Here is a 72,089-nt window from a genome sequence, read left to right as displayed (position 1 = left end):
GGTAGATAAATCTGCAGGACCTGATGAGGTATATCCCAGGACATTATGGGAGGCCAGGGAGGAAATTGCAGGTCCCCTAGCAGAGATATTTGAATCATCGATAGTCACGGGTGAGGTGCCTGAAGATTGGAGGGTGGCAAATGTTGTGCCTTTGTTTAAAAAGGGCTGCAGGGAAAAGCCTGGAAACTACAGGCCAGTGAGTCTCACATCTGTGGTGGGAAGTTGTTGGAAGGTATTTGAGACAGGATCTACAGGCATTTAGAGACGCAAGAACTGACTAGGGACAATCAGCATGGCTTTGAGTGTGGAAAATCATGTCTCACAAATTTGATTGAGATTTTGAAGGGGTAACCAAGAAGGTAGATGAGGGCAGTGCAGTTGATGTTGTCTACATGGACTTTAGCAAGGTCTTTGACAAGGTACCGCATGGTAGGTTGTTGCATAAAGTTAAATCTCATGGGATCCAGGGCGAGGTATCCAAATGGATACAAAATTAGCTTCTTGACAGAAGCCAGAGGGTGGTTGTAGAGAGTTGTTTTTCAAACTGGAGACCTGTGACCAGCAGTGTGCCTCAGGGATCAGTGCTGGGCCCACTGTTATTTGTCATTTATATTAATGATTTGGATGAGAATATATAGAGGGTATGGTTAGTAAGTTTGCAGATGACACCAAGATTGGTGACATAGTGAACAGTGAAGAAAGATATCTCCAATGGGCTGATGAATGACAGATGGAGTCTAATTTAGACAAATGCAAGGTGATGTATTTTGGTAGATTGAACTAGGGCAGGACTTACTCAGTTAATGGTAGGGCGTTGGGGAGCGTTACAGAACAAAGAGATCTAGGGGTACATGTTCATAGCTCCTTGAAAGTGGAGTCACAGGTGGACAGAGTGGTGAAGGCAGCATTTGGCATGCTTGGTTTCATTGGTCAGAACATCGAATACAGGAGTTGGGACGTCTTGAAGTTGTACAAGACATTGGTGAGGCCACACTTGGAATACTGTGTACAGTTCTGGTCACCCTATTATAGAAAGGATATTAAACTAGAAAAAGAGCGCAGAAAAGATTTACTAGGATGCTACTGGGACTTGATGGTTTGAGTTACAAGGAGAGGCTGAATAGACTGGGACTTTTTTCTCTGGAGCGTAGGAGGCTGAGGGGTGACCTTAAGAGGTCTATAAAATAATGAGGGGCATAGACAAGGTAGTCAATATATTTTCCCAAAGGCAGGGGAGTCTAAAACTAGAGGGCATAGGTTTAAGGTGAGAGGGGAGAGATACCAAAGTGTCCAGAGGGACAATTTGGTCACAGAGGGTGGCGAGTGTCTGGAACAAGCTGCCAGAGGTAGTAGTAGAGGCGGGTACAATTTTGTCTTTTAAAAAGCGTTTAGACAGTTACATGGGTATGATGGGTATAGCGGGAAATGGGCCAAATGCAGGCAATTGGGATTAGCTTAGGGGTTTAAAAAAAAAAGGGTGGCATGGACAAGTTGGGCCGAAGGGCCTGTTTCCATGCTGTAAACCTCTGACTCGGGTTCAATTCTGGCCTCAAGTCACTGTCTGTATGGAATTTGCATGTTCTGTGCCTGTGTGGCCATGGTAAATGGTCTTAGTCTCCCAAGTTTAAAACTTGTGTGGCAGTGGTTAGCACTGCAGCCTCAGCGCCAGGGACCCAGGTTCAATTCCCAGCTTGGGTCATAGTTTGTATGGAGTTTGCAAGTCCTCCCAATATCTGTGTGGGTTTCCTCCGGGTGCTCTGGTTTCCTCCCACAGCCCAAAAGACATGCTGGTTAGGTACATTGGCCGTGCTAAATTCTCCCTCCGTGTACCTGAACAGGCACCGGAATGTGGCAATTAGGGGATTTTCACAGTAACTTCATTGCAGTGTTAATGAGAGCCCTCGTGACTAATAAATATACTTTAACTAGAGTTTAGAAATACCCTCCTATGGGGTCCAAACTGGATGACCTCAGAAATCCAACTGCCTGTTTTGCCAATTCATTTCAACTGAGTGTCTAATAACATCTTATTACGTCATCCAGTCTACAAACCAATACACCGAATTTTGCAGTGAATATATTTTGGCTTATATTACATTAAATGCTATTGTCTTGTTCATTCAGAACAGCATGGACCTCAGATTTTCATTCTCTGCATGTGAGCTTGGACATGGAGGGGAATACTTGCTAAATTTCCCTTTCCATCTCGGGAGAGCTGAATTTTAATCAATTTAAAGCTCCTTTCCAATTGTATTTAGTGCTCCTGAAGTACAATTGGAACTTCCACCAGCTGCTGTGGTTGAGATTTTAACCTATGCCCCAGAATGTCAACCCGAGCCTTTGGGTGGCACAGTGGTTAACACTGCTGCCTCAGTGCCAAACCCAGTTCGATTCCCAGCTTGGGTCACTGCCTGTATGTTCTCCTTGTCTGTGGGGGTTTCCTCCCATGGTCTGAAAGACATGCTGGTTAGGTCCCTCAGCGTACCCAAACAAGCGCTGGAGTGCGGCGACCAGGGGATTTTCACTTCATTGCAGTGTTAATGTAAGCCTACTTGTGACTAACAAACAAACTTTTTGGATTGCTAGTCCAGTGATTTCACCATGGTCTCCAGTGTACATCCTCCCTCAATATACAATTTGGAAGCAACTTTGCGAAAGTCTAAGACACGAGGAAACACAGTAGGGATAAAAAAGCTGGTTGATGGGCATAAAGAGTTAGACATCGTTTGGATTGAGGCGGCACCAAATGGTCAGGACGACCACAGGAAGCCACAATGCGTTACCAATGCTTTTCCAAAGTATTTACTGCTTATAAAGTAGCCACCAGGCTCAGATTAGTGGATCAATCACTCAAGCTGCATAGATTTCAATGATAGCTTCCCGTTTGCATGGCACATTTGTGCAAGGGATCTAAAAGTAGTCACAAGCCATCAAGGTGGTCAGGAGCATGAAGCACAATTGGAAAGGAACGTCAAATACATTTATACAAGTAAATGGCTGGAGCAGCATGTTAGACGAGAGAGAGAGAGGAGAGATATGTAGTGAATAGAATGTGGTGTGCCCCCCACCCCCCTCTCCCCCAAGGTGGCCAGTGGGGAAGAGGAAGTTAGATGGCAAGGTTAGATTGGTGGAGGACAGCTCAGTAGAGAAGTCTGGCATTGCTGGAAGAGCTGAATGGTTTACTCCATGCTAATGGAGCAGTTACACTGGCCGTGGGAAGGTTAACGCGGTTTGAAAAACTGTCACAAGACAGTGATGACCTCCGACAGTAACAGGTCATTGCATCTTGCTATGCAAGTTAGAGGAAATGTTCCTTCCACCATGAACAATATCAATGCTGGGTTTGAAAACTGACCAAACATAACTCAGACCAGGAGACTCCCAAACACAACACATCAGCTTACCTTTTTGGCATGTGTACAAAAGGATCTTTGGCTTTTAACTGATCAGCTGGTTTGGAGCCCCATCCATCATCATATTCACTGCAGACACTCATGGGTTCCTCGGTTCCCAGTCTGCCTCCTTGTGATTTATCCACTGCATCACATTTAGTTGTTTCACTGTCTTTGGGTGCATCAGCCATACTTGCTGCAACTGATCCACCCGCCAGAGACGGATCAATGTGGGCACTCTCTTTTGAGGTTTCTAGCACGACCACGTCAACAGTGGTGGGTACATCAGCCTTAGAGGCACATATTGCACTTGTAGCTTCCCATTTACATACTTGATCCTTTGCAGAAGCATCTAGTGTACTCAATGAGACCATATTGGCCTCTTTCAATGAATCTGCCTCACCTACAGCCTCCTCTGCAGCCAATGCATCACCGATTCATCATTTGAGAGCCTGGCTCTAATCAACACAAACCAAAGTCAGACAAATTAGGATTATGTTTGCAACGACAGCTCCATAGAACTCGATCTCTCCTTACCAGACATCCGAATGCATACTATACAAAAAGTTACTGCAGTTGCTGGAATCTGAAACCAAAAGAAAATGCTGAAAAATCTCAGCAGGTCTGGCAGCATCTGTAAGGAGAGAAAAAAGCCAATTTTGAGTTTCCAGACTGGATGCAAAATATCACCTCTTCTCTCACCAGAAGCTGCCAGACCTGCTGAGATTTTCCAGCATTCTCTCTTTTGGGGTACTGAATGCATGTGTTCCCCAGCAGAGATCCCAGGATTGCTACTCAGAATAGAAATCCTGGATAAGTTCACCATCCCTCCCCAAACACACCCAGGACAATTCTCCCCACCACCAAAATTGAAGAAATTAAACACTCCAGAACAGCCTCCCGTTTCATCCATTGTCTGCACAAACACCTCAAGTAGCTTGGCCATCACATCCAACAAGTCATGCACTGGATCCTCCTGGATGCAGAAGGGGCAGGAGGGGGGGAGGGCAACCCAAGATGAAGTGGTGACAGATGTCAGACCTCCAGCTGGTGAAGACACTGCAGTGACAAGAGTGGATAGGAGAGAACAGTGCACTTGATGTGTCTTGTACATCGAGATATGGGAGCTACTAAGTCTCAAGTTGGTCAGAGCCATAGCGGTTTACAGCCCTTTGGCCCAACTTGTCCATGCCGTTTTGTTTTTTTTAAGACCACTAAGCTAGTCCCAATTGTCCACATTTGGCCCATATCCCTCTATACCCATCTTAGCCATGTAACTGTAAATGCTTTAAGACAAAAAATTGTACCCACCTCTGCCAGCTTGCTGCAGACACACCACCCTGAGTGAAAAAATTGTCACTCAACCCATTGGTATCTCTCCCCTCACTTTAAACCTATGCCCTCTCATTTTAGACTCCCCTACCTTGGGGAAGATATTGACTATCTACTCGATCTATGCCCCTCATTATTTTATAGACCTCCAAGATCACCCCCAAGCCTCCAATGTCCCAGGAGGAAAACGTCCCAGTCTATCCAGCCTCTCCTTATAACTAAAATCATCAAGTCCTGGTAGCATCCTAATAAATCTTTTTTTGCACTCTTTCCAATGTAATAACTGGTGTGCAGTTCTGGTCACCCTATTATAGAAAGGATATAATTAAACTAGTGCAGAAAAGATTTACTGGGATGCTACCGGGACTTGATGGATTGAGTTATGAGGCGCTGAATAGACTGGGACTTTTTTCTCTGGAGCATAGGAGGCTGAGGGGTGATCTTATAGAGGTCTATAAAATAATGAGGGGCACAGATCAGCGAGATAGTCAATATCTTTTCCCAAAGGTAAGGGAGTCTAAAACTAGAGGGCATAGGTTTAAGGCGAGAGGGGAGAGATACAAAAAGTGTCCAGAGGGGTAATTTTTTCACACAGGGTGGAGTGTCTGGAACAAGCTGCCAGAGGTAGTAGTAGAGGCAGGTACAATTTTATCTTAAAAAGCATTTAGATAGTTACATGGGTACGATGGGTATAGAGGGATATGGGCCAAATGGGATTAGTTTAGGGGTTTTAAAAAAAAGGCAGCATGGACAAGTTGGGCCGAAGGGCCTGTTTCCATGTAAATCTGACTATATCCTTTCTATAATAGGGTGACCAGAACTATACAGTCAACAAGACAGTCGGTAATAATAGCACAGCTCAGAAACCTGACTATTATTGGAAGGAAATATTGGTCTGCAACAGTAGTTAAAACTAAATTGCCCAAAAGAAAATAAATTAGCATTCATTGGCTCCATTTAAGGGAACACCAACTGGTCAGAGTACTAAAGCAACTTTTAGTTTTAAATTGGTCATTTGTTGAAACCTAATTATCTCTAAATCTTAGCCACTTTGATTCCCAGAGTTGTTTCTACACAATTCATGCAATACAACAATAGAAACTAGGAGTGGGTCATTCAGCCCTTCGAGCCTACTCCACCATTCATTTAGATCCTGATCCAACTCCCTCCACAAGCCCCCCCATACCCCTTTAGCCCCAAGAGCCATATCCAATTTCTTGAAATCAGACCAACATTTTGGCCTCAACTACATTCTGTGGTAGTGAATTCCACACATTCACCACCCTCTGGTGGAAGAAATTTCTCCTCACTTCAGTCCCAAAAGGTTTACCCCTTATCCTCAAACTATGATCCTTAGTTCTGGACTCCCCCACCATTGGGACATCTGCTTGTCCCTTATGCCAAGAGTCCAAAGCTTGCACAACTTGAAGCCAACAGCACCCGTCTTCCAGAAAGTGATGACTGCACTTGGGGCTCAGTGCCATGTGGGAGGGAGGCACTGGTGCAGTGATAGTTGCGGCATTCCTGGCCAAAAGTGTAGAGACACTTGAAGTTTGTCTCAATAGTACGGGGCAGTGCACAGATTTCAACTCACCCAGTAAAAACTGGGTCAGTGCATGCTGCACATGTTTAAAGAAAACACCAGGAGTGTGGCGATTGGAAATGGTTAAGTAGCAGCATCAAAAGACTGGTGTGAAGACAGTGCAAAGTGGACAAGTTGAAGCTTTAGTTCTTCATATTATAGATCCTAGACCCTTCACTAATAGTACCTCCTTTGGAAAATAAATTGCAAGTAATTCTGGTAGATTAAAGAGTTCCTGTTTGCCCAAGGCATCGAAGGGCTCTCAGCCTATATCTTCAGACAGACATTCTTAATTTGAAATCAATCCACTTCAAGTTAATGTTTACAGATTGAGCTTAATGACAAATGCACCATGGTCTTGAACGTTGGACTTTTAAAGGGTTGAAGAATTGCTTTAATCTTCACCACATTACTGATTTCCAGACACACCAAGTGTGAGAAAGTTGACATTTAGTGACTAACTGGAAGCAGATCTTCCTTCTTGGGTACAGTTAGTTGAGCCCTAATGGTTCTGGGATGTGACTAGATCAGTCACGTGTTCAGTTGCTGGATTCCTTCCTCTATCTGGACACAGCTCTACATTAGTAACAACCTTCAAATACGAGACAATTGCCAAAAAAGCACCACAGCCCAGTCCTCATCTTCTCTTCACTCAATTGCCAAGCACTTCAAGATGGTGATTAACACGGCTGCCTCAGCACCAGGGACCTAGTTCAATTCTGGGTGACTGTGGAGTTTGCACACTTAGCATCTGCGTGGGTTTCCTCCCACACTCCAAAGATGTGCAGGTTAGGTGGATTGGCCACACCAAGTTGTCCTTTAGTGTCAGGGAATTAGCAAGGTAAATACATGGGGTTACATGGTTAGTGCCCGAGTGGGATGGTTGTCATTGCAGGCATGATGGGCCAAAATGGCCTCTTTCTATACTGCAGTGATTCTATGAGCCATGATGTGGCCCAGTAACACCATCAAACCACATTTAACACAGGCTAAAGTAAACCAGGAACTCTCCAAGCCATTTGCCAATACCTTGTGCTGAGGTGAAGCAGCCTATCGTAATCAAACTGGCATCTGCAATAGAGCACCAAGATTCTTAACAATTCTCCACAATCAGATTGGGGATGTAGGGTTGACTATAGATAAATATTAGAACACCAAAGCCAGCCAGTCACATGGCCAAACAAAGTTTGCACCAAAGCAGAACACCAAGCAACTTGGCCAAGCAGTGACAGGTGGCATCGGTTAACAGATGTTTGGGTCAGGTGGGGACTTCAGAAGTACGATTTGCATTCAAGTTAAATGGGGAAAAGAAAGGATAGTTTGCAGAATTGCACAATGTTTGAGGCCATTCAGCCCGTCATGTCTGCACCAACTCAAGGAGCAATTCAATTGCCACACATGGTACATTCTGCAAGATACTTTTATGATCTATTGATTTAAATTAACTTGCACACAAGATCCACTTGAAACCAGAATCAGCTGGAAGCAAAGTCTGGACAAAGGACTGCATTAAAGGCATCTGCTCTTGAATTCTATCTTCTGGTTCTACATCTTGGATGTGCCAGTACAGAATCCGAATAGAAAAATTCGATTTGTGCCTCTGGGTGCCTACAGCACTGGGGAAATGGAGACCTGGATCCTGTACCAACTCACCTAGAATCTGACAATGGATACCTTCAGCATTCCTAAACAGGAGTCACTAAATCTGGGCCTGAATCAGAACTCATTACAATGGGAGAGATGGTATTCTTAGGCACCCAGTGAATTTTCCCAAGGATCCAATCATCCAGCAAAGGAGTGAAGATGCCAGAGTTACTTGTACAAGGCACACATCAGTTGAAACCGGAGGGGTTTAAAGGCCAATCACATTAATAGCCTAGTTAAAACAGGAGAAGCCAGGTACTCTGCTTTCTTACTGCAATTCTCGATATGTTTGGATTGGGGTGGAAAAGCAGGAAATTAAAGAAGCGGCATGGTGGCACAGTGGTTAGACTAATAAACACTCCCTCGAGAATCTGGCAGATAAAACACTTCAACCCTCAATAACCAAAGTAATAAGCCATCATCCACCTACAGGTGGGGCAGCACGCTGGTTAGCACCGCTGCCTCAGCACCAGGGACCTGGGTTCAATACCCTGCTTGGGAAGTGTGTAGAATTTGCACATTCTCCCCATGTTTGCGTGGGTTTCCTCCCACAGTCCAAAGGTGTGGGTTAGTTAAGTGGAAATTGCCCCTTTGTGTCAGGGGGATTTGAAGGGTAAATACATGGGGTTGTTGGTGCAGGACTCAATGGGCTGATTGGCCTCCTCCTGCACTGTAGGGATTCTATAATACCAAAATCTCAAATTCCAATTTGGCTGAAAAAAGTCAGATTCTGAAAGCCCTGTGGTATCAGTCACCTCAAACAAATGTCTAGAACAGAGAAGATCATTTATCCTCAGGAATGACAAGTGGAACATTTGTTAACCAATACAGAGGCTGTAAAACAGTGCTAGTGAGGGAGAGGATACATGAAAGATGCTCTCAGCAAGGGTCACTTGTGCTTCATTGGATATTATAAAACAGTCGTCAGGAGGCGGGAAACTGATCAGGTACCAGGCAATTCTTACTTTGAAAAGTCCCAGCATTGCACACACCAGTGCGATGTCAGCGAGAGTGACATGCTCACTGACCAGGTATGTCCGGCCACGGAGGTGATCATTCAGAAACCCCAGTACTTTCTTCGCATCTGCTTTGGCACACTCAGCCACCTGCAGAGTAAGATCATGTATATTAATCACCTAGACTGGCAAGCACAGAGCAAAAACATTCACAGATAAAAGAGAGTGACCTGTGGAGGGGACAAGGAGGCATTGGACTTCAATACCAAGGCTGCAGCAGGAGAGACAAGCTCACTTTCAGCAAAGTTGATTTTGGCATTAGGGTGAGCATAATGTCTTTCACTTCAGGTATAATTCACGAGATCCACTAGGAAGATTTTATCAAAACAAACTTTGCTTAAGAATAGTTAAGACTATAACAAAAATAATTAGCATAACTTTTACCAAAGTACTTGCACATTGCAAAATGTAATTCTTAACAGCTAGCTATCTCTATTGTTCCAAATCAGCAGTATCCCCCCATAGACATAAATCCCTTCTGTAGAACCAGTTAGCACAGAAACCAAAGATGCTTACACGATGCTAGATTTTCAGCCTTTTAACACTTCGGGACAGAAATCCAGACAACAGTTTCGAGAGAAGGCGATATCCTCAAAAGAGTAAACTTCAGAGAAGTAAACCTAGTCTCTGGCAGCTCCCAGCCTCCAGAGACAGAAAAGAGAGACACTTCTTCCTCTCCCAAAAAGCAGACTAAACTGGAGTTCTGTGTAAGCCTAGCTGTACCCAGTCATATGACCATACCTGACAATCATCCCAATCAAATCCAATCTGCAAAATCACAGGGGAACACCAAGAGCAGCAGAACAACATTAGCTCAGATCAAGCAATTATGCTGCTGCAGCAATACAGGATGCTGGTTGGAGACAGAATGACTCCGTGCATAGAACTGCTACAAAAGTTCCTGCACAAGAATATGACTCAAATACATTTCTTAAAGGCATAGTGTCATCACAGCTGGGATTCCTTGCCTCCCTTGGTGTGTCTTTCCTCTACCAATTTACAGGGATCAGCTTATTATATACCTTGCTCTTCACTTCTCATCAGTCCTTGTGAGCAGGATAGCACCAAGACCAAACGAGCCTTTACCCAGACTCTAAGAAAAAACCAGAACCACAGAAACAATAGCTCCCGTATTCAGTGTGGTCTGCCGTCTTCCATTTCTACTGACCTTTTATCCTTGGTAAGCTGCTTTCGGAGAGTGGGTGCAGAGTTGATGGGCTGAATGGCCTCCTGCTGCATCGTGAAGATTCTATGAAATTGAATTTGAGAGAAACCCAGATGGGTTGTTGGATACATTTAATCAGTGGCTCTCAAACTCTCACATCTATATTGTTTTTCCAGGAGATCTGCAACGTAGGTTGGGTGATGTGGGCAGATAGGTTTGGTGTGAGCTGAGGACAGTATGGACACACTGAATTGCAGAGCGGACTGGATACATCACCTGAGAGAGGAGTGTACATGGAGTGCTGGGCCCAGTGCCAGATTTAGACTTGGTGAGGCCCTACGCTATATAAAGCTTGGAGGCCCCTTGTTAAAAAGTTACATCAAAAGGTCTCAAAGGTGCGCACCAAAACAGGACCTTGGGTCACCACAAAAAAATTGAAAACATAATTATGCCTTTTAATTATTTAATAGCAAGGTATTTAAAGTGAAAAATACAAATTTTCAAATGAATGCATTTACTGATTACATATTTATCATTTGGCTGGCTTGATCTCTCTCAGATTTTGGTAATTTTTAAAGTTGCTCTTCAAGCTGGTGCTTTCTTTTTCTTTTCTGGTATCCGCTCTTAAATGTTCACTTCATTGTAAACCTTCTGAAATTTTGTGAGGCCATTGCAGATTGTGAGGCCCTAAACTGTAGCTTGTTTAGCTTATGCCTAAATCCAGCACTGACTGGGCCCCGTTGGAACATCAACACCTTGGCCATAAATTGAGTTCTCAGGGGTTGTATTGGGTGGGGGGGGAGGTACACAAAAGATGTGCTGGGAAACTCCTTCCCAGAGGTTCCCTAATAAAAGATTTGATGGATTGCAAACTTCCTCTGGACAGCTAAACAGTAATTTAAATCACACACATCAGATGGCTCCAACTGTGTTGCTTCAATAGTTACCCACAAAAGAAGTTATTAAAACCACTTCTAGCTTGAGTAACTATTGTACAGATCCACACCAATCCTACCACAGGACTCCCTCATACCCGTCTACCCCCTCGGAGAAGGCCTAACCCAGCTCCCCGGTGCCTGACTGGACATTCCCCCATAGCACCATCCCCACCAGGAGTGAGCTGCACTGTCCTGATCTCACCTGGCCTGAGTCAGAAGGTCAGGCTAAAAAGGGTCGGCTGGATTTTTTGGTAAGAACTTTCAAATGGAGTTGCAATCTAACTCGACCACCAGTCCATCGGAATGTCAAGCCCAATTTAAATACCAGCTTTCTTAAGAACATTAAATTGTTTAAGATGCAGCATTGTATTAGGGTATTACACAGCATCATAATTTAATGATCTGATTATTAATCCATTTAAAAAGGTACTGAAAAAGCTTTAGAATGATTACAGTAGTTACCCACTCACTTGTGATTTCACAGCATCATCATGTGGTCAAAATAAGCATTGCAGGAGAAAAATACTGCAAGGTGAAACCTTGCCATTTGGCATGAGGGATGGGGCAGCACAGTGGTCAGCACTGCTGCCTCAGCGCCAGGGACCCAGGTTTGATTCCCAGCTTGGGTCATTGTCTGTGCGGAGTCTGCATGTTGTGTCTCATTGGGTTTCCTCGGGGTACTCCGGTTTCCTCCAACATGTCTGAAAGATGTGCTGGTTAAGTGCATTGACCCAAACAGGTGCCGGACTGTGGCGACTAGGGGAATTTCACAGTAACTTTATTGCAATGTTAACGTAAGCCTTACTTGTGACTAATAAATAAACTTGTTATTTGAGGACCAAACTCACAAATCCAAGACTAAGGCCTTTTGCTGGATCGTACTTTTTTAAAAAAACTGGGTGACAGCAATCTCGATACACCTACATGCTTTAGAGACTTGAGACAACCTACAACAAGCACCTCAATTAAGCACTTGGGGGGGGTGGGGGGTATAATCATGTGCCTTCAGAAAATACTCTAAATTTAGTGGAAGAAACACAATCCAACAGCAGTGCCGTCTCCTAAGCCAAATTGCCCAGTACTGAGGTGCTAATCAAAACCTGCTGGGTTTTTGTTTGTATGCCCGACAAAAATTGCTCTACTTTGATCCTTAGAGGCATGATACTTCTGGGAGGGGGGGGGAACAACACATGGGCATTTTGGCTTGTTACCAAACAAAATGAAGGCACCAAACAGAAGGTGTTGGGAATATATAAACCTCTCCAGGGGAATGGAAAAGAATTATTAAAAAAAGGAGTTGTAGTTGACTGACAGAGTAACAAGCACATGCTTGTTAAGTAACTGTTTAGTTATAGGGACAGAAATTAATGGGAGGCTGTGGCGTAGTGGTTGTCACTGGACTAGCAATCCAGACAACTAGGGTAATGTCCATATTTGAATCTCATCATGACAGATGCTGAAATTGGAATAGAGATTTGGAATTAAGAGTCTAATGATGACCATGAAACAATTGTTGATTGTCCGAAAAAAAGTTCACTAAATGTCCTTTTAAGGGAAGAAATCTGCTGTCCTTACCTGGTCTGGCCTGCATGTGACTCCAGAGGTGCAGCAATCTGACTCTTAAAATGCCCCCTCAAGGGCAATTAGGGATGGACAATAAATACTGGCCCAGCCAGCGACACCCACATGCCACAAAAGAATTAAAAAACAGATCAAGTATAGTTTCTGGATGAGGACAAATACTATCTAGCTAGGAGATAATGGAGCCTGCTTGGGTGAACAAGATTGTAAATGTACACAAGACATTGTTAAAATTCCAATGTATAAAGTGAACATTCATGATTAGGCAGAGTGCTATCTCAAGACGATGCTCTCAGAACCTGTCCTTGAGTCGCCTGTAATCAGTTTGTGGAACTCCACAACACCGCAGAACAATCTAGCCAACCTCTTGAAGCACCATCTGCCCTACATATGGCAGAGTCTGCAGATCACATGTTGGACTTATCAGCCATTTTAGAACCCACTAAAATCAGAGGGGAAGCAAGTCATCCTCAATTTGGATGCCCAAAACAACTGGGGGGAGCAGGGAAACAAAAACCCATGGCCAGAAGCATCGAAGATGCAGCAACATCTTCGCAAACAATAACTAACAGCATGGTGTATATATATATATATATATTTTATCAGTGTAACCCCCTGCTGACCACTATATGGGGGCTACTATTTAAATATTCAATCAACAGGATCCCGAATATTTAGCGGTTGATGTTGATTTGGCTAATTCCCTGTTTACCCATAAATGTCAGTACTGTAAGTCGGAATATCAAAAATAAATTTAATAACATATCATAAACAGACATGAAACAGTGAGCTCTGCCTCTCTCTCTCTCTGCCTGGAAAAAACTCTCTCTCTCTGCACTCTACCTCTCCAGCTCTGCCTCTCCCTCTCCCTCCAGCTCTCTGCCTCTCCAGCTCTGCCTCTCTCTCTCTGCACTCTTCCTCCAGCTCTCTGCCTCTCCACTTCCTGGCGCCTTTTTTTTCCCGCCCCCAGTGCAATCCCATTGGCCCAGCCCACATCACTCAACCAACAGCATCCTGTTCACAGCACCCACCCTGCAAACAGGACACTGAAGCCCACCAGGGATTAAGAACACTGGTAACTGTCTTACCCACAAATTTTCCTCAGTCCCTTACATCAGTATGATATATCTTTATTTATTTGTACTTTTACAAAAGCTACAAGACATACATTTCACAAACAGCAAACAAGTCAGCAGGAGACTACAGTTAAATATGACAGGCAGCTGCAAGTTGCAAAATTAGCTTGACCATAGAAATATTTTACAGCTCAACACAATTACTGCAGATAAATACAAGGTAGACTAACCATAAGATGCATCACACCTGATTTTCAAAAGGTTAATACCGCAGGATTGAAACAGCAACTGAGGTCACAATTCAACCTGATTATAAAGTTTTGAGATTTAGTTGACAATTCAGGAAATGTGTCCACAGATGCACATTTGGGTCAATTTAAATTTCAGCTGATTTAAGGATATGAAAAGCTAACATCTAGTGAACGAGCTACCTGCCATTCAGGCATAAGGCTCAATGTCAGATCATTCTTCTGGAAGATGCGAAAGATTCTCTTTTCCCTGCCGAAGAGCAGCATTTTGCAGTTCCAACATGACAATTTTCTCCTCCAACTCTTGGTTTCTTCTCTGAAGCTCGGCTGAAACAAGAGAGCTTAAGCTTTAGAAATCAGGCCCAAATCCTTATGTTTCATTTTCTCCCACCGACTCTAAACCAGTCTTTGGCATGTGGAGACAGATCCTTAAACATCCACAATAATATTGCTCTCCAGGGTTAGACGATGTGCTGAACACCACAATATATGATAACAGTTTAAACTAGATTAGGAGGGGATTAGGAACCGGAGGGAAAATTTAGAGCAGAGAACAGGAGGTGGAGAATTAACAGGAGGTGGAGAATGAGCGTGCAACTCTGAAAGACAGAAGCAGTACAGGTGAAAAAATGTACAGCACAGGCATTTTAAAAAGGTACTTATGTAAATGCAAGGAACATAGTAAATAAAGCTGAGCTGAGGGTACAGATAAATATCCTCGCTATAAAGGAATCTTGACTTAAATTGGCAATTCAACATCCCTCGAATATCAGGCAGGAGGGGGATAAAAAAGGTGGGATGTACAGCATCATTGGTTAATGAATTACATTTGAGGGGTGATGTACGAAGTGAAGCATCAAATGAGGCCACATGGGTTGAGCTGAGAAATATAAAAAGGGGCAGCCACACTGCTAGGAGTGTACTATAGACCCCAAAATAGTGGGAGTTCGAAGAGCAAATTGTAGACAGATTTCTAAGTGAAATAACAATAGAGCAGTAATCAATGGGGACTTGAATGATTGATATCAATTGGGGTGGATATGAACAGTGTGAAGGGCAAAATTCATGCACTGCATTCAAGCCAAGATTTTAGCCAGCACATAAGCCCAACCAGAGGGGTGCAATTCTAGATTTAGATTCAGAAAATGAAGTTGGGCAAGTGGATGACACAATAGGAGACCATTTTGAAGATAGTGACCATAATATAGATTGATTTAAAATCAACAAGGGAAAGGACAAAGCTCCCACCCAAGCCTATAACAATTGCATTTTTTGAGATACTTCCAACATGAAGTTTGCTGTACGAATTGCGAATAAAAATGTAATGTTCTTCTTTAGCTAGACTATTCATTGAGATCAAATACTTTTTGCTGGTTGTTCAATATCGGACACAGTTTCTTGCCAACTCAAAAAATGACAAACACTATATCCCAAATGTTTTGCTGAAGCATGACAGACAATTCTCTGTTAAACTGCAGAAGTTGATGTACAGACAACCTGAAGGCTGAATTTTGTGCCTTGCAGGGTGTGGAAAGCAAAAAAAAACCTACTTTTCCTTGGGGGTTGATTAGAATGGCCTGTGTAAAGAGAAATAAAAATCAAGACTCTTACCCACTTCTTTCTGTTCAGATTTACATGTGGATTTTGCTGTTTTATTCTGCAAAGAGATAATCCACCATTACAATTTAATTACCTTTTCAAGCAACACAAAACCATATAATGCAAAAATACAGGACTGGGCGTTGAAGCATTACTCAAGATGACAGCCAGCCAACAGGGAAGATGTGAGCAGGTGTTTTCTGGGAAAGAACACTCGAAAATGTCCCTTGCTGGATTGAGAAATCCCAAATGGCACCCAAACAAAGTAGGCCTCAGCCGATGGTGTTTGGTTGGTCTGCTCTGAAGCTAATCTTGAGTTTTGGGTGAAAAGAGGTAGACAAATGAAAAAAAAACAGGTGACAGTTCTCCATATCTATAGGACTTAAAATTAGAAACCAAAATATAACTTTCAAATCAGTCTCCTGGAAAAAAAGCTTCCTGATGCTGTTTGCAGGAGCCTGCTATTTGCATTCCCAATTACAAAAGTGACCACACTTCAAAAGCAAGTTAGTCATCAACAGTGAAGCACGTTAGAACTGGGATTGTGAAAGGTGTTACAAAAACCCAAGTCTTTTTCCTGCAAAGGGAAAATGTGTGCACAAAGCAGACATAGCAACTGACCACTCTGCAGAATAACGAGTCAAAACATTCATGCACCCAAGTTTGTGTTTTAAATACCATAGGTGGTCAATTTCTGACATCTCGGGAGGGGAAAAAAAAAGAGGGAAAAGAATCTTCCCATCAGTTTTTGTTTCATGTGGTCAAAGACATTTACATACCAATTTGACTTTTGGTTCTGAGGCTAGACTCTTTCCTGCCTTCATCCCCACCTTCTGCTTGCAGGGTAATGGTTCTGTTTTCATTTGAAATTTGGCAGTCACCTCTCCTGTAAAATAAAAGCAGTAGGATTTGACAGAATGGATTTAAAAAACGCAAATAAAAAGGAAGACACAATACTCAAAAAACTAAGTGTCATAGGAAACTTTACACTTCCCCTGGAGAAAAGCAACATAAAACTGGAAAACAAGTAAAACAGCAGTCCCCAGAAAATTGTGGCAAGTAATGATGCTTATACAAGACACATCCAATGCAGAAAACAAGGGCAAACCAATTGATAATTAAAACTGGGTACTATTTACTAAAAAACACCACTTAAACTGGTTCAGCCATACACAATTCATGAAGTCAAAACTGCATCAACCATAAACAAATGAACCAAGACCACACAAGATTTAAAATCACTCGGATCTCTAGGGGAGTGAACACATTGTGTTAAGTAGAAAATACCCCAGTAGGAGAAAAGCCAGCATTATTGAAATTAAAAAAGAGGTTGCCAACTTTCAAGTTGCAGCCAATTTAAAGATGTGCATTAGTCTTACAAACGGAAACAGATGGCAGGGAAATCAGCCTGGATATAGAGAAGTAAAACCACTCAATACTACAGCAGGTTAATGCTGCTTTGCAATATGCCATTATTTTGCCCCTGACTTTAGCAATACTAGTTTTTCATTTTGATGGGCATGTATCCTACTTCTTCAGATGCGATTTGAGACTTTTGTAATTTAAAAGCAAACTTTTGAATGTACAGTGGAATAAGTGCACTCGACAAAATGTGAACACACTCAGACTCTCAGATGAATGCATGCATACCTCAAGAAAGCCCCAGATACTTTTCCAAATAAATTTCATGACACTTGCATTTCAACAGCTGTGTAAAATGGTTAGGAATCAAGTGTGCAAAGGAAGTATTCACTTATGATCTGGGTGTGATCGGTTTCAAGTTAGTATTCACCCCAACAAGTAATATTCCCTGAAAATAATCCGACAGACAGACTGTAAAGCCAATACAGAAAACAATGATTTCACTATACCAGCAGTCTTCGATTTCTTTGGGGGTGGACTTAGTGTTCTCTTCTGTTCCATTGCACTGTTGTGCTGTTTTATGCTGATCACATTATTTTGGGAGGCCAAAACTAAAGAGTTGCTGGCTTTCCGGTTGACATGTGGATGACCAGCCATACCTGTGAAAAATAAGTTAAAATCGTAAATCTAAAATGGAGAAACATATTCCAACTGGACTAAATTGGAGGGGAACAGGTTGGTCTAAATGAAGTGCTGAAACAAAATTCACTGATTAAAAAGATCCTGGATGGGATTTAAGCCAACAAGATGATTTTGATCACTCACTTAACAGAACAAGCAGATAGCCAGAATAAATTTGTAACTTTTACAGAGCAACATCAGTTCAAAGACGGTATAAAATATAAAATGCAAGGACAAAGACAGAAATAACCAGCAGGGACCCAAGTGGATTAATTTCCACACATGGCATCTTCAATTAATCAGCTTTTAATATTAGAAGTCCAATAACATGGGTGGCAAGATGGCAGTGGTTAGCACTGCTGTCTCACAGCGCCAGGGACCCAGGTTCAATTCCCGGCTTGGGTCACTGTCTGTGTGGAGTCTGCACGTTCTCCCCGTGTCTGCATGGGTTTCCTCTGGACGCTCCGGTTTCCTCCCACAGTCCAAAAGACGTGCTGGTTAGGTGCATTGGCCATGCTAAATTCTCCCTCTGTACTCGAACAGGTGCCAGTGTGGCACAACTAGGGGATTTTCACAGTAACTTCATTGCCGTGTTAATGTAAGCCTACTCATGACACTAATAAATAAAATAAACATGAATCAATTAATTAGTGCTGCAAAGATTGATGGAAATTTGAACAAGGAGGCTTTGGAATGACTAGCTTTAATGTACCTTAACATCTGCCAGAGTATTGCAAAATTAACTGTCCAGTAAAATTGGATTTGTTCAATCCCAAAGTATCTCCCTTAGCGAGGTAGGCAACAATAACATAGATCAACTCTACTTATTCACCCACACTGCTCTGCCAGGAAGTAAATTGTGCTAGGACCACAGATTCCCAAAAGTGAAATCTTACTAAAAGCAATCCAAAATGGCAGTGGAAGGGATTTCTGTGCATCGTTATTAGGGTGATATTTTAAGAGGTCATTTTTAATTCTGGGAAGATTAAAAGTTTAATTGTAGAAAATGGATGGGAGAAAGCATCTAAACCAGTTTGAAAACTAGTATATGGAAAAGATTGGGGCCATTTTGAGTGAAAGGGGTTACAAGATCATAAAACGGCAGATGGGATTCCTTAGCTAGGGAATTAGAAATGAAGTGTCTACAATGCTTACAAAGAAATGCAGCCCAGAGAATTGTTTTGTTTTTGGGAGTTAGAGCCCTGGAAGTCTACATCACCATGAAGATGGACACAAAGTTTTTGGGTTTTGATTGATCTGTGTATTTGCTTGGGGAGTGTTCTGCAGTTTGGAAAGGGCTATATTGAAAAAAGTGCTGTTGTTAGGCGTTGCTGTCAGTTGGCTCAGTATAGCTGGGGCTCAGGAGAAGTCCTCAGAATGGGGGTAGTGGCAGGAGGTCACTGGCTCTAACCTGAAACCAGGTTAGGGCCCAGGCACAGTCCTGGGAATCACCTGTAGTTTGGAGTAGCCAGAGAAATTGGAGTTTGGAACTGCTCCTGGATTTCACCAGTCTGGTAAAGTTAGCCAGCTGTTGAAGAGCTGAAATTGTACAGGTTGAGGTGGAGGTGCAGACTGAAATCCAGAGAATGGAGTCTCAGGAAGTTAAGTTGCTTATGAATGCCTGGATAGGTTGCTGAGTAATTCGTAGAAACTCTCTGGGTTGCATTTGTTATTTATTTTACAGTGTGGTGTGCTTTATCAGTTTGTCTGTTAACTTACGTCCACCTCATATTAACTCATGCTCAGATGTTAAAGAGCACAAGGTAGATATCATAAATTGTCTCATCTTTTTGACATTGTATGGAAAAGTTAATTTTTGCTTGTTCAAAACAGGGGATCTGATGACTTCACTTCTTGAATCTCACCCTCCTTTAAACATAACATTCTGGTCCCTCACCAGATCTTAAAAATGCAGGGGTCTGATCTCAAATCATAATACACACTTTGCAATCCTGATCGAGTCCAGTGGTTTAAGCTACTGGGCGCATCGAGTAGTTTGTTTAGGTATCTTGGTGTAGCTTCGCCTGACTTAAGAGGTCTTCAGCTGGCACAATGCATTATTATTTGATCAAGGGTTCTATTATTTTGCATCACTCAGCTTAGTTATTCTAAAATTAAGTGAAAATTCAATTCTAAAGTAAAGAACATCTTTCCTGTATTATTTATTTGTCACAAGTAACCTTATATTAACATTGCTATAAAGTTACGTGAAAATCCCTTAGTTGTCACACCCTGGCACCTGTTTGGGTACACTGAGGGAGAATTTAGCATGGCCAATGCACTTAACTAGCACATCTTTCATACTGTGGGAGGAATCAGGAGCACCAGAGGAAACCCATGCAGACATAGGGAGACTGTGCAGACTCGGCATAGACGTGACCCAAGTCGGGAATCAAACCCAGGTCCCTGGCGTTGTGATGCAGCAGTGCTAACCACTGTGACAAGTATCAATTAAGATTTCTTTCTTTATGCCATCCTAAAAGTTTGTAGGGGCATGGCATAATGGTATTGTCATTGAACTAGTAATAGACACCCAGGGTAATGCTCTGGAGACCAGGGTTTGAATCCCACCATGGCAGATGGTGAAATTGGAAACGAATAAAAATCTGGAATTAAATGTCTAATGACGGTCATGAATCCATTGCCAATTGCCATGAAAACCAATCTGGTTCACCTTACCCTACAGGTGATTCCAGATCCTAAACTCTTAATTCTAAATGGCCAACAAGGCACTCAGTTCAAAAGGCAATTAGTGATCGGCATTCCCATGAATTAAAGAAACACATTTAGTCCTGTATTATGATAGGATGAGGGATGAATTGGCTAAGGTAGACTGGGAGAGCAGGCTGGCAGGTAGGATAGCTGAGGAACAGTGGAGGATTTTTAAGGAGATCCTTTTCAGTTCTCAGCAAAAATATATTCCAGCAAAAAACAAGGATTGTAAGAAAAGGGAGAACCAGCCGTGGATAACGAAGGAAATAAAGGAGAGTATTAAAATAAAAACAGCTGCGTACAGAGTGGCCAAAAATAGTGGAGAAACAAGTGATTGGGAAAAATTTAAGAAACAACAAAGAGAGACTAAGAAAGCGATAAAGAAAGGAAGGATAGACTATGAAGCTAGGCTAGCAATTAATATAAAAAATGATAGTAAAAGTTTTTATAAATATATAAAAAGGAATAGAGTGGCTAGAGTGAATGTTGGACCCTTGGAGGACGAGAGGGGGGAGTTAATAGTGGGAAATGAGGATATGGCTGAGTCTTTAAATAAGTTTTTTGTGTCGGTCTTCACGGTGGAGGACACAAATAGTTTGCCAAATATTAACGATAGAGGGTTGGCAGCAGGAGAAATACTTAATACAATTAATGTTACCAGAGAGGCAGTGCTGGGTAGACTAATGGGACTGAAGGTGGATAAGTCCCCGGGTCCGGATGGAATGCATCCCAGGGTATTGAAAGAAATGTCAGAGGTAATAGTGGATGCGTTAGTGATTATTTATCAAAACTCGTTGCATTCTGGGGTAGTGCCGGTTGATTGGAAAACGGCTAATGTTACGCCGCTGTTTAAAAAAGGAAGGAGACAAAAGGCGGGTAACTATAGGCCGGTCAGCTTAACGTCTGTAGTAGGGAAAATGCTGGAATCCATTATTAAAGAGGAGATAGCAGGGCATCTGGATAGAAATGGTTCGATCAATCAGACGCAGCATGGATTCATGAGGGGAAAGTCGTGCTTGACGAACATGTTGGATTTTTATGAAGATGTGACTAGGGCGGTTGATGGAGGAGAACCGGTGTTTTTGGATTTCCAAAAGGCGTTTGATAAGGTGCCCCATAAAAGGCTACTGAAGAAGATTAGGGCACACGGAGTTGGGGGTAGTGTGTTAAAGTGGATTGGGGACTGGCTATCCGACAGGAAGCAAAGAGTCGGAATAAATGGGTGTTTTTCCGGTTGGAGGAAGGTAACTAGTGGCGTGCCGCAGGGATCGGTACTCGGGCCGCAACTATTTACCATTTATATAGATGATCTGGAGGAGGGGACGGAGTGTAGGGTAACGAAGTTTGCAGACGACACAAAGATAAGTGGAAAAGTGAATCGTGTGGAGGACGGAGAAGATCTGCAGAGAGATTTGGACAGGCTGAGTGAGTGGGCGAGGATATGGCAAATGGAGTATAACGTTGAGAAATGCGAGGTTATACACTGGAGGAAATAATAACAAATGGGATTACTATCTCAATGGAAACAAATTAAAACATGCTACCGTGCAAAGGGACCTGGGGGTCCTTGTGCATGAGACGCAAAAGCCCAGTCTGCAGGTACAACAGGTGATCAAGAAGGCAAATGGGATGTTGGCCTATATTGCGAAGGGGATAGAATATAAAAGCAGGGATGTCTTGATGCACCTGTACAGGGCATTGGTGAGGCTGCAGCTGGAATACTGTGTGCAGTATTGGTCCCCTTATATGAGGAAGGATATATTGGCATTGGAGGGAGTGCAGAGAAGGTTCACCAGGTTGATACCGGAGATGAGGGGTTTGGATTATGAGGAGAGGCTGAGGAGATTGGGTTTGTACTCGTTGGAGTTTAGAAGGATGAGGGGGGATCTTATGGAGACTTATAAGATAATGCGGGGGCTGGATAGGGTGGAGGCGGAGAGATTCTTTCCACTTAGTAAGGAAGTTAAAACTAGAGGACACAGCCTCAAAATAAAGGGGGGTCGGTTTAAGACAGAGTTGAGGAGGAACTCCTTCTCCCAGAGGGTGGTGAATCTCTGGAATTCTCTGCCCACTGAGGTGGTGGAGGCTACCTCGCTGAATATGTTTAAAGTGCGGATGGATGGATTCCTGATCGGTAAGGGAATTAAGGGTTATGGGGATCAGGCGGGTAAGTGGTACTGATCCACGTCAGATCAGCCATGATCTTATTGAATGGCGGGGCAGGCTCGAGGGGCTAGATGGCCTACTCCTGCTCCTATTTCTTATGTTCTTATGTTCTTATTAATGGAGGTTGATTAGTGAACACGAGGCGCTTTTTCTTTCAGAATCCTTCCACAATTTAATCAGCAAAGTGCACAATATTTACCTATATTAGGAAGCTTCGAGTCTGCTTTTGTTGCCTGCACAGTTAGTTGTGATGTTACCAGTGAAGATCTTTTCCTTACTTCAGGTATCTTTGCGATAGCTTTAGTCAAAGGCTGATTAGTTTCTGCTTCAAGAGGTATCTGGAAAAGAACATAATTTACAACCAAAGATTTTTTTTTAAAATAAGAAATAGTGTGCAGAGATAATGTCAATAGTATACTATACACAGATAATAGTGTTAAGAAATAGGCAATTAGACCAATGCAAAACTATTAACAGCAATTTGAAGATCGGTGCGGATATACACTTAGTGATCTTCAATTTCCAGGGACCTGTTGCCATTCAATAAAGCCAAAAAAAGCAAAAACAAACTCTCTCCTAGCTTATAGATGGCCAACCAACGTTGAATCAAGGCAAGCAGTGCACACAATTATTAGCCATTATAAAGTGACCGGCTCAAGTGAAATACCAAATGTTGTTTAAAATGTGGTTGTGAAAATACAACTTACTTTAGTAGTGACTGCAGCGTGGCATGATGGAACTTTATTTGTTGTACTTTGCCCAATCCCTATCGCACTGTTTGGTCTTCCCGAAACTATACGAGGTTTTGGAACGTGCGTCTTTGAAAAACTAGGTGGTTGCATTGGAGGTTTTCCTCCTCTTCCCACAGCAGCAGAACAACCTACTTTACAGGTTCTAGCAGGTGGTGGTATAGAATCATTTGGAGCTCCATATTTGTGCACTTCAGACACAGGTGCTTGACTAACATTTTTCCTTATGGCTCCAGGGAGACGAGAAACTTGTTTCAAGGAATTCTCAGTTGCAATTTTGGTTTGCTGCAATCGCAGTCCAGGTCTTGGTGCATTTGAATCTTTTCCAGGACAGGTTTTAATTTCAGTGACAGTAGTGTCAGAGCTTCTGCAGACATCTTTAGTGCTGTCTTGTTCCTCTGGGCACTCACCCACTCCATTACCCACACTATCCTGAAGTGTGGAGGTTGAAGCCAGAAAAGAATGTAGATATTCTGGAGAACTCTGCCTCCTCCCTGTAAAGCATGGAGTAGACATGCAATGTGGAGCCCATTCTGAAATCATAACTAAATCTGCCTGCTCACAAATACTTATTTCTTTGTTCTGGGAGGTTTCTCTCAAATGTACACTTCCTTTGAGAGCACAATCACCTTTAGGCAATTCTGTAGAACAGTTGACATTACCGCCTTGATTTGTTTTATTAGATATTTTATTCAAGCATATGGAATCACCCCGCTTCTCTAAATTCAGAGTTAAATTTGAGATGCTACTTTTGCCAGTCTCCTTCACTCGCTCCAACTCTGATCCACAATCTGGAGCACATTTTCTCACAAATCTGGCTTCAGTCAAGCTTCCTGACGATAGAGACAGTCTGCAATCAGGCAAGTTAGTTAATTTGCTGGGGTTAATTTCCAAATTGTTGCCACGCTTTGATGCATCAAATGTAGCAGTGCAGTCATTGACATTCACAATTCCATTTGATTGCTCTCTATCACCCCTAGGTAAAAGCAGCTCACAATCAGACAAGACAGGTGCTTTGCAATCATTTTCAAGATTACTTTCCTGTGGCGGGACATCAAATGTTGCATTTTTGTGGTCATCCACAGTTGTATTATTTAACTGCAGCAGCTCACAATTGGACAAGACCAGTGCATTACTATCATTTTTAAGCTTACTTTCACTTGGTTGTGCATCAAATGTTGAATTTTTATGGTCATCCACAGTCATGGTACCATTTAACTGCACTACAGCTTGGTTGTCACTGGCCTGGAGGTCATTTCCAAAAGTGTTTTCATGTCCTGATAAGTCAAACGTCACGTTTTTATCTTGCACAGTTATTGTTTCGTTCAACTGGATTAAATCAGGTGTAGCAAGAGATGGCTTGTAATCTAACAAAACAGGTGCCTTGGTTTCATTGTCAAAACTGCCTTTGTGCATTGGCAAAATTAGGTTTTCATCACTTTGCATGCTTCTTTCAAACAACTGATCTACCTTAGATAGCAATAAATTGCAGTCAGGCAAAGTCTTGGCAGGCATGAAACTTTCACAAGAAGCATCACCCCTTGCACCTAAAGATTGTGTATTTGATGCACCGCTCCCTTTGATTTCAGTGAACTGGATTAAATCTACTGTCGGTGGGAGCAGCTCACAATTGGATATGGTGGGTGACTTGCTGAGGACATTGTTGGAATAGACATCGTGCTTTGGTGCATCATCTTCATGGTCATTTGGGTCACTTGGCACCATGGTTTCATTTAGTGGAATCAAATTTCTTGCAGGGGACCAAGGCAGGGTTTCAGTTTCAATATCATTATTCATCTTAGCACTAACAGGTGAATCTTCAGTTTTGATTTCTGCTTCTGTGAGAACTAGTTGACGATTGTCATCTGTTAAGCCTTCTTCTTGCAGTTTTGAGGTGCTGCCACCAAGTGGCAATTTTGCAAGAGGGGTTTCGGAACAGCAGGAGAAGAATGAACAGTCAAATGGTACAGGTTCCTCATTTATCATGGAAACATTGGCTGCAGGAACAGGATTTATGGCATCAACTGTACAGAGAGGAGAGGTCTCACTTTTACTACTTAACTCAGCAGCTATACGTAGACATTCTTCTGCAACAAAACTGCTGAATAAGGGTGAGACATAACTAGGTTCCATAAGCTGTGGTGGGCAATGGGCTGATTGCATGTGCTCACGTTCAAATATACTGTCAGACACACTAATATTGGGCACGTTTTGTTGTACCATCACCCCATCTACATTTTTTGTTTTTAGAGGAATCTGCCTTGTACTCTTGTCACCAGAACTTGGAAGACAGTGTGTTGCATTCAGAGAATTTTCATTTGGGAGTGCAGCCATTTTGCATTTAATATCCATCCTTCCACTCAATTTTTGGGTAGAGTTTAGACTGAGGGATCCTCTGCCAAATGGCCTGTTTTTGACATTTGAGACACTTGACGCTTGTTTCTTAAAAACCTTGGTACTCTCAAGTTTTCAAATTATTGGTACTAACTTCCTGCTGCCTCAATTCAGTTTGTGGAATATTTGAGCAACTTTTACATGGATTTTCTCTGGTCAACAGTGGATGTCTACATGTGATGGTGCTACACTGTTCCTCTTAGAAGCAGCAGAAACAACTGTGTTACTTGCAGTTTTAGTGGAAACACATGTTGAAGCACGACACTTTGGTGTAGCTAATGAAGACTTCATTGAACGCTGTCTGGGCAAAGTTGGCACTTTTCAGCACCAAGGCAAGGAAAGAATAAAATCTCATCAGCAACAATCTATATAAAAACAGCTTATCAACAACAATGTATATGTGGGTTGAGAGAACACAGTCCACAAGCATTTAAGAGATTTATCAGTACATTATACATCAAATAACAAAAATTGAACTAATTTGATGTGAAAAGAGTAGAATGTTCTAATTGCATAGTCCTGGAAGTGATCATTTCTAACATGTGCAAGACAGGATGGACCAGGAGAGAGACTTTCCTCATTCTAGCTTGATATCTTCAAAAACAGTTGAATTGTGAAGGCAAACAAAATTTGACAGAAAAGATGAAAAAACAAAGATGATTTGGAAGACAGGACTTGGGAGTTGGAGATGGCAGGTTGGCCCTTTAAGATCATGGCTGATCTGGTCCACAGGGATGGTGCCAGAGGACTGGAGAATGGCGAATGTTGTTCCTCTGTTTAAGAAAGGGAATAGAAATGACCCTGGTAATTATAGACCGGTTAGTCTTACTTCGGTGGTTGGTAAATTGATGGAAAGGGTCCTTAGGGATGGGATTTACGACCATTTAGAAAGATGCGCATTAATCCGAGATAGTCAGCACGGATTCGTGAAGGGCAAGTCGTGCCTCACAAATTTGATAGAATTTTTTGAGGAGGTAACTAAGTGTGTTGATGAAGGTAGGGCAGTTGATGTCATATACATGGATTTTAGTAAGGCGTTTGATAAGGTCCCCCATGGTCGGCTTATGATGAAAGTGAGGAGGTGTGGGATAGAGGGAAAGTTGGCCGATTGGATAGGTAACTGGCTGTCTGACCGAAGACAGAGGGTGGTGGTGGATGGAAAATTTTCGGACGGGAGACAGGTTGCTAGCGGAGTGCCACAGGGATCAGTGTTTGGTCCTCTGCTCTTTGTGATTTTTATTAATGACTTAGAGGAGGGGGCTGAAGGGTGGATCAGTAAATTTGCTGATGACACCAAGATTGGTGGAGTAGTGGATGAGGTGGAGGGCTGTTGTAGGCTGCAAAGAGACAGATAGGATGCAAAGCTGGGCTGAAAAATGGCAAATGGAGTTTAACCCTGATAAATGTGAGGTGATTCATTTTGGTAGGACTAATTTAAATGTGGATTACAGGGTCAAAGGTAGGGTTCTGAAGACTGTGGAGGAACAAAGAGATCTTGGGGTCCATATCCACAGATCTCTAAAGGTTGCCAGTCAAGTGGATAGAGCTGTGGAGAAGGCCTATAGTGTGTTAGCTTTTATTAACAGGGGGTTGGAGTTTAAGAGCCGTGGGGTTATGCTGCAACTGTACAGGACCTTGGTGAGACCACATTTGGAATATTGTGTGCAGTTCTGGTCACCTCACTATAAGAAGGATGTGGAAGCGCTGGAAAGAGTGCAGAGGAGATTTACCAGGATGCTGCCTGGTTTGGAGGGTAGGTCATATGAGGAAAGGTTGAGGGAGCTAGGGCTGTTCTCTCTGGAGCGGAGGAGGCTGAGGGGAGACTTAATAGAGGTGTATAAAATGATGAAGGGGATAGATAGAGTGAACGTTCAAAGACTATTTCCTCGGGTGGATGGAGCTATTACAAGGGGGCATAACTATAGGGTTCGTGGTGGGAGATACAGGACGGATGTCAGAGGTAGGTTCTTTACACAGAGAGTGGTTGGGGTGTGGAATGGACTGCCTGCAGTGATAGTGGAGTCAGACACTTTAGAAACATTTAAGCGGTTATTGGATAGGCACATGGAGCACACCAGGATGATAGGGAGTGGGGTAGCTTGATCTTGGTTTCAGATAAAGCTCGGCACAACATCGTGGGCCGAAGGGCCTGTTCTGTGCTGTACTGTTCTATGTTCTATGGTTGTGGTCTCAATACCACTTTTTTGTTGTCTCATTGCAGGAAAAAAATGATTTTCATTTCCATCTTGGAAAGTAGACCTCTTATGCTTAAACTGTCTTTCCAATATAGGGAGGGGATGACTTAGTGTTATTATCGCTAGACTAGACTATTAATCCAGAAACTCAGCTAATGCTCTGGGGACCCGGGTTCAAATCCCGCCACGGCAGATGGTGGAATTTGAATTCAATAAAAGATAGCTGGAATTAAGAATCTACTGATGACCATGAAACCATTGTCGTTTGTCAGAAAAACCCATCTGGTTCACCAATGCCCTTTGGGAAGGAAATCTGTCATCCTTACCTGGTCTGGCCTACATGTGACTCCAGAGCCACAGCAATGTGGTTGAGTCTCAACTGCCCTCAGGCACCTGGGGATGGGCAATAAATGTTCCATGAATAAAAAAAACTAATTGGAAACATCCTCTTCATATCTACCCTATTAAGATTCCTCAGGATCTCATGCTTCAATAAGATCAACTCTCAATCCTCTAACCTTCAAAAAGCCAGTGGATATAGGCCCAACCCATCAAGTATTAAGGTAAGCCCCTCAACCACCAGGAATGAAGCAAATCAACGTTCTCCAAACTGCTTCTAAGGAAAATATATACTTTCTCAAACAAAAAAATACCAAAACTGTACACAGTTTTTAAAAATAAAGGCAAAATACTGCAGATATTGGAACCAGAAACAAAAACAGAAAATGCTGGAAAATCTCAGAAGGTCTGACAGCATCTGTGGAGAGAATAGAGTCAACATTTGAAGTCTGGATGGCCCATTGACCGAGCTAAGAACAAATAAAATCAGACAAGAATTATAATATGTGGGGGAGGGGTGGGGCTGTAATTGGACAAAGGAAATAAAAATAGTGAAGGCTGAGAAAGATGCTAAAGTGTCCATTAAATGTGGGAATGGCATTTCAGAGGTTCAGATTGGAAGGGACTATCTGAGGAATGTGGAAGATGCCCTGAAAGGGGGGGGGGGGGGGGGGGACAGAAAGACATCAGTGGAGAGAGTTGAAGTCACGATGCACAGCAAGATTGGAGAAATGGAAAATTGTAAGAATGAAAAATGATAAAAATGGATGATTGAGATGAAAAATGAAATGATATAAATGGAAAGGGGGTGACGGTGGAGGGGAGAGTTCATGCTCTGAAGTGGTTGAACTCAATGTTCAGTCCGGAAGTGTAAAGTGCCCAATCAGAAGCTGAAGTGCTTTTCTTCCAGTTTGCAATGGGGTTCACTAGAGCATTGCAAAAGGCCAAGGATGGACACGTGGACAGGAGAGCAGGGTGGTGTGTTACCGCGACAGGAAGATCTGGGTCCTGCATGCAGATGGACAGTATTTTAGGTGTGATCTTGTCAAGGTCCTGTACAGCTGCAGTACACCCAGTATTCCCTATTGGGGTGAGGAAAGGGGTGGCATTGGAGAACTAAAGGCAAGGCAAGCAGCCACAAAAACAGAAGCAAAGACACAGGATTTCATTTTATTCATTGGATGTAGGCATCACTGGCTAAGCCAGCAATTATTGCCCACCCCGACCCTCGAACTGAATGGCTTCCTAGGCCATTTTAGAGGGCAGTTAAGTGTCAACCAAATTGCTGTGAATCTGGGGTCATTTGTAGGCCAGACCAGATGGAATGGCAGATTGCAGGGGCAGCACAGTGGCAGTGGTTAGTACTGCTACCTCAGTGCCAGGGACTCGGGTTCGATTCCTGGCTTGGGTCACTGTCTGTGTGGAGTTTGCACATTCTCCCCGTATCTGCGTGGGTTTCTTCCGGGTGCTCTGGTTTCCTCTCACTGTCTGAAAGATGTGCTGGTTAGGGTGCATTGACCTGAACAGGCGCCGGATTGTGACGACGAGGGAAATTTCACAGTAACTTCTTTAGTGTTAATGTAAGCCTTGCTTGTGACTAATAAATAAAATGTTTTTAAAACTTCTTCCCTGAATGGCATGAGTGAACTAGATGAGTTTTTAACGACAATCAATAATGGTTTCATGTCATTAGACTTTTTAATTTCAGATTTTATTTGATATAAACTTCACCATTTGCCATGATGGGATTTAAACCTAGGTCCCCAGAGCACGGCTGTTGGGCTCTGGCCTACTAGTTCAGGGACAATACCGTTACACCACCACCTCCCCGTAAGTCAGTTAAAAAGACTAGATTCTCTAGTTGGAGGAGAACCTTTGATAAGAAAAAATGTAATGGCGAAGGAATTAGCAACGATGCTCTCATACAAACTCCACCCCCAAAAAAAGCTTCCAATCCACAACCTATAAAGGACAGGACAAAAATAACCCTGTTGAGGCAAGTAACAAAAGGGTGAGTGAGGAAGGGAGTAAAGTAATAAAAGCTACATCCGAGAGAGAATTAATGGGCACATCAGACACTCTAGATTGTTAGTGCTTCCCTGACACGTCAAAATTTCCAAAGTAGCAAAAATTTCATCCTCAAACTATATTTGGAGATGACTTGTCCAAGCCTGAGACTATGTTGGGAAGAACATGCAGTCACTGGCAAACTTAATTATTGAGTGTAATGCAATCTCAATGTAACGAGATTACCAAGACTTGATGCAATCGTCAAAATATCAAACCAATCAACTCAGTCTGCAGTACTACGACCCTCCACAATACGCGCATTCCTCTAATTCTGGCAGTTAGTGTATGCACAATCAGCATACAGTGGTTAGCACTGCTGCCTCAGTACCAGGGATACAAGCTCGATTCCAGCCTTGGGTCACTGTGTGGAGTTTGTACGTTTTCCCCATGCCTGTGTGGGTTTCCTCCGGTGCTCTGGTTTCCTCCACTGTCCAAAGATGTGCAAGTTGGGGGATTGGCCATGCTAAATTGCCCCTTAGGGTCAGGGGGATTAGCAGGGTGCATACATAGCATTACAGGGATAGGGCCTGTGTGCGATTGTTGTCAGTGCAGACTCAATGGGCCAAATGGCCTCTTTTTGCATTGTAGGGATTCCAAGATGTCCACACATCATAACTGCTCTACCGGTGGCAGGAGTGCCTACTGCTGCTTAGTCCCTAATTCCTGGGATCTCTTCCCTAGATCCTACACTTCACTCTCTCCTCGGATACATCCTTTGAAATCTACCTATCTGACCAAGGTTTTGGTCAAATAATATAAAGCAAAACCCTGCAGAAACAAAAACAGAAAATGCTGGAAAGTTTCAGCAGGTCTGACAGGTCCACACAGTGGTTCGATTCCTGATTTGGGTCACTGTCTGTGTGGAGTTTGCATGCTCTCCCCGTGTCTGCATGGGTTTCCTCCAGATGCTCCTGTTTCCTCCCACAGTCTGAAAGGTGTGCTGGTTAGGTGCATTGACCCGAACAGGCACAGACTGTGGCAACCAGGGGGTTCTCACAGTAACTTCATTGCAGTGTTAATGTAAGCCTTACTTGTGACTAATAAATAAACTTTACTTTAGCATTTGTGGGAAGAGAATAGAGCCAGGCTTTCCAGTCTGGATGACCCTTCATCAGAGCCACTTGACCCAACACCACCCTGAACAAAGAACAAAGAACAGTACAGCACAGGAAACAGGCCCTTCGGCCCTCCAAGCCTGTGCCGCTCCTTGGTCCAACTAGACCAATTGTTTGTATCCCTCCATTCCCAGGCTGCTCATGTGACTACCCAGGTAAGTCTTAAACGATGTCAGCGTGCCTGCCTCCACCACCCTACTTGGCAGCGCATTCCAGGCCCCCACTACCCTCTGTGTAAAAAACATCCCTCTAATATCTGAGTTATACTTCGCCCCTCTCACCTTGAGCCCGTGACCCCTCGTGAACGTCACTTCTGATCTGGGAAAAAGCTTCCCACCGTTCACCCTATCTATCCCCTTCATAATCTTGTACACCTCGATTAGGTCTCCCCTCATTCTCCATCTTTCCAGGGAGAACAACCCCAGTTTACCCAATCTCTCCTCATAGCGAAGACCCTCCATACCAGGCAACATCCTGGTAAACCTTCTCTCTAACGCCTCCACGTCCTTCTGGTAGTGCAGCGACCAGAACTGGACGCAGTGCTCCAAATGTGGCCTAACCAGCATTCTATACAGCTGCATCATCAGACTCCAGCTTTTATACTCTATACCCCATCCTATAAAGGCAAGCATACCATATGCCTTCTTCACCACCTTCTCCACCTGTGTTGCCACCTTCAAGGATTTGCAGACTTGCACACCTAGGTCCCTCTGTGTTTCTATACTCCTGATGACTCTGCCATTTATTGTATAGCTCCTCCCTACATTATTTCTTCCAAAATGCATCACATCGCATTTATCCGGATTAAACTCCATCTGCCACCTCTCCGCCTAATTTTCCAGCCTATCTATATCCTGCTGTATTGCCCGACAATGCTCTTCGCTATTCTAAGGAATAACTATTAAGACAACATATATTGGAAGGAATAATTATTAGGACAAGTAGGAGATAATAATTAACATAGAAGAGATAATCACTACTTAAGAAGCTCTCATATATCACCACATATCTTATTAAGCACACACTTGTACCCTTTTAAGTGCACAATACCTTACCAGGTCAGTACACATGGATACTCACATAAATGAACATAAAGGCTAAAAGAAGCCAAGCAAACACACAGAAGCTGAAAGTAATTTCTTAAATAAACCTGAGAAAGTAAAAAAGACTTGGATGCCCTACAATGGTTGAACAAACAACAACCTTGGCTGATTAGACAATAAACTTCAGATAAGAAGGCAAGATGTAACCACAATGATATCATAGCACATTCATTAGTGACCAATCAGAAAGAAGGCAGATAACGTAGGTCTAGTAAACCATGGTGGCTAACGAAAAGTGGCCTTGGGGTCTGCAACAAAAAAAACCTTGACTGTAAGATAAGAATGATGAAATATGAAGCTAAGTGTGGATAAAAAAAGACCAAGAGCACTGGTTTTTTGGATTCATCTGGAAATCCCGGCTTTATTGAAATGTATTAGCTAATAAAGCCTTACTGCCTGGAAGATCAAGACTCAGACTCTCTATTCTGATTGATGAACTCTTCTTGCCGTCCACGGGGAACCACGGCACTATCCGCAAGTCCAGCCTGGGCAGCTCAGGCTCGCACTTTGCTTGATAATGTTTGCGAAAAGCCTCAGGGCATTTTTATCAGAGACACTGCAGCCAGTGGAGCACAGACTGGCTCTGAGAAAGAGCCACCCAGACACCTTCAGCTCTATTCTCTCTCCACAGAGGCTGTCAGCCCTGCTGAGAGTTTCCAGCATTTTCTATTCTGGTTTGAGCGCAGACCCTGTTGGAATGTGGAGACAGTTAATCTCCCAACCAAGGGAGTGAGAGAAAAATGCCCAATACAAACCTCCCCGACATGGCCACCCTGGGTGCTGCCGGGCCCGCCGACAGGATGCCGCCTGCGGCAGTGTGTGCGGCTCCAGCAGCAGCTATGGGGACAGACAGACAGACAGAGACAAACAAACCGGCTTACAACGCTGCGTTCGGCTCCAGCTTCAAGACAAACACCCACTGGAAGCCGGCGCCGCCATTTAAACGGGAGGCCACGCCCCCTCCCGTCAGCCTGGGAGGTCCCGCCCCCTCAGCCCGGGAGGTCCCGCCCCCTCCCGTCAGCCCGCTCCGGCTCTCGCGGGATCTCCGCCCCGACCGTCACCCGATTCACATTCCAGGAGCGAGGCGGACACTGACTGTCACCATGGAAACCAACCGCCCCGACATCCACTGTCACCATGGAAACCAACCGCCCCGACATCCACTGTCACCATGGAAACCGAGAGCTGGCTCGGAGGAGGCACAGCCAGTTTAAAATGGCGGCAGGTTACTTCAGGGGCGAGTTTTCCGTTTGCACCGCATTGGAGGAAAGCAGGACACTGACACCCGCTGTCCGGGTATGGATTTACCTTGTTGGTCCTGACGGGGAGATATTTGTCTATAATTGCCCTTCCATATTAGGGTGGCATAATGGTTATCACTGCCACCTCACAGCGCCAGCGACCCGGGTTCAATTCCAGCTTTGTGTCATTGTCTGTGTGGAGTCTGCATGTTCTCCCCGTGTCTGCGTGGGTTTCCTTTGGGTGCTCCGGTTTCCTCCCACAGTCTGAAAGGCCGTGCTGGTTCGACGGATTGGCTGTGCTAAATTCTCCCTCAGTGTATTTGATTTATTGTTGTCACATGTATTGGGATACAGCGAAAAGTATTGTTTCTTGTGCACAGACGATGCATACGGTATCTACAGTCCACGGGGGAGAAGGAAAGGAGAATGTAGTGATACAGTCATAGCTAGGGTACAGAAAAAGATCAACTTAATATATGGTAGGATCATTCAAAAGTCTGATGGCAGCAGGGAAGAAGCTGTTCTTCAGTTGGTGGTTATGTGTTTTCAGACTTCAGGGGGATTAACAAGAAAAATGTTAGGTTAAAGGGATGGGGCCTGGGTGGGATTGTTGTTAGTACAGGCTTGATGGGCTGAATAGTCTCCTCCACTGTAGGGATTCTATGCTTTTAATTTCAAAATAAATTCTAATGATGAAAGTAAAGGCAGATTTCTCTTAATGACATGAAAGGTGTAGATGTGATGGTGCAACAATGTTAGTTAAAAGTTAAAGTTTATTGATTAGTCATAAGTAAGGCTTACATTAACATTGCAATGAAGTTACTGTGAAATTCCCCTAGTCTCCTCAGTCTGGTGCCTGTTTGGGTCAATGCACCCAACCAGCACATCTTTCAGAATGTGGGAGGAAACCGGAGCACCTGGAGGAAGCCCACACAGACACGGGGAGAACGTGCAAACTCCACACAGACAGTGATCCAAGCCGGGAATCGAACCCAGGTCCCTAGCGCTGTGAAACAGCAGTGTTAACCACTCTGCTACTGTGCTGCCCCAATAGTATGTCTGATAGTATATCTGAACATGAGCACACAATCTGCCCATTACCCACTTTGCCTTATAAAACCCAATCACTTGTCACCTTTACTCAGCAGATTTGTTGCAGAATAATGTCTACATATAGCTGCTGAGCTAAGTAATAAACATGAGACCTCTCCTCCATACAGTTAATGCCATAAATTCTGTGACCAATAATTCCATGGTGAATGAGATATCTGTTCTGTTGGACAGTAACCTTCAGCAAAATTGCCACTTGGTGGCAGCATTTCAAAGTTGCAAGAAGATGACTTGAAGTAACCTGAAGGATACTAATTTTCACAGGAGCAGAAATCAAAACTGAAGACTTGCCTGCTAGTGCTCAGATAGATGAATAATGACTGTATTGAGATTGGAAGTCTGCCTTGGTCCCCTTCAGGAAATTTGACCCAGCTAAAAGAAACCATAAATGACCATGGAGATGATGCAACAGTGCATAGTATCTGTTCCAATAATGTGCTGAACAAGTTGCCCACTGTATTCAGTTGCAAGCTGACTCTATTTGCAGTCAATGGAATCCAGTTGGTTGAAACCACGACTGAGATAAAATGCAACCTTTGATTGAAAGCAGCTTTGGAAATGAGCCCAAGAGCTCTTGTTTTGTCAAATTGCAAATGGGGCAGTTAAATGGTAAATTGACTATAAAAATACATCCTTTGTAGTAAAACATAAAGACCGTCTTGAAGTGGACAGCAAAGCATCTGTCTTGTCCAACTGCAAGCTATATCTATCTAGAAGTAACAATGCAGTTAAATGGAACCATAGCTATTCAAGACCAAAAAGCAGCATTTGATACATCAAAGCCTGAGGACTGTTTGGAAAATAACCCCCAGCAAATTAACTAACTTGCTCAATTGCAAGCTACCTTGACCTTCAGGAGGTACGAATGAAGCCAGGTGGACTCCCAAGAATCATAAACTCTGGATGTGGATCAGTGTTGGAGCATGTTGGATTGCTACCTGCTCCAGTGTCAAATTCAACTCTTTGAGTTTAGAGAAGGGGACTCTACATGTGAGTATAAAATATTTAGTGAAGCAAATCAAGGATGTCGTGTCAGCTGTTCCACAGAATGGCAAAAAGGAGCTTGTGCTCTTAAATAAGAGTCTGCATTAGAGAGACACACCTCAGAACAAGGAACTAAGTATTTGTGAGCATACAGATTTAGTTGATATGATGAATTCAGAATGGGCTCCACATTGCATGTCTACTCCATGTTTTCCAGAATATCTACAACTGACCATTCTTTTCCGACTTCTTCCCGAACCCAAGAGATTTCCAAATTCTGACCATAACAAGACTTGCAGCTTATGAATGATTAAATAAACCCCTTCCTGGTGTCTGTGGAGAAAAGGAGCCAGGGGGTAGCTCAAGATCACTGATGGCTCTAAAAGGAGAAACTTGAGATGTGTTTAGCCCCCCCCTCCCCCCCACACACACACAACTTTGCTTCGTCTGCACATTCTCCCCGTGTCTGCATGGGTTTCCCCCGAGTGCTGCAGTTTCCTCCCAGTCTGAAAGACTTGCTAGTTAGGGTGCATTGGCCGTGCTAAATTCTCCCTCAGTGTACCCAAACAGGTGCCGGAGTGTGGCGACTAGGGGATTTTCATAGTAACTTCATTGCAGTGTTAATGTAAGCCTATTTGTGATACTAATATAATAAACTTTAAAAGATAAAATTTAGAACTAAAATCTGGACAACCTGCTCTCAGGCAGTGCCATTCCACAGTAGCCCTTCGAGCTATCTCACCTTCTCATTTTATACCACCCCCCTCTCCTTCCCATCTTCAACCTGATCCTCTCCCAACTGCCCGCTGGAGACTGAGGACTTATTCTGGGCACAAGCTCACTACTTCTTGGAGCAGTTTGCTGAACCGCCCCAACATTTTCATCCTCCCTCTCTGTGAATTCTTCCTCACCTTCAGTCTTGTGAAAAAGAAAGCAGTGGCCAAAGAAAGCACATGTACTTCAAAGGACAACACGGTCCGCAAAGACCTGGCGGGTTGTGTGGGGAAAACAGTGATATTCCTTCTCAGTCACGATTCAAAATGGTTGCAAGTGTAGGCGGCGTGGTGGCAAAGTGGTTAGCACTGCTACCTCACAGCGCCAGGGGCTCAGGTTCGATTCCCGGCTTGGGTCACTGTCTGTGCGGAGTCTGCACGTTCTCCCCGTGTCTGTGTGGGTTTCCTCCCACAGTCTGAAACACGTGCTGGTTAGGTGCATTGGCCGTGCTAAATTCTCCCTCAGTGTACCCGAACAGGCACCGGAGTGTGGCAACTAGGGGATTTTCACAGTAACTTCATTGCAGTGTTAATGTAAGCCTACTTGTGACACTAATAAACTTAAACCCTTCCCTTGCCAGATTTCTGCTTTTCATTTTATTATAGTGTAATTTAACTTTACACCAGTCCCTTGTATAGAGAGGCTGACTGCTTAATCATCAACTATTGTTGGGTCAAAATCTTGGCATTTTGGACCATTCGGGACAAGCTAGCCTTGCCAGTGATGCCCGTCAAAGAATATAACCAAAACTACTGATTATCAATCATTTCACATTAGAATTGTTCATTCTTCAGTTTGAGGGTTAATCACACTGTATAGAAGCACTGAGTTGTATCTATTACCACTGTCAGCGAACTGGTTAAAGAAACAAGTCAAAATGAAATGTCACCTCAGTGTGTTTCTAACCCTGACATTTAAGTGCTCTCCAAAGCCGCTTGTGTGTCCAGCCCGGTGACAGTTAAGGCTGGGGGTTATTGCCCGACGATTCATACTCCTCCAGAACATTTCCAGGCTTTGACTTTAATGTCAGATAAGTTTCCCTCTCACATACACACGCTCTCCCTCCATCTCACTCTCTCATTCTCTCTCCCTCACTGACACACCCACCCTTTCCCTCTCATACACATTCATCCTCTCCCCCTTTCTCCCCGGCACTCGGACTGGTGCCAGTGATCACTGATCGTTCCTCCATATCTGCTGTTGATAGTCTCACGCATGGACAAGCTTGGTGTGGAGGAAGCTTTACTCTACATCTAACCCCGTGCTGTCCCTATCCTGGGAGTGTTTGATGGGGACAATGTAGAGGGAGCTTTACTCTGAATCTAACCCTCCCTGTCTCAATGTCTCATCTCCCCTCTAAATTGTCCAGATAGTATTGGCTTTCCACAACCAGTACGGTAAAAGTGGGATGCTTCCCACAGTCGAATAGCAAACGCAATGCTTGGATAAAATTCAGAGCACAAGCACTAGGCTGCAATTACTGGGCCAGTCTTATGTCAGTTTTGTGCTTGAGGGAGGGCAGGGGAGTGGGTGAGAGAACAAGGGTGCTGACAGCAAGTTAAAGCATTTTGGAATATGAAACAGATGGGCACAGATGTGTAAATATGTAGAAATCTCCACTGAGAGGCAAGTTTATTATGACAAAGAATCGGCTAGTTGACACTGTATGCAAATTAATCCAGCAATACAATTTTAATGCAATATAAATTATAAAAACATGCAGATTCCAGTATTTTCCAGCAATTGTTCATAAACACAGATAAAGAGAGAGGTTAACACTTTTTCTCGGATAGCTTTGTAAACAGTGTGTGCTCAAGTGTATTGGGAACTGCAAAATGAGACCTCGACGTTACAAATGAGGGGGTGAGACTCTCAATTTGCAGGGGATAGAGTGAAAGTTGGGAGTGGGACAGTCTGGCACAGGCAACTGTGCTGGAGCTTGGATCAATCTGGTTGGCTAGTCAATGTTTTACTGACAGGAATCTCCAAGCCTGGGACTGTCAAAATCCACTCATCAATTGGTGAAAGGCTGAGAGGGTAGCAGTTATGTTCTGACCCTCTCCCTCCAGCCACCTGGCAGCCAGAGGGGCTCTGGGAAACTATCAGTCCTCAGGCACCCACTATCTCTGCAGTGCTGGCGAAGGTGGTCAGCTACAGTGAGGGGAACCTCCCTCCCTCCATCACTGTTTAGCTGCGCAAAGCCACACAGTCACCGATTAGCACTAAAAGGTCCAGCTCAGTCCTGATGCCAAATTGCCACATGAGCTGGCAAGGGGCAGGCAGAACCAAGCACTCAAACCTTTCGATCTGAGTGGCAGTAAAGACTTGGGAGGAAAACTATTCCAGAAGTGTAAGTGGATTAGATTAACACTTTTCAGGGCCAGGTAGCATTCCATGCTTCCAGAACCCAAGAGATTTCCAAATTCTGACCATAACAAGACTTGCAGCTTATGAATGATTAAATAAACCCCTTCCTGGTGTCTGTGGACAAAAGGAGCCAGGGGGTAGCTCAAAATCACTGATGGCTCTAAAAGGAGAAACTTGAGATGTGTTTAGCCCCCCCCACACACACACACACACACAACTTTGCTTCGTCCCAGTTTGGGGGAGGGGACAATTTTTTCCAAAGCAATAAATGGCATGTTGGTCCTACAAGAAGAACACAGCACCACGTTTCTCAAGGGATGAGTAACCAATGCTGGACTTGTCAACCATGCTCACACCCCGTGGAAGAATCAAAAAGAGCTTTCTGACAATGAAGACAGTTCCAGCACAACACAGCTGCTCTCCTGGTTAATGTTCTGCTCTGCAGCCGTGCCCTCAGCACCAGCCCAGAGCCAAATATTGGATACAAAACTCTTAAAGGAAGTATACAGCAGAAAACATTCAGTTAAGACACATTGCAGTTAGGATTCAATGTACACAGGCCTGTATAGTACAATAGCTTTTTACATATAAGGCAAGACCCTCTGAAGGTGTTTAAGACACCAGAAATATTTACAATGACATCTGAATTCTACCATCAAAAGGATTATTTTGTTCTGATATTTCAACATTGTCACTGGAATTTCAGTGGAGAGATGCAGGCGGAGACACAGTTGCTGCACAACTCAAAACCTGGCCTGTGTGAGAAGCGATCCCTCAGAGCCAGTTAACACATGGGTAGAGGGATCCCTCAGAGATCTAATACACTGGGGCACGGGGACTCCTCGGGGACCTATCACACGGGGAATCCCTGGGGACCTATCACACCGGGGCAGAGTTGGTAGAATCTGGTCCATGTCAATAAAGGGACAATCAGATGATGTCTAAAATTCAGTCCGGCCTCCAATATCTCCAGTGTCAATTCTTCCCTTTCTACTTCAGTCAGGTTTCTGCGCATCAGGGACAAAATAAAACGGGATTTGCTGCAGGTTCAGAGAACGGGTGCTGAAAATGCTGAGTTGCTGCTGCTCCTGTGGCCCCTGATGTGGATTCAGTTCTTAAATGAAGCTTCAAGCCTGACACAGACAAGGCTGATAGCTGAGGATGGCTTTCCCTCTGCACAGCACCCACAGACAGGCAGGTGCCTGGTCACCATCATTCTTTGCACACCAATCTCATATAGACATTTGGACAGGGCTGCAGCACACAGCCTTAAAAAGGTTGAGACGCAAATGGATTTTGGTGTTTGGAAAAAAATATCCAGTTTACTCTTAGGTTTAATGAATTGAGTCGCTGCCGGACCGCGGGGTCAAGACTCCATTCGCTGAACCATGTTTCGACTGCACCAAGTCTGCTGCCTTGTATACTGAACCGAGAGGAATTTCCCAGCTCACATCAGACTCAGGAGAGACTGAAACACAGTAAAATGCAGCAGAATACTGCAGCCAGTTCTGAACTGGGATCATCTAGCTTTGCATTCCAGACCAGTAACCCCTTCATAGAATCCTACAGTGCAGAAGGAGGCCATTTAGCCCATCGAGTCTGCACCAACAACAATCCCACCCAGGCCCTATCCCCGTTACCCCACATATTTAGCCTACTTAGTCCCCCTGACACTAAGTGGCAATTTAGCATAGCCAATCAACCTAACCTGCACATCTTTGGACTGTGGGAGGAAACCGGAGCACCCGGAGGAAACCCACGCAGACACGGGGAGAACGTGCAGATTCCACAGTGACCCAAAGCCAGATTTTGAACCTGGCTGCCTAGTGCTGCGAGGCAGCAGTGCTAACACCGTGCCCCCCAAACTCCGTGTCTCTCTCACTCCCCAATGGATTCCCCATTTGTCTGTCTGACTTGATTTGGAAGTTTCAGTGAAATGTTCAGAATCAGCGAATGATGCACTTCCACCCACGTGGGAGACATTCCCAGAAACACTTCCTATTCCAAACTCTCAGATCCTGATGGTTTGGAAGAGTTGGAGAGTCGGGGAGGTTTTTAAATGTATGGTTTCTCAGCCCTAGATGGCACCTGCCTCCCTGAATCAGTGCCTGGCAGCACCGGGCAGTGAGAAACCCATTCCCACTCAACCCCAGTCTGCAATCACTGACTCTGTCTCCACTGTAATAGGACAGGCCCTTGGGTGTCAGGTCCAATATATCCAGATGCATTTCCCAGAGTGCTCAGAACCATCCTTCCAACAAGAAGGTAGCAACTTTCCAGAAACCATCCCATCTCCTACGTGTAGGGGAATATGTTGCAGTGTGTTGGGGTCTTTATGTCCTGTTAAAGCAGCACAATGGGGCAGCAGAAGGAACAAATCTGATCAGGAACAGAAGAAATCGTCAGATCAGATCTGTTCCACTCGCTTCAGCCAAAGTAAATGGACCGCACAGGACAGACTGCCCAGTATGAATCCCCTAGGTCAGTGCCACTGACCCTACACCTGTTTACGCACTCAGGTGGGCTAACACTGGTGTAAACCTTTCCAACACAACAGCGAGAATGGTTTTGGTCTTGTATTTGGCATGTGTCCTTCCTTGGTCATGGGCACCATGAGCGATGTGGAAACTGCAGAACGCTGTCAATCCCATTACAGAACTGTGACTCTCCGGGCTGTGGCTTCTCCTGTTAATCTGACCAACCAAACAACCTGAGGCAACATGAGGAAAATCTTTAAATCTTTTTTAAACACAACGAGTGGCCAGGATTTGGAATGTGCTGCCTGAAAAGGTGCTGGATATAGATTCAATAGGAACCTTCAAAAGGGGAATTGGATAAATACTTGGAAAGAGCCAGCACAGAGGCACTGGACTGAATGGCCTCATTCTTTGCTGTTTGTTTCACATGCAGACCTGTGCTGCGAGGGGTACTATCCACACAGTCTAATGGCACTGCCCAGGGCAGGCAGCCACACTGAGAGCTCGAAGTGACGAGACCACACAGAGCACTTCCCTGCCCCCCCGTCTCTGGGGCTCTGATGCCGACAGGATCCCCAGCCCTCAAGCACCATTCCACGAGTGAGCTAGAAACTAGATCAGAAACCTCTGCACTCGTGTTTAAACTCCCTCGCCCCATTCCAACCAACTTCCTTTGCTGATACACGTCCTCACGTCCCTATCGGGACTTACTGAGCAATCCAATCTCACCAGTAAAATATAAACAGCAAGAGACGCACTCTCCTGGATACAGAGATACAGCAGATGAAGGAGCAATCAGTATCATTATTAAAATTAAACTGTTTGCATGGACTATCTCCATTTTATACTTTATGCTCAGCTAGCACCCCCCACCCCCCCTCCTGACACTCTCACTTTATGGTCAAGGCAGGTTTAGAGACTTTTTAAAATAAAAATAAGTGTTTCATAGAATCCCTACAGTGCAGAAGGAGGCCATTCGACCCATCAAGTCTGCACCAACCACAATCCCACCCAGGCCCTATCCCATAACCCTATGTATTTACCCCGCTAATCCCTGACACTAAGGGGCAATTTAGCATGGCCAATCCACCTAACCAACACGTCTTTCGGACTGTGGGAGGAAACTGGAGCATCCAGAGGAAACCCACACAGACACGGGGGGAACGTGCAGACTCCGCACAGTCACCCAAGCCGGGAATCGAACCCGGGTCCCTGGCGCTGTAAAGCAGCAGTGCTAACCACTGTGCCACCCATCGTTTCGACTGTCACCTGAGTTTGGGGAAGATTGGCACTGGATAGTTCCACCGTTTCCATTCAGCATCACCCTCCCGAGGGATTCCTCGCACCCTTCCCCCTCCCTGGAGTTTATCAGTGCAGTGCGGAACCCACCTGCCCAGGGTGGGGGTGGGAGGAGGTGGCCAACAGGCAAATTCTGTCGAGTGACACGGGACCCGAATATGGCAAACTGCAAAAGGATGGTGAAGTATTTCTAACATGTATAAGAGTCACGGCTGTGCGTGTGTTGCTGCAAGGTTGGTGAGTTGTTCTGTTCCGCATTTTTGAAAATGTTATTGAACAGACCTGGGGAATTAATCGGAAATATCTCTGCCTCTCTCCAGTGTTTCTGCTCGAGTTGCACATTTCAGGAAAAAAAAGTGTTCACTGGTTCAACCAGTCACGATGTCTGCTCTGCACTGACCCCAGGGAGCAGTGTCCATAGTTCAAACTCCCACTTCCCCCTGCTGAGGTCAGAGGTTAGGCATGGTGCTCAGGAATGACAACTTTACACAGCACCTCAAACCCCGGAAATCACAAGCGCGCTCTCGACTTAGCTTTCCTCACCCGCTTTTAAACTCGCACCACCAACCAACCCCCCTCCCTGCCCAAAACCACCCTCCCAAAGGAGCGATGGACCCCCTCAGTTACTGCACCAAGCTTCTGATCCAGTCAGAGGTGACGAGGATTGAAAAAGAGGAGTCCAACCACACCATTCCTTGTGCGTCATCCGAAAAGCGGCACACTTGGCGGGCTGAGAATGGCAGTCCCGAGGGCTGCGGAACCAGTCACCCCTCCACCATTTGGCTGATGAGGTTGTCCATGCCCCACAGGTAGCCGTCCTCCCGATTGCCCTCCACCCAGGCCACCCGGTGGTTCAGTGTCGCGTGGTCAGGTAACAGCACTGTCTTCCCAAAGTCAATCATCCAAACCTTGGCCAGCTCCGACTTGTCATGGACAAACAGGAGAGAACTTCCCACCACCTGGAACAAAAGAGACAATTCCAGTCAGGGATCAGAAAATACTACAGATGGAAGAAATTAGCAGATGGCCACTCAGCACATCAAGCCACTGCTATTCAATACATTCACAGCTGATCATCCTTCCCAACCCCACTTTCCCACACTATTCCCAATCTCCTTCATTCCCGTACAGTCCTGAACCCATCAATCTGAGTACTGAACATATTCTCAATGATGGAGGATCCACAACCCTCTAGGATAGAGAATTCCAAAGATTCACAATCGTCCCAATCCATAAGGGCAGGAGAGATCATTGACAAGACTGAAGATGCATGAAAAGAAAAACAACGTGGATAGCTATTGGTCCAAATTTACTGCCATCCTGATTTACCCTCGAGACAGTGGTAGTGAGGCACCACCTTGAACTGCTGCAGTCTGTGTGGTGAAGGAGCTGAAAGAAAGAGGGGGCCATCAGTTGAGCCCCAACTCAAGTGGGCCCCAAAGGAGGGAGTGGGGAAGTGACTGCGATGCATTCCATGGTTAACCAGCACAATTACATGATTTATTTCCCTCTGCAATCTGATACGAGTGGAAGTCATCAATGAATTGAAGAGTCTCCGAATCCAAGTGCTGAGAAAACTACAGCACGTGTGGAGTCTGCATATTCTGCCTCGAACAAGTGTTGGGGAGCCACCCACTCCCTCTCCCTCCCAGCCAGCCAGCCAGCCGGGGAGTCTGGGGCAATAATCATCCTCCATAAACCAGTACCAATTATTGCCAAGCCTCAAACACTTGACAACAGGGTAATGACATGGAGGCACATGAGACAACAGTGTCCCACAAACTCCAAGCCAAAGAGCAGGAGTCACAGGCTGACAGGTCAGCATCCGGAGGAACTGACATTCGGAGGAGCCCAAATCAGGATCACGAAGCAGAGACCCGCGCCCCGGATAATCTGACAAAAAAACCAAAAAGTCAGGGACAGCCGTTCCTTCAGATGTTTTCGCTTGTGAAAGTGTCACAATCCCTAAAGGTTTCTTTTTCCTTTCCTCCTGCTGCTAGGATTGCTGAGTATTTTCTGCCGTGAACCTTTGATGTGGCGGTTGTCTTAGAAACTGATCTGGGATTTGCGCGCTACGGGCTGTGGGACAGCAGGGAACACCCATTACCTCATGTGTGTTGAAGAACTCGGAGCCCTCCAGTGCTGTCCTCAGTTCTTTCAATCGCGTCAAGTAGTTTCTCTGAGAACAGGACAAACAGGAACATTAGCAACACACAGAGCCAGGTTGGGGGTCAGAATGCCAGCAAGCAAAACCATCCACAATACCCAGAGAGAATCTGGAGGAAACTATGATCTCCAATGTGACGCTGAGACTCTTGTGCCCGAAGGAATGTAGTAACGGAGAGTAAATAGTTACCAAGATGTTTCTATTGCTGTCCACAAAATCTTCCAGCGCCTCCATAACCTCCTCTTTGAGTCTGGTTTTCTTGAAGCTTGTACTGCAGGAACCATCAGCTTTCTGGGGAACGAAAGGGAATCTTTAACTAGAGATCTGAGCAGAGTCAACAACAGATAGATAGATAGTGCCCTGCAGCTGGAACTGGTGACCAAGCTTCCCCCAATGTCCTCCTACCCTGTTAACCTCCTCATTCTGTGACTGGCTAACATAGGACTGCGCAGCACTGAGCACTGCACCTTTGGAAGGAAACACTGGCCTTGGAGGAAGTGCAAGATAGATTCACTGCAATCAGACCTGGAAGCCCCCTCAGAAACTTATATGTTTCAATAAGATCACCTGTCATTTGTCTAAACTCTAATAAGGTATATGGGCCCAACCTGTTCACCCTTTCCTTATTGGATAAGGCCGTCATCACAGTAAAGATATTAAGGGGAACAGATGGGAAAGATACAGCAAAACTATTTCCACAGGCTGAGGAGTCTAGAACGAGGTGACGGTAGTGAAAGACCTTTCAGGAGTGAAATTAGAATCATGGCATCATTACGGTGCAGAAGGAGGGCATACGGACCACAATCCCACCCAGGCCCTATCCCCATACATTTACCCTAGCTAGTCCCCCTGACACTAAGGGGCAATTTAGAATGGCCAATGCATCTAACCCACACATCTTTGGACTGTGGGAGGAGCATCCGGAGGAAACCCACGCAGACATGGAGAGAACATGCAGACGCCGCCACAGACAGTGACCCAAGCCAGGAATCGAACCCAGGTCTCTGGCACTGTGAGGCAGCAGTGCTAACTATTGTGCCACCCCCTGGAAATGCTTCTACACTGAAAAGATGAAGAGAATTTAGAACCATCTCCAGCAACAGTTGATGCTGGCTCATTTGTTAATTCTTGAACTGACATGATGGGATTTTGTTACCAAAGGCAGCCTGGGATATGGGGAAAAGGTGGACATATGCGATTAGGTTACAGTTCAGCCATGTTGCTCCTGATCCTATGCTTCCTCAAGCATGTTCTTGCCAGCACTGGAAGTTGACTGGTATATACGAGCTCTCCACTTACCTTTATGCCTTCTATCCTGAACCCTAGTGTTGCAGTCGAGCTGAGTGTCTCCCACCACTGCATGTAACGTGGCTTCAAAACAGCTTTCTGCTCGTGCTCCTCCTGCGTGGGTGCATTTGGATCCACTGCGATCATCTTCTCGTACATGTCTTTCCACAGTTTGGGCTTCTCGCGAGCTTTGGTCAATTCCTCCTTAAGGTACGTCCTTCAAAAGCAAATTTGGAATCCAGTGTCAGAAAAATATGAATGGACTAAGTGAGCACTAGAAACACGCGCTGCGACTCCGAGACGGTTGTTGCAGCTGTGTTCCTGTTCAAATCTCATCATCACCTCTCCTCACCCCTCTCAATCTCAGTGCCAGCATCAAGCCCCCTCACGACATCTCTGCGTTCTTCCAATTCTGGCCTCTAAGCATTCCCCAGTTTCCATGACTCCACGAGTAACAAAAACTTCAGGAATTCCCTAACCTGTCTCTCCTTAAAACATCCCTTTTGGACATCTACCCAAATATCTGCTTGTGTGGCTCGGTGTCAAATTCTGACAGATTATATAACATAGGATATGCAGCACAGGACGGCACAGTGGCTAGCCAGGGACCCGGGTTCAATTCCGGCCTCGGTCACTCTCTGTGCGCAGTCTGCACGTTCTCCCCGTGGCTGCGTGGGTTTCCTCCGGGTGCTCCGGTTTTCTCCCATGCTCCAAAGATGTGCGGGTAGGTGGATTGGCCATGCTAAATCAACCTTAACGTTAGGGGGATTAGCAGGGTAAATATGCAAGGTTCCGGGAATAGGACCTGGGTGGGAGGAGATGAAATCACACAGCCAGGTATGTAACACAGGGCATGCAGCTAAACATAACATCAGCCCCTGCAGCTCTCACACTCGGGAGTTTGGACCCGTCAAAGATGGAGAATTGGGCAATGTGTTAACAAAGGAACAGGCTGCGGTTGAAGAGGAGACAAAATGCTTTTAGCCTTTAATTACAGCAGAGTGGAAGGTTTGAAGTCACTTTGCAAACTACACATTTGCATTCTGGCCTGGTGTTCACAGCCAGCCTGCTGTAAGTCCCGCGCTTTAAGGAAATGTTCCTCGATACTGTGACACACTATTTCACAACTGTTATCCGATGTTTCCACAAGTTTGTCAGCCACAATCGAATACCATGGGAGAGGCACAGGAGGAGGGAAGGGCTTTTGCAAACCCAGCAGGGAGTTGGCAATATCAGAGGGGAAAAGTTCTCATTTCCCACTGAAAGATGCTCTCACTAGGATGTGTGTCCCCGGTGGAGCAATTGGCCACCTACACCTCGCCCAAGTACTCATTTTTTTACGTGACGCTAGGTAGCTAGTGTTGATAAACTATTCATTCACTCTCGGCCTTTTGGCTAAGATCAAGCATCGGATCAATCCAAGATGGGGTGCAATGCCTCATCCTGTCAGCTTGGACCTTGTTTGTCTCTCTTCTGGGGACCATGAATTGGATTTTGAATTTGTTTTTTTGGAGAAAGCAAGGAATGGATTTGCTTGGACCAATCTGAGTATTGGTTTTGTAACTTTAAGGATGGAGGGACTTGTTTTTAAAAAAGCTATTCCCTCACAGGGGAATCACAATTAGTCCTCGTCCGCAACCTGAGCACGTTTTCCAGCGGAACACAAGAGACAGTGACGGGTTTTCCACACTCGAGCCCAAAGGCACTCGGTCAAATTGCAACCCCTAGGCCCAAGGTCACTGGTTGCGCAGCCAGGAGATTACTTTGGATCCTGTGTGCTCTGGGTGGCTCCGACAGTGTAACTTTCTCCAATTACAAGCTCTCTAATCAATATCCTGCTGTGATTCATCAATATATCACTATGTTAAAACCTGAGACAGAGCAACTAGTATTTATTACTACACCCATAACCTAATAAAAACATCCCAAGATGTGAGTGTCATACAGCAAAATCGGACAACTTGCTAGAAAAAATGATATTAGGATAGATGGCCAAAAGTCTAGTCAAGAGGAGAAGTTTTAAGGAGCATCTTAAAGAGAGGTAGAGAGGTTTAGGGAGGGAATTTGGGAGCTTGGTACCTCAGAAGCCACAGTTAATGTTGGAGCGATGTTGGGGATGCTCAAGAGGTCAGAACTGTCGGGGCCCGGCCGGGCCGGAGGGGGCCAGCCAGGCCGGAGAGGGTCAGCCAGGCCGGAGAGGGTCAGCCAGGCCGGAGAGGGTCACAGAGATCACAGAGGCTAAGAGGGCGAAAGAAGTTCAGAGGAAAAGGAGACAGTGCCCCACTCAACACCAACTGACACTTCATGTTTCAAAGTCCAACTTACCTCACCCCCATCTTACAGTCCATGATTGAGGGGGAGTCAAACTCTGACAACAGATCATCCATCTGGTTGTAACTGTCACCATCCTTGTCCACCACTCCATAATAGCCTGGTACATAGGGACGCAGCAACGGGTCCTTCATCAGGGACTCCAAGCACTGGTGCTCACACTCACAGTACTTCTTCAGGATCTTTCCATAATCTCCAGCTTTAAAGTTACCTGAAACAAACAGGCAGTTTTGTGAACACCATTTGTCATCCTTCAACAGTTCACACTTCTGTTGCTCCCCATCACAATGGGTCAGCTTATTCTATAGAACCCTTGGTTATTGTCCTGTGAAAGATGAGGCAGCTCAGCCCGGCTGCATTTCACAACGTCACCGGATAGTACCGAGGGACGATTGGATCCCTGTGCAGTCAGGCCCACTCATCAGGCACTATTTCCCCTTCCCCTGGAGTGCCTCTTCACACCAAAGTGGACACATTTCAGCTGCAAGCTGAATGGAAGGGAGAGTCTTCATTGCTCGAGAATCATTGTTTGCTTTACTCAATACCGCCCCAGGGGGCACATTCTTCCTGTGATCTATTAGAGGAGCCTGGGCTGCAAGCTCGGGCAGGTGAGGCAGCTTGCACAATAACTCAGTGTCTAGAGTGGCTTACCTGCATGGCCTGCTAACTGCACCCAAGGATAGCGCTTCCTGAAGGAGACAACAAAGGGGGACCAGTGCACCATGGTCTTCAGCCTCTTCCACGTCTTGCTCTGTAAAAGAAAATTACTTTTAAACAAAAATAAAATGCACATCGCATTCACCCAACATGGACACCCCTGTCCCGCCCCTAACATTTCCACCCAATCCTGCAGCTAAAGCAGCTAGCAATGGCAACGATAATAAAATAAAACTGTACTTAGTTTCTTTAACACAGTAAAACAGCTCCAGCTATTTGACAGACGTGATGAAACAAAATTTGACACTAACCTACACAAAGAGGCATGAGGACAAATGGCCCGAAGCTTAGTTAAAAAGGTGAGTGTTTAGGAGGAGGACAGAAGGGTGGAGCTGTTTAGGGAGGGACAGAGCTGAAGGCTGCTCTATCGTTTGAATTAGTGATATATTTCAGCAGAGTAACTGTGATGCACGTCAATTGAACTCAAGGCACGAAGCTTCGGTAACAGAAGGCTTTTATTGTCTAACAATGGAACTAATAGAACGTAAGTACACCATCCCAGACTGACGAGGTCCCGCCCGAGCAGGGGGTCTTATACCTCTCCCAGGAGGCGGAGCCCGACTGGGATGTGCCACAACAGTAACAACCACAGGTGTATTAATCCCACCCTAGCCCAACAACAACATTAGAACAATCCCACAGTGTGAACACCCTAGCCCAACAACAACATTAGAACAACCCCACAGTGGGAACCAACGATGGTTCACCACATTCACCCCTCCTTTGAGAACAAAGGCCGGCGGGGTACGAAAACTGACTAAAAAAAAAAAAGTCAACAGATTATAAGTCCAGACGGTCTGGAGGACCGCACCGTCGTTGTGACCTCCTCAATACCGGCGGTGACACCGGAGTAGGTGCTTGCGGTGGCGTTCTCCCCAAAACAGCGTCCGGCTGTCCTCCCACGGACTCACAGGCCGGTTGACCCTGATGAAGCGGTAGTGCAGGGGATCCCGGTACATTCTGCGATGGCGCCGATCTCCGGGGCTCAGGCAAGCTGTGCATTGGAGTATAACTGTTAAGCACTGGTCCCGGTGCTGACCGCGCCACGTCCGGGGGAGAAATAAGGGATAAGGGATTCGTCACTGGGGGTATGGGAGCGACAGGAGTTGCTACGTCCCCTGCGGGCGCCAGGTCTCGGATCGAGACTGTGTCCTCTCGCCCGTCAGGATATGCCACATAGGCATACTGAGGGTTGGCGTGGAGGAGGTGGACCTGTTCGACCAAGGGGTCGGACTTGCGGGCCCTTACATGTCGCCGCAGAAGGACGGGTCCTGGGTACGTCAACCAGGCTGGTAAAGATATCCCCGAGGACGACTTCCGAGGGAATGAGAACATTCTCTCGTGGGGAGTAGCATTGGTTGCCGTACACAGGAGGGAGCGAATGGAGTGAAGCGCATTTGGGAGGACCTCCTGCCAATGGGAGACTGGAAGGCCTTTGGACTTCAGCGCCAATAGGACAGCCTTCCAGACTGTAGCATTCTCTCTTTCCACCTGTCCATTACCCCTAGGGTTGTAACTCGTGGTCCTACTAGAGGCAATCCCGTATGAGAGCAGGAATTGCCTCAAGTCATTACTCATGAACGACGAGCCCCTGTCGCTATGGATATAGCTGGGGTACCCGAACAGGGTAAAAAGATCACGGAATGCCTTGATCACCGTGGCAGTCGACGTGTCCGCGTAGGGGACAACAAACGGGAACCGGGAGTACTCGTCTATTATGTTCAGAAAGTACACGTTCCGATCTGTTGAGGGAAGGGGGCCCTTAAAATCCACACTCAGCCTCTCGAAGGGGCGAGTGGCCTTGACCAAATGTGCCCGGTCAGGTCGGTAAAAGTGCGGTTTGCATTCCGTGCAAACCCGACAGCTCCTTGTCACCGACCTGACGTCCTCCACCGAGTAAGGCAGGTTGCGAGCTTTGATAAAGTGGTAGAGCCGAGTGACCCCAGGATGGCACAGGTCATTATGTAGGGCGTTCAAGCGATCCTCCTGCGTGGTAGCGCATGTTCCGCGCGAGAGGGCATCCGAGGGCTCATTGAGTATCCCTGGACGATACATGATATCGTAGTTATAGGTGGAGAATTCAATTCTCCACCGCAAGATCTTGTCATTCTTGATCTTGCCCCTCTGCGTGTTGTTGAACATGAACGCCACGGACCGCTGGTCCGTGATCAGGGTGAACCGCTTCCCCGCCAGGTAATGGCGCCAGTGTCTGACGGCCTCCACAATGGCCTGGGCCTCCTTTTCCACCGCTGAATGCCGAATTTCGGGGCCTTGGAGGGTGCGGGAAAAAAACGCGACGGGCCTGCCCGCCTGGTTTAGTGTGGCGGCCAGGGCAAAATCAGATGCATCGCTTTCCACCTGAAAAGGGATGGATTCGTCTACCGCGTGCATCGTGGCTTTCGCAATGTCGTGTTTCAATGCCTTGAAGGCCAATTGGGCCTCTGGCGTGAGTGGAAAAGTCGTGGACTTAATAAGCGGACGGGCTTTGTCCGCGTAGTTGGGGACCCACTGCGCATAATAGGAGAAGAAGCCTAGGCATCTCCTCAGTGCTTTTGCGCTAGCGGGCAAGGGAAGTTCAGCAAGGGGGCGCATACGGTCGGGATCAGGGCCAATGACCCCGTTTTCCACCACGTATCCCAGGATGGCTAACCGGCGCGTACGGAATACACACTTCTCCCTGTTGTAGGTCAAATTCAGGCGAGATGCAGTGCGTAAAAAGTTCTGGAGATTTGTGTCATGGTCCTGCTGATCACGGCCGCAGATGGTGACATTATCCAGGTACGGGAAGGTAGCCCGCAGCCTGTTCTGGTCCACCATTCGGTCCATAGCACGCTGGAAGACCGAGACCCCATTGGTGACACCAAATGGAACCCTAAGAAACTGATACAGACGACCATCCGCCTCAAAAGCCGTGTAGTGTCGGTCCTCTGGGCGAATGGGGAGTTGGTGGTAGGCGGACTTAAGGTCTATGGTGGAGAACACCCGGTACTGCGCAATCTGATTGACCATATCAGATATGCGCGGGAGAGGATACGCATCCAGCTGCGTATATCGATTAATGGTCTGACTGTAATCAATGACCATCCGGGGTTTGTTCCCGCTCTTGACCACCACAACCTGTGCTCTCCACGGACTAACACTGGGCTGTATGATCCCTTCTTTGAGGAGTCGCTGAACCTCAGATCTGATGAAGATCCGATCTTCAGTGCTGTAACGCCTACTTTTAGTAGCGATGGGCTTGCAGCCTGGTACCAGATTCTTGAAAAAAGAGGGTGTGGTGATCTTTAATGTAGAAAGATTGCATGCGGGGCGCTTTGGACAATTTGGAGACTGCAGCTGTTCCCCTACTGTCAGCGAAGGGAGTGGCCCACCGTACTGTAGGATCACACTCTTCATGTGGACCATAAAGTTTAGTCCGAGGAGAATTGGTGCGCAAAGATGCGGCAACACAAGGAGCCTGAATCGCTCGTAAATTGTGCCTTGCACTTTCAGAGTTACCACACAACGTCCTTGAACAGGGACAGACCGGGACCTTGATGCCATAGAGATTGTCTGTTTGGCAGGTTGAATCTGGAGTCCACACCTCTTTACAGTGTCAGGGTGAATAAAGCTCTCAGTGCTCCCGCTGTCAAACAGACAATAAATTGCACGACCATTTACCTCTATATCCATCATTGAACAGTCAAGCCTGTGGTGCTTAGCCTGGTTCAGGGTGATCGACGCCACCGTTGGTCCTTGAACGTCACTGCAGGCAGCTGAGGTCGACGCTGAGGACCCCTGCTGGTCGCTCCTGGTCGTCGTCGACCAAAATGGCCGCCCCCATGAATCGCACATGGTTGAGGGCGCCAAGCGTAGCGACTCCTGGTGGTCATCCTCCTCCGACTCCGTCGACCACAATGGCGTCGTCCTGGACTCGCACGTGGACGAACCCCGTGGGTACTTCGACGTCGATGGTGACGATCCCAGTTCCGAAGGATCACAGGCTGCACTGCCGTTCTTGGGCTTCAATCTGCACACCTTCGCATAGTGCCCCTTTTTACCGCATTGGTTACATTGGTTACCGCTTTAGCGGGACACTTTTGTCGTGGATGCTTGGCTCCTCCGCAGAAGTAGCACCGCGGGCCGCATGGGGCTGCAGCCGTCGTCGGGTCTACATGGGAGCACGCCATAATACTGCACTTCTAGCCCGTGGGGCGAGGAGGGATTTGCGACTGCTCCTGCCACGTTGTCTCCACGTGGTCCTCCGGATACAGGACCAAGCTCTTCGAAGCCGCCTCAAGCATTTCAGCCAATTCCATAGCTTGGGTCAGGTTGAGATTCCCCTTTTCTAGCAGCTTGAGACGGATGTACGAAGACCCTACCCCTGCCACAAACGCATCTCGGGCGAGGTCATACATATACTGCTCAGCCGACACAGCTTTACAGTCGCAGCCCCTGGCAAGCTGCAAGAGCTCATTGGCGTAATCCTCCATGGTTTCGCCCGACTGCCGACGTCGTGTAGCGAGGAGGTAACGAGTGTGGATCTCGTTGGGAGGTTTCGTGTAGCGCTTTTTTAAAAGCTCGAGGGCCCTCGGGTAAGTGGTGGCCGCACGGATCGCGAGGTAGACTGTGTCGCTTACCCTCGCATGGAGGACCCGGAGTCTGTCATCATCTGTGGTGACCGCTGCGGAGGCTGCCAGGTAGTCCTCAAAACACTTCAGCCAGTGGTCGAAGGTGTTAGAGGCGCCCACCGCACGTGGATCCAGCGTCAGACGTTCTGGCTTTAAGATTTGCTCCATACTCTCCTTTCCGTCGAGAGCTTAGTGTTCGACAATAAAATTGATGCACGTCAATTGAACTCAAGGCACGAAGCTTCGGTAACAGAAGGCTTTTATTGTCTAACAATGGAACTAATAGAACGTAAGTACACCATCCCAGACTGACGAGGTCCCGCCTGAGCAGGGGGTCTTATACCTCTCCCAGGAGGCGGAGCCCGACTGGGATGTGCCACAACAGTAACAACCACAGGTGTATTAATCCCACCCTAGCCCAACAACAACATTAGAACAATCCCACAGTGTGAACACCCTAGCCCAACAACAACATTAGAACAACCCCACAGTGGGAACCAACGATGGTTCACCACAAACTGACTCTATCCTGTGACTGTACAGGCAGTATTCAATGGTAGAGCAAAGAAAACCTGGTGCGCAAGAGGATAGAATTGGAGGAGCAGTGATCTCGCGAGGGTTGTTGGAAATTGCAGATTTGGCAGGGGGCAAGGCCACGGAGGAATTCACAGAGGCTGACAGTCCCTGTAAGAAGCTTGCAATATGAACTAATCAATGTGCTATTATCAGCAGTGACAGACTGGCCCATCCCTCTCTGCGTGTGTTTTATTGACACTGCTGAGGTTAATGCCCTTCTGAATTTTCCTCAAACTGCAGCTTCTCTCCGCTCTTGCAGAGGAACAGCTACCTCAGTCTTTACCAGGACTTAAGATAATGACGAGCTATGCAGAGAGCAGTAGTTCAACATTCCCTCACCTTTGCCCTTCAGTTGAAGAAGAGAAACACATTATAAATCAGGGCTACACAAACAGCAGGCAGCAGTGCTCTCGAGCCCAGGGTGCTGTCAAATCCAGCGCTTGCGGTCTGGGAGTATTTAAGATGTCTTTTTTTATTGAGGACTCTTACAGCCAACATCACAACTGAAAATCGTTGCATCCCCTTGTGTCCTGAACTAACTTATCCAGCTACTTCTAACCCCAGATACGAACACACAAACTACACAGCCTCTTACTTAGAGTATAAGATCAGTACTGGAAAGCAAAACACAGGCAGAGCTGGTCTGCTCAGTATAAGATGTCAAGGAGGAAATGTTTGTTACGTAACCACATGTTTGATTTCCGGTGACCATGTTCTGCCTGAATAATTGCCATGCAAGTCATCCCAGCACCGCCACGCACACATGCTAGACACAACGTGGTGTCTTCTCTTCAAGGTGACTCAGTCTGCTACGTGCAAGTGTCCCAAATAACAGGTGCGACCTCATTCACCCACCCAACATGGGCAGTCCCTCACTGAGCAGTATTGCCGCATGCACGCACAGCCTTACAAACACTGCATTCAATTATATCTGTGTAACCTGCTAACAATCAAGTCCCATTATTTAATTCCCCCCCCCCGCCCTCAGATAACCACATACTATTTTTTGTACCTTTTGCACATGTTGAAACTGTTCTCCTTCTCTCCCAAGAAACTGGGAAGAGTTTAAAATTGATCCGGGTCTGAACAGCAACCAACAAATATTAACCCTCCAGGATAATTAGCATCCATAAACCACAACTCAATGCCCTTGAACCAGCTCCTATTCCTGCCACCTCTATAATATCCTGCGCATTAACCTTCATCAACAAACACCCACCCTGCCATCACTGCTGAAAAATTCAGCTTCACAGCATCCCTGGACTTCCCTTTGTTCGTCATTTCCCCAAAGCTATCTCATTAAAACCAGACAGCGTTCCTGCTGGCTGGAAAGAGCCAACGTTTTGCTGAATGTTTGATTCCGGATTGTCTCTGGGCTCCTTCATGATGCAGCAATCCTGGAGGTACGCGTGTGGGTGTTGGGTGAAAGAAAGATTGGGTTTGGCTGGGATATCGAACTGCCTTTTGAAGCTGACTAGCCATTGGCGGCCATGCCTTCAAGCTGCCTGTGTCCGAGCTCTGGAACTCCCTCCCTGAACCCCTCTACCACTCTCACCTTCATTAAGACATTGTTTAAAACCTCTCTCTTTGACCAACTTTTGGTCACCTGTCCGGTCATTGCCTTAAGCAACTTTGTGTCAAACCTTGTTCAATAATGCTCCTGTGAAGCACCTCAGAACGTTTAATTACAATAAAGGTGCTATATAAATGCATATAAGTTGTTGTTGACTGGAGGCTGTTCTTTGCAGGGGTTAATCAGATGGTGAGCTCAGTCCCTTTAAGTGCTCCCTTTACCCCTGGCAGTGGGCAGACACAGCAGGTTCTGTGAACAACCAGTTTGATGCCATTAAAACAGCAGCCCCATTGGTCACCTCACAGCTGTTTGGCTGAATAAGTCAGCCATTTTTCACAAGCAATTGACTTGTGTGAAGCACTTTTGGATATTCCGCACTTTGGGTGCAACATTAAGTGCATCGCTGTACATTTTAACACAGACACCTCTGTACATATGGCGGGACACCAACCCTTGTGATGTCCTCTGCTGCTGGGACTCCTGTGAAAAGCCTCCAGACTGTAGCAGACCCATTGGTGCCATTACACAAGAGAAGGAATGTTTCACGCACGCAAGGCTGGACCTCAGAGACGGGACAACTCCTTGTGTTGAGAAGACGGGCAATGAACTGGAACATGTCGATAGCACGGCATTCCTTCACTGGGCGGTCTGGTGCTTTATCTCAAGCAGCAGCTTTCTCCCTCTGATACACCACTCTCATACTGTTCAGCTTTGTACCGAGATAGCACTAAGATTCGGAGTTATTGCCCCACTATTGCCCCCTGACCCTGTGCGGAGCTACACAGACAAGATCATTCCAACAACTTATAGCACCATTGACACAGTAAAATCGCCTAAAATGCCTCACAGGGGTTTTTGTCAAACAACATTTGATATCAACAAAAAGGAGATAGGAGGATAGATCCCCCAGAGCCATGTCGAAAAGGTTTTAAAGGCAAGTCTGAGAGGAGGAAAAAGAGAGTCAGAGAAAGTGAGGGAGGGAATTATGGAGGTTGGACCCTTGGCAGATGAAGGCACATGATGCTCGGAGGTGCCAGTATCAGAGGAGTGCAGGTAGCTCAAAAGCATTTTTGGACTAGAGGAAATTAGATAGGGAAAGGGAGAGGCCGCGGAGGGATTCGAAAACACGGGTGAGAATTTTAAAATCGAGACGTTGCTTAACCAGGAGCCAGTGTAGCTTCATCAAGGGCAAGGGGGAAAGAGCAAGCAAGAGAAAAGGGAGAGTAAAGGACATGGGCAAAAGGTGCAGGATGGAAACAAAGGAGAGAAAGAAAAATCAACCCGGACTGTTACTTTACATTACTTGTTCTCAATGGTCTGTTCAACGCCGGCATCTCCACATCCTGACTAAACAAATCCAGCGATGGAGAGGACAGCTGGAATCATTAGGAACGGTGAAATATCCACATAGTATTGAGGCAGCGGGGAGAAACACTCAGGGGAAAGGATGAGGCAACAAGGGTCGAATTGCCTTCTCCTTTCTCTGCCTGTCTTGTGTTATTGGATGTGGACAGGGTGAAGCTCTAAGACAACAGCCACGCTCTGAACACTCACTCAACACTCAGACAGAACAGCCACCAGGGGGTCAAGTGTCACATTTAATCAACAAGAGATTGGCTTTCTGAATGTGCTGCAGGAAATAAAAAGTCAGAATAAAGCCCAGCAGCCTGTTCCCAAAACAACGCGTGAGCACAATTCCGTCAGCCATGGTAAGGATAAGCTCCGTGGGGGGGGCTTCAGCCCCCATCTCCCACCAGGGAGCGGCGCGGGCTTGGAGGGCCGAAGGGCCTGTTCCTGTGCTGTATTGTCCTTTTAAAAGTTATTCTTGAATCTACTTCCACCACCCTCAGGCAGCGCCTTCCAAATCATTGCAACTCGTTACACAAAGTCATTCCCTTCATCTTTAGATAATATGTTAAACCTATGTCCCTCTGGTTACTACCTCTCCTGCCAATGGAAACAGTTTCTCCTTATTTGCTTGCTCAAAAACCATAGTGTGATTTTTTTTAATTCACTCAAGATGTGGGTGTGACTGGCTGGGCCAGTATTTGTTGCCCATCTTTAATTGCCTTTGAACAATTCTTGCTTGGCCATTTTAGAGGGCATTTCAGAGTCAACCACATTGCTGTGGCTCTGGAGTCACAAGTAGGCCAGACCGGGTAAGGATGACAGATTTCCTTCCCTAAAGGACATTAGTGAACGAGATGGGTTTTTATGACAATTGACAATGGTTTCATGATTAGACTTAATTTCAGGTTTTTTCACCATCTGCAGTGGGGTTGGAATCCAGGCCTCAGATCATTACCCTGGGTCGCTGGATGACTAGTCCAATGAGAGTGATAGATTGCAATCAAGATCTGGTAACTCAAGGGTTGATACCAGAAGTGAATGACCATGAAAACTGACAGAAACCCAAGTTTTCCTTCAATGGAAGGAATCGTATCCTCCTTGTCCAGTGACTCCAGTCCCACGGGTATGTGTTAAGATTCACAAGAGTGAAGGGAGGCAGTGGCAGAGACCCAGGGTAATGCTCTGGGGACCCGGTTCGAATCTCACCTCGGCAGATGTTGAGATATGAATTCAATCAAAGATCTGGAATCAAGAATCTACTGATGACCATGAAACCATTGTCGAGTGTTGGGAAAACCCATCTAGTTCCCTAATGTCCTTCAGGGAAGGAAATCTGCTGTCCTTAGCTGATCAGGCCTACATCTGACTCCACAGCAACAGCAATGTGGTTGACTCTCATATACCCTCACGGATGGGCAATAAATGCTGGTACAGCCAGCGACGCCCACATGCCGTGAACGAATAAAAAAAAACCTGAAGCAGTGTGACTCAGTTGTACAACAATCACGGCTCAGACAGACTCATCATCTCCTGAGTGTTACTGTGAATACGGCAATTAAACTGAGCTCCACCAGTACTGACTGGCCACATCCGACAACAAATAATCTAACAACCCCCTACCCCCCCCACACACAATTTGAAAGGTACTCTCAATCACAACATGTACACCGGGGGGGGGGGGGGGGGAGAGACACAAAGTGTTATGCAGCTTCACCAACCAAAATTCGACCAGTGAAAGTATATAAGAAAATGAAAAGCAGAAATCTGGCAAGGGAAGGGTTTAAGTTTATTAGTGTCACAAGTAGGCTTACATTAACACTGCAATGAAGTTACTGTGAAAATCCCCTAGTTGCCACACTCCGGTGCCAGTTTGGGTACACTGAGGAAGAATTTAGCACGGCCAATGCACCTAACCAGCACGTGTTTCAGACTGTGGGAGGAAACCCACACAGACACGGGGAGAACGTGCAGACTCTGCACAGACAGTGACCCAAGCCGGGAATCGAACCTGAGCCCCTGGCGCTGTGAGGTAGCAGTGCTAACCACTTTGCCACCACGCCGCCTACACTTGCAACCATTTTGAATCGTGACTGAGAAGGAATATCACTGTTTTCCCCACACAACCCGCCAGGTCTTTGCGGACCGTGTTGTCCTTTGAAGTACATGTGCTTTCTTTGGCCACTGCTTTCTTTTTCACAAGACTGAAGGTAAGGAAGAATTCACAGAGAGGGAGGATGAAAATGTTGGGGCGGTTCAGCAAACTGCTCCAAGAAGTAGTGAGCTTGTGCCCAGAATAAGTCCTCAGTCTCCAGCGGGTAGTTGGGAAAGGATCAGGTTGAAGATGGGAGAGGGGGGTGGTATAAAATGAGAAGGTGAGATAGCTCGAAGGGCTACTGTGGAATGGCACTGCCTGAGAGCAGGTTGTCCAGATTTTAGTTCTAAATTTTATCTTTTAAAGTTTATTTTATTAGTATCACAAATAGGCTTACATTAACACTGCAATGAAGTTACTATGAAAATCCCCGAGTCGCCACACTCCGGCACCTGTTCGGGTACACTGAGGGAGAATTTAGCACGGCCAATGCACCTAACTAGCAAGTCTTTCAGACTGTGGGAGGAAACTGCAGCACTCGGGGGAAACCCATGCAGACACAGGGAGAATGTGCAGACTGCGTACAGATGGTGACCCAAGCCTGGAATCGAACACGGGTCCCTGGTGCTGTGAGGCAGCAGTGCTAACCACTGTGCCGCCGCGATGTTGGGGAATTGGTTTGTTTGCAGGGATTTGAAGGAAAAAGCACAAAGGAAGGAAAGGAAACCTTAAAGAATTTCCTTAAATAAATTAACCTATTCATAAAAGCGGACAGTTCTTACAATAAAACCTAATCAGTATTCAAAAAATAATTTTACAATAGTGACGTTAATGAAATGGTGACCTAGTTGTAATGTCACTGGAATGGTAATCCAGGCTAATACTCTGAGGGTCACGGGTTCAAATCCCACCCCGACAGCTGGTAGAATTTAAATTCAATTTTAAAAAGTGTGGAATTGAAAGCTTGTCTCAGTGTTGTAAAAACCCATCTGTTCCATTAATGTCCTTTAGGGAAGGGAATCTGCCATCCTTACCTGTAACCCACAGCGATGTGTGTTGACTCTTGACTGCCCCAGTTGAAATGGCCAAGCAAGACAGCCCATTGTATGGAACTGCGACAAAATTGACTGCAGTGGTTCGAGAAACTAAGCTCATTAACAGCCCCCCCCCCCCCCCCCCCCCCCCCCCGAGGGCAATCAGGGATGGGCAACAAATGCTGGCCTTGTCAGTGACACCCACATTTCTCAAACAGATTATTAAAAATGCCTGTTGCTGCCGAATAAACTCTCTGGAGTCCAGAAAATCCCGATTCTGAATAGGTATGGAAAGCTACCCTGTGCCCCTCTGTTTCTCTAGTCTTTATTTTGATGAACATCCTGTAGCATTTGATGAAGGCTTACAATTTTTTTGTCCTGGGTAAGTTAGAGAATTCTCCCTGAACACATTTTACAGCGATTCCAGCAGGGTAGTTCCAAGTAACATCATTAACGTTTCCATCATCCATTTCAACGACGACTCTCACAGTCCCTTCAAATCATTATCCATGACCACGCTCATTGTGGAGCAGAGCTCATGCTTTCTGTTCTCCTCCATCTCCTCAGTGGGCAGACCACATGTTGGATGAGGAAATCCACGAGTCCCTTTTCCCCCCAGCTCTGAGTAATAGTGGCAGTAAGAAGTTTAACAACACCAGGTTAAAGTCCAACAGGTTTATTTGGTAGCAAAAGCCACCAGGACTTTAACCTGGTGTTGTTAAACTTCTTACTGTGTTTACCCCAGTCCAACGCCGGCATCTCCACATCATAATTGTGGCAGGACAGAGTGTGCGTTAGCTTGGCAAGTATTCTCTCTGCTCTCTTACTCTCTGATAAAAATGGTCGTTGTACACCGGTCATAATTTAATGTTCTCCACTTGAAGGGACAGTTTTTCATCACAGCCACAGCCAATGTCTCAAATTGAACTTGATCATTGCCAATTGCCAGTTACATCTGAAGGAAATCTAGTGTGTGGCTGGTAAAGGCCAGAGCCAGAACTCAGGAGCAGCAAAGGATTTCATTTGTTTGTTTCTCAGAACACTGGTTGTGTGTTGCTCCATTATAATATAGACCTATGGATGCAAACTGATCGGCAGAGTCTATTACTTTGTATAGCAGGCCCTTGGTGGCACAAAGATGCCTGGATGAGTGCAGCTCCAACAACACGCAAGAAGCTTGACACCATCCAAGGTAAAGCAGCCCCACTTGATTGGCACCCCATCCACAAATGTTCACTCCCTCCATCACTGATGCACAGTGGCAGCAGTGTGTACCGTCTACAAGATGCACTGCAGTAACTCACCAAGGCTCCTTAAGCAGCACCTTCCAAACCTATGACCGCTACCATCCAGAAGGACAAGGGCAGCAGATTAATGAGAACACCACTACCTGCAAGTCCTCCTCCAAGCCACTCACCATAGAATTCCTGCAGTGCAGAAAGAGGCCATTTGGCCCATTGAGTCTGCACTGAAAGAGCATCTTACCCAGGCTAACACCCCCACCCTATCCCCATAACTCCACACATTTAACATGGCCAATCCACCTAACCTGCACATCTTTGGACACAAAGGGGCAATTTAGCATAGCCAATCCACCTAACCTGCACATCTTTAGACTGTGGGAGGAAACCAGAGCACCCGGAGGAAACCCACGCAAACACAGCACCATTTTGACTTGGAAATATATCGGCCAATCCCTCACTGTTGCTGGGTCAAAATCCTGGAACTCCCTCCCTAACAGCATGTGGTGTAACTGTACCACGTGGACTCATGGTTCAAGAAGGCAGCTCATCACCACCTTCTCAAAGGGCAATTAGGGATGGGCAATAAATGCTGGCCTTGCCAGCGAAGCCCACAACCTGTGAATTAATAAAAAATAAAAAACAGGTGTAGAGTCCATTCATTCCTCAGAATGGACAGAGACAGCACTGATATGTTGAGTTTCTTTTATTGAGCAGAATTTAAAGTTAACACATCACAGAGAGTGAAAAAACTGGGAGAGAGAGCGATACTAGCAAATTCCAGTATTGTCCTGGTCTTGAAAACAGACTTGATCAAAAACATACTCTGGATTGAACTAATTAACATCGAGCCGAATACAGAATTCTAAGTTTTCCGTTATCTTGTATTGAAATTATTTGGTACGAGCTGTCTCTAACTTTCATCAACATTTGCAGCTGTGGCCATGAGAAGCTTTGTTTTGGCTTATGCTAGCATTGTACTTTCAAAGAATGCAGTCAATTTCTCAAGCTAATCCCAGCGTACCTGTTGAGTTTAAAATGTGGTCAAGTTAACTTTAAAAGCTTAGCATTTAGATTTATTGCATAGGCAGAAATATCTTAAAATGAAGTCTTTGCATAAGCGAAGCAAACCGTACGCAAGATCCACAACAACAGGCAGCTTTCCTGGTACGTGGAGAGGATGGTTGTGATTGAGTCATTCAGTTAGTCACAGGTTAGTGAGTGGATTATCGGGTCAACATTTCCATGACTATTCTGCTCATCTTGAGCTCTTCCAAATCCCCATCATCCACAAAAATCTCACTGGATATCATCCCCCCCACCCAGTGTTTGACAGGTATAGAATGCTCTCACTACAAAGATCAATAGAACATAGAAGGGGAAGGTAATGGCCTAGTGGCATTATCGCTAGACTATCAATCCAGAAACTCAGCTAATGTTCTGGGCACCTGGATTCGAATCCCGCCACGGCAGATGGTGGAATTTGAATTCAATAAAAAATATCTGGAATTAAGAATCTCATGATGACCATTGTCGATTGTCGGAGAAACCCATCTGGTTCACTAATGTCCTTTAAGGAAGGAAATCTGCCGTCCTTACCCGGTCTGGCCTACATGTGACTCCAGAGCCACAGCAATGTGGTTGACTCTCAACTGCTTTCCAACTAGAGATTGGGCAATAAATGCTGGCCAGCCAGCGACACCCATATCCCAAGAATGAATTAAAGAAAAGTGCACTTCATTGCCCCAGCTCTCACTTCAGAAGCATTGGGATTTCTCAACAGAGGTTTTAGCTGAGGTACTGTTGCAATATTATTTTGCTCTACACAACCTTTCCTATGTCAGCTCCATGTAGAAATATGTTTGTGGACACGGTTTGTAAATTTTTTATATCTTATTGAAAATGTCAATGGGAAAACCTGGCGCTCAGGGGCAAAGGGGCAATTTAGCATAGCCAATCCACCTAACCTGCACATCTTTAGACTGTGGGAGGAAACCAGAGCACCCGGAGGAAACCCACGCAAACACAGCACCATTTTGACTTGGAAATATATTGGCCAATCCCTCACTGTTGAGAGTGTTCAACATCAGATGTTCTCATCTGGTCAGGTCCATCAAAGCCAAGTTGGTCAGTTTTATAGTCAGGCGTTTTGGTTGCTTTGGTATTATCAATTCCATAGTACTTAGGAAGGCTATGTTTGTACTACCAACAATTCATATTTGATGAGGTAACTACAGCAGAATGTGATTATGATTTTAACATCAATACATCAAGGGCAAGATTTTCCCACCCTTCCCGCAGACAGGTTCTTGCGCTCCCGCCGAAGGTGACCCCTTCATCAATGGGGTCTACATTAATGGGAACGAAGTAGAAAGGGTCGAGAGCTTCAGGTTTTTAGGTGTTCAGATCATTAACAACCTGTCCTGGTCCCCCGATGCTGACACTATAGTTAAGAAAACCCACCAACGCCACTACTTTCTCAGAAGACTAAGGAAATTTGGCATGTCCGCTATGACTCTCACCAACGTTTACAGATGCACCACAGAAAGCATTCTTTCTGATTGTATCACAGCTTGATATGACTCCTGCTCTGCCCAAGACCACAAGAAACTACAAACAGATGTGAACGAAGTCCAGTCCATCATCCAAAACCAACCTCCGATCCATTGACTCTGTCTAACTTCCCGCTGCCTCGGCAAAGCAGCCAGCATAATTAAGGACCCCATGCACCCCAGACATTCTCTATTCCATCTTTTTCTGTTGGGAAAAAGATATAAAAGTCTGAGGATACGCACTAACCAACTCAAGAACATGCTTCTTCCCTGCTGCCACCAGACTTTTGAATGGACTTACCTTGCATTAAGTTGATCTTTCGCTACACCCTAGCTATGACTGTAATTCTACATTCTGCACTCTCTCCTTTCCTTCTCTATGAACAGTATGCTTTGTCCGTATAGCGCACAAGAAACAATACTTTTCATTGTATACTGATATATGTGACAATAATAAATCAAATCAAACCCTTGCGGTGGGATGGGCAAGCCACGGAAAACGTCATTGACATCGGCGGGACAGGAAGATCCTGCAGGCAGCCAATAGTGAGTTGCGTCCACCGCCAGAAAAGGTGTCGTGGGGGTGGGGGCTGGATTGTTAAAACGCTGATCGATGGTCTAGGGTTCTAATGATCCTTAACCAAAGCTATGACATTATCTAAAAGACTTAGTATCCGGGGTTTCTGGGGATGTTACATTTCTAATAAGATTTCTAAGTCTGAGATCCACATACTGTAAGCAGAATCTTCTCCTATATTTTCATTATCAGTGAAGAAATAGTGGGGTCTTTCAATATATTGAGCTTCATGTTCAGTCCCTGGGGCAAGAGGATCAATTTGCCCAAAAATGTGTTTTTTAAAAAAACTTACTGTTGCTGCAGAGAATTTTTAAAAGTAACAGCCAGACTCTCCACTCATTTCATCCCGTGAGGAAGGGAAGCCCTATGATAGATCCGTCGAAAGATTATGGTGCAGAGAGAGGCCATTCAGCCCATCGTGTCTCCGCTGGCAAAAATGAGAAAAAAGGAACTAGTTGCTCATTTCAATCCCACTCCAGCACCTGGTCCATAGCCTTGCAGCTCTCACAATTTTGACTTATGTCCCCAGATGTTAGAGAGTACTTCGCAGGAACGTAGGATTTCTAATCAGTAAGGGAGTCTGCTTCTGGTATCTTAAGGTCTTCTAGAAGTAGGAGTAGGCCATTTGGCCCTTAGTGTGCTACACCATTCAATAAGACCATAGCAAATCTGGTTGTGGTCTGAACTCCACTTTCCTGTCTGCACCCCCCTACAAGTGCAGAAGGAGGCCATTCGGCCCATTGAGTATGCACTCTCTGACACAGCATCTTACCCAGGCCCTAAACGCTTAACCCCACGTATTTACCCCATCAATCCCCCTAACCTATACATCTTGGGACACTAAGGGGCAATCCAGCCTGGCCAATCCCCCTAACTTGCACATCTCTGGGCAATAAGTGGCAATTTAGCATAGCCAATCTACCTAACCTACACATCTTGGTACACGGGGCGGCATGGTGGCACAATGATTAGCACTGCTGCCTCACAGCACCAGGGACCTGGGTTCGATTCCGGTCTTGGGTAACTGGAGTTTGCACGTTCTCCCATGTCTGTGTGGGTTTCCTCCGGGTGCTCTGGTTTCCTCCCACAATCCAAAAATATGCGGATTAGGTGGATTGGCCATGCTAAATTGCACCTTAATGTCAACAGGACTGGCTAGGGTAAATGCATGGGATTATGGGGATAGGGTCTGGGTAGGTTTGTGGTCGCTGCAGACTCGATGGGCCGAATGGCCTCCTTCTGCACTGTTTCTATGATAAATTCTATGGTTAGGTGGATTGGCTATGCTAAATTGACCCTAGTGTCAGGAGATTAGCAGGGTAAATATGTGAGGTTATGGGAATACGGCCTGGGTGGGATTGTGGTCGGCGCAGACTCAATGGGCCAAATGGCCTCCTTCTGCACTGTAGGGATTCTATGATAAATTGCCCCTCAGTGTCCCAAGGTTGGTAAATATGTCGGGATACGGGGATAGGACCTGGGTAAGGTGCTCTGTTGGACAGTCAGTGCAGACACGATGGGCTGAATGGCCTCTTTTTGCACTGCAGAGATTCTATGATTCACTAAGGGGCAATTTAGCATGGCCAATCCCCCTGCACATCTTTGGGCACTAAGGGGCAATTTAGCATGGCCAATCCATCTAACCTGCACATCTTTGGACAATAATGTTTACAATGATAACTATCTACAAAATATTTAATTAGGTTAAAAGCACTCAGGTCACGAAAGGTGCTATTTAAGTGCAAAATAACCTTAATGAATTGGAGCTCATGGTTGCCCACAGGGCTCAATGTGTCTCCCTTGTTGACTTTCCTGGTAACTTGAGGCAATGTCCCTTTAAATCACAATAACACTAATTGGGGTCATTGAAGTTGCAATGTGACTCCCTCACCTGCAGCAAATGATGAGTTTAGATGAAAAACTAGATTATTTCTACAGGGACATACCAGCCATTCTAGCTCAGACATCAGCTCTGATTCCACCTTTGCGGGAGCGTAATGGCGGCGATGGTGAGTGAGGCTCTGCGCAATCCGGTTAAAATCTCTGCCGTCCGCAGGAGCCGGTGGCCGTCAGCTGGCCGGTGCTGTTCACCGAGGTCCCTGCTGCCATCTGCTGCCGATATTATCCGGGTTTTGAGCTGTCTTTCTGTTAGTCTTTCTCTCCTTTTTGATGTTTGGCCTTCTGGAGGGGTTGGTGGTTGCCATGGTTTCTGAGGGCCTGCTTCCTACCAAAAGCCTGAGAATTTAGCTGGCTGAAGTAATAGGGATGCTGTTCGTATTCCAAGTTATTCTGGTTTTTGGTTTATGATTCACTATATATAAATAAATATTGGCACTGGATTTATTATTCTGGCATTGCTTGAGGGATTTATTTGTTTTAAGTAGGGTTGGGCCATGTGGGAAAGATTTGTGTTCTAGAGCAGGGGCTGAATGGCCTTTGGCTTAGAGATTGCTCACTTTCCACCCCTTCCCCAGAGTGAATGAAATGAAGATATTATAGTCACGTTGCCTTAGACAGCAGGCTGAATGGTTGTTGGCTTAGAGGTTTATTTCTTGTTTGCTTTCCAACCTTAGTGGCACAGTGGTTAGCACTGCTGCCTCACAGCACCAGGGACCTGGGTTCAATTCCGGTCTTGGGTAACTGGAGTTTGCACGTTCTCCCATGTCTGTGTGATCTCGGGGACCTGGGGTGGAGGGTGCTGCACGCAGCAGTGCCGTACAACCGTAGGTTTTTCCGGTACACGGGCTCCCGAGACTGCCCTTTCTGTGGCCTTGTGGAGTCCGTGGACCATGTCTACGTTCTGTGTTTTAGGCTGCACACCCTTTTTGGTTTCCTCAAACACCTCTTTATTGATGTTTTGTCTGCACTTCAGTCCCACGCTCCTGATCTACGGGCACCTGGTGCGGAGAGGGGCGGGTTGGGATGCTGACCTCCTCGTGAACCTGCTCCTGGGCCTGGCGAGACGCGCCATCAATAGGTCCAGGCAGCGGGCGATCGACGGGGCCGTCCATCCTGACTGTCTGCACCTCTACCGCGGCTACATTCGCGGCCAGGTGTCTCTGGAGAGGGAGCATGCGGTGTCCACGGGCGCGGTTGATGCCTTCCGTGACTGCTGGGCGCCGCAGGGGCTGGGGTGTATTATCGACCCCGATAATCACCTTTTGGTTTGACGTTTTAAGTTTCCTTTCGACTTTGATTTTGGTTCGGGCTGTTTCCCCCCTTCCTTTTGGGGAGCCGCCCCTTTTACTTTGTCCCTAAGTTAATTTGAGTTTGTTTACTTGATTGGTATCAAAAGAAATACCAGCCATTCCAGCTCAGACATCAGCTCTGATTCCACCTTTACGGGAGCGTAATGGAGGCGCTGGTGAGTGAGGCTCTGCGCAATCCGGTTAAAATCTCCGCCGTCCGCAGGAGCCGGTGGCTGTCAGCTGGCCGGTGCCGTTCACCGGGGTCCCTGCTGCCATCCGCTGCCGATATTTGCCGGGTTTTGAGCTGTCTTTCTTTAGTCTTTCTCTCCCTTTTGATGTTTGGCCTTCTGGAGGGGTTGGTGGTTGCCATGGTTTCTGAGGGCCTGCTTCCTACCAAAAGCCTGAGAATTTAGCTGGCTGAAGTAATAGGGATGCTGTTCATATTCCAAGTTATTCTGGTTTTTGGTTTATGATTCACTATATATAAATAAATATTGGCACTGGATTTATTATTCTGGCATTGCTTGAGGGATTTATTTGTTTTAAGTAGGGTTGGGCCATGTGGGAAAGATTTGTGTTCTAGAGCAGGGGCTGAATGGCCTTTGGCTTAGAGATTGCTCACTTTCCACCCCTTCCCCAGAGTGAATGAAATGAAGATATTATAGTCACGTTGCCCTAGACGACAGGCTGAATGGTTGTTGGCTTAGAGGTTTATTTCTTGTTTGCTTTCCAACCTTAGTGGCACGGTGGTTAGCACTGCTGCCTCAATGCCAGGAACCTGGGTTTGATTCCCAGCTTGAGTCACTGTCTATGGCTGCACGTTCTCCGTGTCTGTGTGGGTTTCCTCCCACGCTCTGAAAGATTGGCCATGCTAAATTCTCCCTCGCTGTACCCAAACTAGGAGATTTTCACTAACTTCATTGCAGTGTTAATTTGAGTCTACTTGTGACACTAATAAATTGAGCTTCTCCAAGGTGATATCAAGTTGCCAACCCCCACCTTTTTGATTTGATTTATTATTGTCAGGTGTCTGATTGCCAGAGAGTGATCTAGGAACTATTTAAAAAATGTCTGCAGGGTGGTGTTGTGGAGCAGTACAGGAGAAAAATCATTATGGGCTAATGAGGAATAAAATGTTTTGCTGATGTTGCTCAATCTATTTTTAAAATACCAGATAAAAGCAGATTACTGCAGATGCTGGAAAATCTTGGCAGGTTTGACGGTATCTGTGGAGAGAGTACAGAGCTAAGTATTTGAGTCTGGATGACTTTAGAGCTGTATTGTAACTAAAACTAGTAGAGATGGGGCGATTGCCTATTTGACTTGGTGTGATCCAACTTCAATCACAGAATCATAGCAACTCTATAGTGCAGAAGGAAGCCATTAGGCCCATCGAGTATGCACCAACAACAATCCCACCCCAGGCCCTATCCCCACCACCCCACACACTTACCCTGATAATCCCTATAACCTACACATCCTGGGGCACTATGGGCAACTTAGCATAGCCAATCAACCTAACCCGCACATCTTTGGACTGTGGGAGAAAACCAGAACACCCAGAGGAAACCCACGCAGACGGGAGAATGTGCAAACTCCACGCAGACAGTGACCCAAGCCAGGAATTGAACCCGGGTCACTGGAGCTATGAGGCAGCAGCGCTAGCCACCGTGCTGCCCATCTCTGACTTTTTGTTTCACAAGATTTCCGTTGGCTTAGTGGGAGTGTGGAGGTGAAGTGTACAATGGGACTTCCAGGAATTTGTCCAAATCAGAGCTGGCAGCTTTTAAAGCCTAATTTTATTTATCTGACTTTAAATTATTTGATTCCTTTGTTCTTGTGCATATGGCTTCTTGTCTTTCAGACTCTGTATACAACCCCTGGTTTCTGGAGGTCCTACCCAGCTTTGATTGCTGCTGAGTACAGTAATCTGTCACTCAGAGTCGTATCCGAGGGTCCAGTGTTTTCGGAGACTGGCTGTACAACTCCATGCTTCCTAAACAGGTTCCCTCAGGGAAAGGTCAGTGAGCTCTTTGTAGTTTTATATAATGAAAATTTCCAGGAAGTAATGTTCAGTGGCAGAGATGAATTTCAAACCATCAAATTAGAGGATGTTTGGGAATAAGGAAGGCCATTTTGACCCACTTTAATTGATTTAATGTTGAATCAGTTGTCTCTTCTCTCCACCAGTGACCCCTGACCCCAGCAAACCACATTTGTGGTGGCTTCATTTTCTTAAATGGGTTTTTGTTTCCAGTTCCCTTGCATCACACAGGTATTGGGATAGCAAATTGATCTTGATTAGAACCATCCAGAACTAAAATCCTCACTTTTTCTGATGGTTTGAGATGCATTGATCACCTGTTCTAGTGCTTGTTAAGGCTGCAGATTGAAAGTCCCACTCTGGGATCTTGACCACAAAAATCCACGTTCGCGTTCCCCAATGCTTTACTGACAGAGGGCTGAAACTGTGGCATTGTTTGTAATCTCTGATGCCTGTACAAGATCTCCAGGCTCTATTTGAAGTGCATGGGAGTTGACCCTTATTTGTTGATGGCATGTGGGTATCACTGGCTGGGCCAGCACTTATTGTCCATCCCTGAGGGCATTTAAGAGTCAACCACATTGCTGTGGATCTGGAGTCGCATGTATAAGGGGAAGTTTTTGCTTCCTACCAGCATAAAAGACAAGTGGACATGAGTACAGTACAAAAGGCAACAAGAGCTTTATTCCCTGTCCAAAATAACAAACTGAGTTTTAACAACACCGGGATATCTCCACTCCATCTGACGAAGGAGCAGTGCTCTGAAAGCTAATGGCATTTGCTACCAAATAAACCTGTTGGACTTTAACCTGGTGTTGTTAAAACTCTTACTGTGTTTACCCCAGTCCAACGCCGGCATCTCCACATCAAGCTAACAAACCACAGGCCTGGGGGAACACAGCTGCTCGCTAACTGCTTCCCCTGGCCCCTGTGCGCTTTACAATTTATAGGGTTTTGAACTTCGTGCCAAACATATGGTAATGGGCTCATTCAAAGCGTTTGCTGACAGCATGAATGGGACCCACGTGGGTTATTGTCATTTACTACAAGTTACACGATCAGTAACTGCTAAAACTATCAGCAATAACACAAAGCGGTGACACAATAGCGAAGTATTGAAAAGCCATTATAGATAGGTGGGGTTGATCTGTGGCTGATGGTGAAGTGATCCTATTTCTCCTGGGCCTATCTCTTTCTGGAGAGTTCCCTTTGTGATTTGAACTCCCTGCATAATCTAATCAGTTGAGCTATTGTCTATGTTTCCCTGCCTGGAGTCTAAAGTGATTAAAACTGTCTGTAGTGATTAGAGGGTGCAAGGAACCTCTCCATGAGTCATCGCATTGCTGTGAGCTGCTGACAATATTTTTCATTCATTGCCGGGCAAAATAAATTTGATCTCAATGCATAATGTCCATGATATTAAGCATAAAAGTCGTCCCCTTCACATGTAGGCCAGACCAGGTGACAGATTTCCTTCCCTAAGGGACATTAATGAACCAGCTGGATTTTTGCAACATTGACAATGGTTTCATGGTCATCATTAGACTTTTAATACCCTGGGTCTCTGGATTACAAGCCCAGTGACTATGCCACTGCCTCCCCCACAGCCAATAAATGTCATGACACTGACAGTTGGGCTGATTCTGTGATGTAAATACTTTGAATGTCAGTTTAACCAAACTCTTTGCTAAGTTTGCTTTCCATTTGGTTTAAGATTGTCACTGGGCTAATAATCCAGGGACCCAGGTTAGAATCCTGCCATGGCAGATGGTGAAATTTGAATTCCACAACCTGGGAAAAAAACCTAATGGTGTCCATGCAACCATTCATAGAAACCCTACAGTACAGAAAGAGGCCATTTGGCCCATCGAGCCTGCACCGACCACAATCCCACCCAGGCCCTACCCCCATATCCCTACATATTTTACCCACTAATCCCTCTAACCTACGCATCTCAGGACACTAAGGAGCAATTTTAGCATGGCCAATCAACCTAACCTGCACATCTTTGGACTGTGGGAGGAAACTGGAGCACCCGG

The 72,089-nt window shown here is 45.6% G+C and overlaps 2 protein-coding genes across 3 annotated transcripts; both read right to left on the bottom strand.

The window, feature by feature from the left end:
* Nucleotides 1-13,762: 13,762 nt before the first annotated feature.
* LOC144511070 (uncharacterized) lies at nucleotides 13,763-33,432 on the bottom strand. 2 transcript variants are annotated; one of them, XM_078241043.1, is made up of 7 exons: nucleotides 33,341-33,432; nucleotides 23,202-25,954; nucleotides 22,694-22,832; nucleotides 17,445-17,594; nucleotides 16,353-16,459; nucleotides 15,586-15,631; nucleotides 13,763-14,301 (listed from the first exon to the last, which is right to left on the bottom strand). In XM_078241043.1, exons 2-7 carry the CDS (start codon nucleotides 25,593-25,595, stop codon nucleotides 14,189-14,191), a joined length of 2,949 nt encoding a protein of 982 aa, XP_078097169.1. In that variant the 5' UTR covers nucleotides 25,596-25,954; nucleotides 33,341-33,432; the 3' UTR covers nucleotides 13,763-14,188. The 2 variants fall into 2 exon arrangements, with proteins under 2 accessions (XP_078097169.1, XP_078097168.1); XM_078241042.1 differs by lacking the exon at nucleotides 15,586-15,631 and having other exon boundaries at nucleotides 13,766-14,301.
* Nucleotides 33,433-42,470: 9,038 nt separating this feature from the next.
* Nucleotides 42,471-68,376, bottom strand: LOC144511095 (inositol-trisphosphate 3-kinase C-like). Its single transcript, XM_078241073.1, has 7 exons — nucleotides 68,162-68,376; nucleotides 49,148-49,263; nucleotides 48,491-48,707; nucleotides 46,178-46,382; nucleotides 45,068-45,169; nucleotides 44,819-44,890; nucleotides 42,471-43,670 (listed from the first exon to the last, which is right to left on the bottom strand). Exons 1-7 carry the CDS (start codon nucleotides 68,374-68,376, stop codon nucleotides 43,476-43,478), a joined length of 1,122 nt encoding a protein of 373 aa, XP_078097199.1. The 3' UTR covers nucleotides 42,471-43,475.
* Nucleotides 68,377-72,089: the final 3,713 nt, after the last annotated feature.

This window comes from Mustelus asterias, chromosome 24 (assembly GCF_964213995.1).
Source record: "Mustelus asterias chromosome 24, sMusAst1.hap1.1, whole genome shotgun sequence".
NCBI lineage: Eukaryota > Metazoa > Chordata > Chondrichthyes > Carcharhiniformes > Triakidae > Mustelus > Mustelus asterias.
This window is presented reverse-complemented; position numbering and strand designations above follow the sequence as displayed.

Bases quoted from the DNA above. Each gene is read 5' to 3' on its own strand.
- LOC144511070 (XM_078241042.1), bottom strand. From the start codon at position 25,595: ATGGATATTAAATGCAAAATGGCTGCACTCCCAAATGAAAATTCTCTG. The intron at 17,595-22,693 runs GTAAATATTGTG...TATTTTTCACAG, and splicing joins CTCGAAGCTTCCTAATATAG to GTATGGCTGGTCATCCACAT. The intron at 14,302-16,352 runs GTATGTAAATGT...CTCTTGTTTCAG, and splicing joins CAGAACCAAAAGTCAAATTG to CCGAGCTTCAGAGAAGAAAC.
- LOC144511095 (XM_078241073.1), bottom strand. From the start codon at position 68,376: ATGGCAACCACCAACCCCTCCAGAAGGCCAAACATCAAAAGGGAGAGA. The intron at 45,170-46,177 runs GTAAGTGGAGAG...TTCGTTCCCCAG, and splicing joins TCAGGATAGAAGGCATAAAG to AAAGCTGATGGTTCCTGCAG. The intron at 44,891-45,067 runs GTAACTATTTAC...TCCTGTTCTCAG, and splicing joins ACAGCAATAGAAACATCTTG to AGAAACTACTTGACGCGATT.